The sequence below is a fragment of the Dipodomys ordii genome, unplaced genomic scaffold (genome assembly GCF_000151885.1).
Source record: "Dipodomys ordii isolate 6190 unplaced genomic scaffold, Dord_2.0 Scaffold141, whole genome shotgun sequence".
In the NCBI taxonomy this organism is placed as follows: Eukaryota; Metazoa; Chordata; class Mammalia; order Rodentia; family Heteromyidae; genus Dipodomys; species Dipodomys ordii.
This window is the reverse complement of record NW_012267357.1, coordinates 2,642,967-2,702,179: the sequence shown is the minus strand read 5'-3', so window position 1 is coordinate 2,702,179 and position 59,213 is coordinate 2,642,967. Positions and strand designations below refer to the sequence as shown.

At 44.9% G+C, this 59,213-nt stretch overlaps 2 protein-coding genes across 4 annotated transcripts; both read left to right on the top strand.

Annotated features, from left to right (window-relative positions):
* The first annotated feature begins 16,067 nt into the window (after positions 1-16,067).
* LOC105997190 (PRAME family member 20/21-like) lies at positions 16,068-20,167 on the top strand. The gene is made up of 3 exons (XM_013031520.1): positions 16,068-16,363; positions 16,932-17,546; positions 19,615-20,167. Exons 1-3 carry the CDS (start codon positions 16,068-16,070, stop codon positions 20,165-20,167), a joined length of 1,464 nt encoding a protein of 487 aa, XP_012886974.1.
* Positions 20,168-30,971: 10,804 nt separating this feature from the next.
* Top3b (topoisomerase (DNA) III beta) lies at positions 30,972-54,538 on the top strand. 3 transcript variants are annotated; one of them, XM_013031598.1, is made up of 18 exons: positions 30,972-31,042; positions 35,995-36,163; positions 37,255-37,386; positions 39,560-39,666; positions 41,104-41,178; positions 42,687-42,883; positions 43,316-43,472; positions 44,351-44,464; positions 46,025-46,115; positions 47,215-47,369; positions 47,503-47,608; positions 49,358-49,504; positions 49,610-49,783; positions 51,131-51,259; positions 51,845-51,994; positions 52,331-52,431; positions 52,861-53,062; positions 53,953-54,538. In XM_013031598.1, exons 2-18 carry the CDS (start codon positions 36,094-36,096, stop codon positions 54,432-54,434), a joined length of 2,589 nt encoding a protein of 862 aa, XP_012887052.1. In that variant the 5' UTR covers positions 30,972-31,042; positions 35,995-36,093; the 3' UTR covers positions 54,435-54,538. The 3 variants fall into 3 exon arrangements, with proteins under 3 accessions (XP_012887052.1, XP_012887053.1, XP_012887054.1); XM_013031599.1 differs by lacking the exon at positions 30,972-31,042 and adding an exon at positions 31,151-31,219; XM_013031600.1 differs by lacking the exons at positions 30,972-31,042; positions 35,995-36,163; positions 37,255-37,386 and adding an exon at positions 39,327-39,371 and having other exon boundaries at positions 53,953-54,532.
* The last annotated feature ends 4,675 nt before the right edge of the window (positions 54,539-59,213 follow it).

Genomic DNA, 59,213 nt, shown 5'->3' with positions numbered 1-59,213 from the left:
AGCAGCGGCAGCAATGGGATGGGACAAAAGTGTTGGGAGGGTGGGGGAGAGCAGAGTAACTAAGTGGAATTGTTTTACTGATTATTGCATCATAATCAGTTCTGACACCTAAATATATGTCTCTTCCTCGCTCTACCCCACCACACCTTGCACCACTTCTTGAGAGACAAACCTTTGCTATTCTTCCTTCTTTCACTTCTAAGAATTTGTCTGTGGATTTTCTTGTGTTAGTGATATCATCTGCAATAACAGAAGCTTTCTTTGCTTGTTTCTCATTCTAGGTTTCTCACATGGCATCTCCAAGACAGCACTTGACCAGAATGAGTGACAGTTGACATCGTCTCCTCCAAGACCTTGTAAGCTATGCTTCTGCCTTCAGAATGGCACATTCTGTCCTGGGTGGGGGGTCTCCATTTGTTCCACTTTTGCTTGTTCCTTTATCTGCAAATATTCTACAAATGGGCTTATCTGGCCCCCATAAAACTGAGTCAAGTACTCCCTGCATTAGTGTTCTTGATAACTTTCTCTAGTCTTTCTACGGAAATGAATCCATTTTTAAATTGTGATAAAATTGTCACTTTAATAGATAGGCACATCTCTAGCATTCATTACATACATCAAAATGCAACTTAGCTGGAAACAGAGAAGTAATCAAGTTAAAGTGAGGTCACTAGGGTGGGCCCTAACACATTATGACTGATGTCATTATAAGAGGAAATTTGGTCAGAGATGGCTGTTCACAGAGGGAAGATGGTGTGAAGAGGTGTTGGGAGAAGATTGCCATCAACAAGCCAAAAGACACCTGAGGTTACCCACAACCAAGTAATAGGCCTAGAACATATCCTACTCTGGTAACTTCAAAGACAGCATGGTCCTGCTGACATCTTGATATCAGATATTGGACATCAAAACTGTGAGGCAATAAATCTGTATTGCTGTAAGACAACCAGTTAGTACTTTTTACAGAAGCCCTGAGACACTAAAATGCAGTGGACTTTGTGTCTGTCTTCTTTTTGTTGTTGTTGGTGGTGATCATGGGACTTGAACTCTGGGCCTGAGCGTTATCCCTGAGTTCTTCAGCTCAAGGCAAGCACTCTACCACTTGAGCCACAGCACCACTTCCAGTTTTCTGGTGGTTAATTCGAGATAAGAGTCTCATGGACTTTCCTGCCCAGGCTGGTTTTGAACCAAGATCCTCATATCTCAGTTTCCTGAGTAGCTAAGATTACAGATGTGAGCCACTGGTGCCCAGCTCTGTCTTCTTTTACTTTGTGTTTTTCAACACTCATCCATGTTGTGCTATTTATCCGCTTTGTTCTTTTTCATATATGTCTTCTGTGTCATATTTGCCTTTTATTTATGAATGGTCACTTAGATTGTTTTGACCTGTTAGCCATGGTGAATAATTCTGGCAAACATGAGCATACAATTATCTCAATGAGTCCATGCTGTTAATTCTTTGACATATACCTAGGAGTAGAATTTCTGGATTACATAGTTTCTCCATATGTTTTCAGAAACCACCAAATGTTCCACAGTAGTTGCCCATTTCATATTCCCACCAGCAATGAATGAGCATTACAACTTCTCAACATCTTTATCAACACTTCGTGTGTGTGTGTGTGTGTGCGCGCGCGCACGCGTGCACACGCGCGCGCACGTACCAGTACTGGGCCTTGAACTCAAAGCCCTGTGCTCTTGGTTGGCTTTTTCATTCATGGCTGGTGCTGCCATGTCCCCAAGTACATATCAACACATCTTATTTCCATATTTGTGTTTATTCTAATGGGTGTATTTTAGACATTCTGACAGAAGTGGTTTCATATTTCATATGGCTCTGATTTACATTTCTCTCTTGACTAGTGATGTTGAGCATCTTTTTATTAGCTTATTGACCATTTGAATTTCTGTCTTTTGAATAAATGTCTGAGTCTTTTGGCCAAATTATATTTTTTTGGGGTTCGGTCGTGAGGCCTGAACTCTGGGCCTGGGCACTGTCCCTCAGCTCTTCAGCTCAAGGCAAGCACTCTACCACTTGAGCCATAGCACTACTTCTGACTTTTTTCTTTTTTTCTTTTTTTTTTTTTTGCTTATGTGGTGCTGAGGAATCGAACCCAGGGCCTCAGGCATGCAAGGCAAGCGCTCTACCACTGAGCCACCTTCCCAGCCCCTTGGCCAAATTATAATCAGATGCTTAGCCTTTCATTATTGAATCATAGGCAGTCTTTATATATTCTGAACATTAATTTTTTGTCATGCCATGGGTCATTATTTCCCCCTTCTGTTGATTAGCTTTTCACTCTCTAGAGAGTTCGTGTCTAGTGAGGCAAAAAAAAATCACATTTTGATGAAGCCCCTTTTATCTATTTTTTCTGTGTTGCTTGTGCTTTTAGTATTATGTCTAAAAATCCACTGCCAAATTTGAAGTCAAAGTTTAAGGCCCTATTTCTATCCTAAATTTAACTTTAGTATTTATATCTTTTCCTTTTTCCTCTTCTCTTCACCTGACTATTCCTCCTTGTTCTTCTTCATCACATTTTCTACTTTTTCTTCTTCTTCTTCCATCCTTCTTCCTTCTTGTTGAATAGGGAGACAAGACCATAACAAGACACATAGTCCAGCTGGTCACTGGTGGCTCACACCTGTAATCCTTTCTACTCAGGAGGCTGAGATCTGAGGATCGTGGTTCAAAACCAGCCTGGGCAGAAAAGTCCATGAGATTCTTATCTCCAGTTAACCACCAGAAAACTGGAAGTGGTGTTGTGGCTCGAAGTGGCCGCGTACTAGCCTTGAGCAAAAGAGCTCAAGGACAGCACCCAGACCCTGAGTTCAAGTCCCACAACAGTCAAAAACAAAAAAAGACACATAGTCCAGGTCAGCCTCTTTAGTCTCATGATGTGCACTTGGCTCAATATGACTTTTCTTACAAGAACAGCTCTAATCAAGTATGACTTCAATTTAAGTGGACTATTTAAGTTGAAAGTTGAAAGCACCAAATCCAACATGCTTCAAACTCTGAAGCTTTTTTTGCCAGTCCTGGGGCCTGAACTCAGGGGCCTGGGCACTATCCCTGAGCTTCTTTTGCTCAAGGCTAGCACTCTACCACTTGAGCCACTTGGCTTTTTCTGCTTACGTGGTATTGAGGAATTGAACCCAGGACTTCATTCATACTAGGCAAACACTCTACCACTATGCCACATTCCCAGACCAAAACCTGAAACTTTTTATTTTGGGGGGGGTCAGTCGTGGGGCCTGAACTCTGGGCCTGGGTGGTATCCCTCAGCTCTTCAGCTCAAGGCTAGTGCTCTACCACTTGAGCCACAGTGCCACTTCCAGATTTTTCTGCTTATGTGGTGCTGAGGAATTGAACCTAGGGGCTCATACATACAAGGCAAGCACTTTATCACTGAGCCACCTTCCCAGGCCCCAAAACCTGAAACTTTTAAAGCAATGAAACTCAAAAAGTTTCATATTTTGAATTTTAGTTTTCTAGATTAGGGATGCCTAATGTATATTCTAAAACCTAAAAACACTCAAATCAAAAAAATTTTCTCAAGATTTTTGACAAAGAATAGTAAATATGTATCTACAAATATTGTGTCTCCAAATAATGTCACTATCATAAATGCAAGTTAGAAAATGAAAATATTTTTGGTGGGTCAGGGGGGCATAATTCAACTTCTAATACTAGTGTCATCTTAATAGTTGGTATTCTAACTTATGAATGTAAAATATCTTTTGGTTTTGTTGTCTTTTTTATGTTTTGTAGTTTTCAGTGCCAAAATTAATAGATGTTTACATTTTTTCCTACACGTTTCATTCTTTTTGATGCCATTGTAAACAATTTTATCTTAATATTCTTTTTGAATGATTCTTTGGTAGTGTCTAGAAATACAACTGATTTTATGTTGATTTATGTTCTAATGTTTTGCTAAATCCATTTATTATCTTAGTTTTCTGAATTATTTATGGCTGCTATGTATTACTATGGTTTAAAATCATAGTACTTCTTCCTTTCTAATTATGTATGTCTCTTTTATTTTAATTTGTCTAACTACACTAGCTAGGCCTTTCAATGCTATATTGATCACAGTGATTAACAAATAGGCATAGTTATCCTGATTTTAAGAAAAGTCTTGAAGTTTTGACTATTGAATATAACATTCCTATGGAGCTTTCTTTAAAATTTTTACTAGATTAATAAATTTGTTTCTATTCATAGTTTGTTGGAATTGTATAAAGAGTATTGGATTTTGTCAAATGATCTTTCTGCACCAATAGGTGTACAGCCATGTGAATATTTTTCCTTCGGTCTGTTAATATGGTTTATTATATTCATTGATTTTTGTATGTTGAATCATCCTTGCACTCTAGGAATTGATGCCATTGGATCATAATGTTCAATCAGCCTAAAGGTTTTTTTAAATTATATTTGCTAGTATTCTTTTGATGATTTTTGACCTTGATATTCTTGAAGGATATTGGCCTGTACTTTTCTTTCTTCTGGTGTCTTTGTCTTTTGGTATCTATGTAATCATGACTTTACAGAATAAGTAAGGGTTCCCTCCTCAATCTTTCTTTTTTTTTCTGGTCATGGGGCTTGAATTCAAGGCCTAGACACTACCCCTGAGTTCTTTTGCTCAAAGCTAGCAGTCTACCATTTTGAGCCACAGTTCCACTGCCAGTTTTCTGGTAGTTAACTAGAAATAAGAGTCTCATGACCTTTCCTGCTTGGGCTGGCTTTAAACCACAATCCTCAGATCTCAGCCTCCTGAGTAGCTAGTATTATATGTGTAAGCTACCAGCACTCACCTCCTTAATCTTCTTGAAGATTTTCCCTAATTCTTTAAATCTTCAGTAGAATTTACCACTAAATGTTTGGTACAATACACAAGAAAAGCTATTTGCTCTTGGGCTTATTTTGTTTGAAGCTTTTATACCATTGTTTCAATCTCACAAATCCATTTAGGTTTTCTATTTGTGATTCACTCATGATAAGTTTCATGTGTTTAAATTGCTTATTTTTCTAGGTGTCTAATGTATTGATATGTAGTTTTTGTAATAACCCTTTTTATTTATTTAGAGTCAGTAATGTTCATTTCATTTCCAATTTTAGTAATTTCTATCTATTTTTTTTTGTCTGTCATGGGGCCTGAACTCTGGGCCTGGACACTGTTCCTCAGCTCTTCAGCTCAAGGCTAGTGCTCTAGTTTTTTCTGCTTATATGATGCTGAGGGATCAAACCCAGAGTCTCATGCATGCAAGTCAAGCACTCTACCACTGAGCCACCTTCCCAACCCTCTATCTTCTTTTTAGTTTGGAAAACTTAAACTGCCTATTACACAATAATTCTCTATTCTCTTTCCCCAGTCCTTGGTAACCATCATTCCATTTTCTTCCTTCCTTCCTTTCTTCTTTCCTTCTGTCCTTCCTTCCTTCTTTCCTTTCCTTCTTTCTTTCTCTTTCTCTCTGTGTGTACAGTTCCTGAGGCTTAAACTCAGGGCTTGGGCCTAGTCCCTAAGCTTTGTTGGCTCAAGGCTAGCACTTTAGCACTTGAGCCACTTCTAGCATTTGGGTGATTAATTGGAGATAAGAGTATCAAGGACTTTCCAGTCTGTGCTAGATTCAAACTCCAATCCTAAATCTCAGCCTCCTGAGTAGCAAGGATTATAAGTGTGAGCCATCAGCACCTAGACTATAATATTTTCTTACATAGGAGGATCACATAATATTTCTATTTTTATGACTATCTTATTTCACTTAACATAGTATCCTTAAGGTTTATCTATGTGGTACATATATAAGAATTTCTGACTTTCATAGGTTGAATGTATGCCATGTTTTGTTCATATATGCATTTGTGGATGGATGCTCACATTGTTTCTATTTTTTGTCTATTGTAAATAATGCTATTAGCATCAAGGTACAAATAGCTCTTCAAGACCCTATTTCTAATTCTTCTCAGAATATACCCAGAAGTAGAATTGCCAGATCATACATATTTTGAATTTGTTTGAGTTTTGAGGAATTCTGGGATGAATTGCACTATTTTTTCTACTTTTATGTTTCTATAAAAATAAGCTTTAAAAAAAGTATCTCCAAGAAGCAAATGAACAAACTAGAAATTTTAATGCCAGGTAAGTTTCTGATGCATTGGTTTCTGATGCTACAACTTTAGCAATTTCAGCAAAGATGCAAACATCAAATGATCATATGCTTTTTGTTTTGTTTGTTTGTTTGTCAGTCATGGGACTTGAACTCTGGGCCTGGGCGGTGTCCCTCAGTTCTTCATTCAGCTTAAGGCTAGAGCTCTGCCACTTGAGCCTCAGTACCACTTCCAGTTTTCTAGTGATTAATTGGAGATAAGAGTCTCTGGGACTTTTCTGCCCACTCTAGCTTTGAACCGCAATCCTCAGATCTCAGCCTCCTGAGTTGCTAGAATTACAGGCATGAGCCACCGGCGCCCAGCTGAACATATGCTTTTTAAAATGTGAAGATGCAAAATACTAATAATCATAGTGAATAAGATTTATTGAGGCTTTACTCAATGAATGAGGCACTAAAATAGAGATGTATACGAAGTATTTTACTTATTTCTATGTCATAGCAAAATAGTAGTTTTCATCTTACAAATGAGAAAATTAAAGGTCAGAGAAATCAAAGAGTTTACTCAATGTCAAATAAATTAGTTGGGGAGTAAGTTTGCAAACTCAAGCAATTTACCTCTGTGCAGAGCCTCAACATATAACCACTATTTTTCTTTGGCAGTTTTGGTAGCTTTCTTTCTTATATTTTGAAAATCTCAGTTGCTGCCAATCCCTGAAGATGACATCTTTTCTCATTGTAGCAAAATTGTATATTATGTTCACTCTCCTATTCTCCAAAGCTGTCTATGGAATATATGTCTCAGAATTATTGCTGAATGAGGCTGAATTAGTGATAGCAACTAGAAACTAGCTTCCTTTCCAGATAACTCAAGGATGTTCTCCAAGGGAATCAACAACTTAAAGCAGGAAATTCCTTCGTGTCATGTCATATATGAACTGAGTTGCAATTTCACTTGGCACTCTATGGAAAGTTGGTCTCTGTTACCATACGACATAGCTACTTCTTTATTGTTCCTATCCTAAAATATATTTATTAATCTGATTCATACATTATAAATACATGATCAAGAAGGATAATTTGAAATTGGGAACATGGATCAAGTGGTAGAGTGCCAACTTCAAACCCCAGTACCACCAAAAGGAGGAAAGAAGACTTTGCTTTGCTTTTTAGCCATTTCTTTGTAAGTATCTCAGTTTAGGCAGAACTAGCTTCTGTCCCCTGAATCTGATATACTCCTACTCATCTCAAAGGCTTTCTTCCATGTTGTTATACTTCCTAAAGTCCTTAAACTACATTTTTTAAACTAAATTTTTATTTTGCCATATAAGAGACAATGTATATCAACTTATTTATACTTTCCAAAAACAGTTTTCAAGACACTAGGCCACTGGAACAAAATTAAGCAAATAAGACTGGAATTCTCATTAATTTATAGAATGTTACAAGAACATGTATGAACCAAATACTGTGCACAAAACTGTTTTGTACAAATTTTGTTACAGTAAATCTAAAAAACAAATACAATTATTTACTGCATTTAAGTGCTTAAAAACATGAAGAATGAAGAACTTGAGTAATTTAAACAAAATCACACAAATAACAAGAGACCCAGCCAAGATTTACACACATGTCTATATTACTTTAGACAATATTTATAATTTTGCTATTATTCTCCTAAACCTCATTAAAAATGGCTAAGATGAAAGTCATGTGCACATGTAGGCCAGAGACCTCTTAGAGTTTTCCTTAACCTTTTACTTTTTCTTTTTCATTTGTGCCAGTCCTGGAGCTTGGACTTAAGGCTTGGGCACTGTCCCTTTGCTCAAGATTAATACTCTAACACCTTGAGCCACAGCGCCACTTCTGGTTCTCTGGTGGCTAATTGAAGATAAGAGTCTCATACATAGACTTTCCTGCCTGGGCTGGCTTTGAACCGAAATTCTCAGATCTCAGCCTCCTGTGTAGCTAGCTAGTATTACAGGCATGAGCCACCAGCGCCCAGCTATTTGAGACGCTTATCTCCAATTAACCATCTGAAAAACTGAAGTGGAGCTGTGGCTCAAAGTGGTAGAGCACTAGGCATAAGCAAAAAGCTCAGGAACAGCACCCAATTCCTGAGTTCAAGCCTTAGCACCAAAAAAAAAAAAAAAACCTGGGGTTGAGAAGGTGGCTCAGTGCTTACGTTGCATGCATGAGACCCTGGGTTTGATTCCTCAGCACCACATAAGCAGAAAAAGCTGGAAGTGTCACTGTGGCTCAAGTGGTATAGCACTAGCCTTGAGCTAAAGATCTAAGGGATAATGTCCAGGCCCAGAGTTCAGGCCCAGCAACAACAACAACAACAAAAAAACAAAAACAAAAAAAACCTAACCCCGAGGTAACTTCTATTAATGCCTTCATTTTATAGATGAGGTAAAATGTGCACTGTCATCCATCCAGTAAGTAGTATAACTAATTCAAATGTGAAACTATTTTGTTCCAAAATTCTCACCCATTTAGCCAAACCCCTATGGTAGAATATAACATCTGGGTCTGATCTGCCTCCATTTTTAAGGTATGGGTGTCTACATTTTGTTTTCACTTTAGAAGTGTGACTATGCTTTATTTACTTATAATTTGGCTGATAATATAGCCCAATGGTATAGAATGTGCTTAGCAAGGCTTAAGATTAAGTCCTCAGCACCAGATCTCTCCCCCCCTACTCGCTAAATATTTCTCTCTCTGCTGATTAAAAATAACATTTTAAGTAAATCGAGTTCAATATAATTAAGTTGGTTGTATGCTATGAAGAAATAAGTAGAAACAGGAACACAGTGATATTGAGACAAGAAAAATACAACAAGAAATAGGTGAAAAAAAAAAAAACACTTAGCCAGGTGTGGGTGGCTTTATGCCTGTAATCCTAGCTACTCAGGAGGCTGAGATCTGAGGACCTTGGTTCGAAACCAGCCCAGGCAGGAAAGTCTGTGAGATTCTTATCTCTAATTAACTATTCAAAAACCAGAAGTAGAGCTGTGGCTCAAAGTGGTAGAGCACTAGCTTTGAGCTAAAAGAGCTCAGGGACAGCCACCAAGCCCTGAGTTCAAGCCCCAAAACTGGCCCCCCAAAAACTATAAGTTCCCCATATATTTAAAAGATTTATCCTCACGCCGGGAGCCAGTGGCTCACACATGTAATCCTAGCTACTCAGGAGGCTGAGATCTGAGGATTGCAGTTCAAAGCCACCCCAGACAGGAAAGGCCAGGATACTCTTATCTCCAATTAATCACTAGAAAACCAGAAGTGGCGCTGTGGCTCAAGTGGCAGAGCACCAGCCTTGAGCTGAAGAGCTGAGGGATAGCGCTCAGGCCCAGAGTTCAAGCCCCATGACCAACAACAACAACAATAACAAAAGATTTATCCCCAAAATAACATGATTTAGCAGTAGTAGAACCTTTAAAAGATGGGGCCTAATGGGATATTTTTAGGTTATTGGGTTAGGGGTTATGCCCTTGAAGGGGATTATAAAGCCCCAGTGACTTTCTTACTCTTTTTGGCTCCCTGGTTCATGATAAGGTAAGCAATATTGCTCTTTCATGTGCTCCTGCCTTGCCATTGGCCCAAAAGTAATATGGGTAATTATTAGGAACTGGAACCTCCAAAATTGTAAATAATAATAATAACAATAATAATAACTTCTTTGGGGGAATAGCAATTGTGGATTGCATCAACTACTCAAAGATTTTATTTTTAAAGATTGATTATCTCATGTTATTTAAGACAGAATAATTTAACATAGGATATCTCTACACATACACAATTTGCAGTACTATTTAAAAATTGATGGTTTTGTTTACCTTGATTCATTTTAATAATCTCCAAGGGCCCAAATAATTCTTTTTTTTATTGTAAAGGTATATACAGAGAGGTTACCATGACATGATTCAGGTAATGAGCCTTTTGAACAATGTCACTCTTTCCTTTATTCTCCAAATAATTCTTTGTCTTTGACTGAACCTAATTTTTAAACAACAACTGTTGAAAGCTAGATTCCAAATACTGCCACTTATAACATATGTATTAATATGTGCCATTCCAAACAAATGTAAAAACAAAAATGTAAAACACTGGGTTCCAGTGGTTCACACCTGTAATCTTAGCTACTGAGGAAGCTGAGATCTGAGGATTGCTGTTTGAAGCCAGCCTGGGCAGGAACACCTATGAATTTTTTTTTTTTTTTGGTGGTTCATGGGGCTTGAACTCTGGGCCTGGGCGCTGTCCCTATGCTCTTTAGCTCAAGGCGAGTGCTCTACCACTTGAGCCACAGTGCCACTTCCCAGTTTCTGGCAGTTCACTGGAGGTAAGAGTCTCAGACTTTCCTGCCCAGTCTGGCTTTGAACCATGATCCTCAGATCTCAGCCTCCTGAGTAGCTAGGATTATAGGCGTGAGCCACCGGTGCTTGGCTTATGAAATTCTTACCTACAATTAACCACTACAAAAAAAATTACAGATGGGCACTGGTGGCTCATGCCTGTAATCCTAGTTGGCTGAGATCTGAAGATCACGGTTCAAAGTCAGCCCAGGCAGGAACATCCATGAGACCCTTATCTCCAATAAACAACTCAGAAAACCGGAAGTAGCACTATGGCTCAACTGGTAGAGCACTAACCTTGAGCTGAAGAGCTGAGGGACAGTGCCCAGGGCCAGAGTTCAAGCCCCACAGCTGACAAAAAAAAATTACAGAAGTAGCTCAAGTGGTAGAGTGTTAGCCTTGAGCAAAAAAAAAAAGCTCTGGGAGGCCAGGGGCACTGGTGATTCATGCCTATAGTCCTAGTTACTAAGGAGACTGAGCTATGAAGATCACAGTTCAAAGCCAGAACATGCAGGAAAGTCTGTGAGACTCTTATCTCCAATTAATCAGAAAACTAGAACTGGATCTGTGACTCAAATGGTAGAGTACTAGCCCTGAGAACAAAAGCTCAGGGACAGCACCCAGGCTCTGAGTTCAAGCCCCAAGACCAAAAGAGAGGGAGGGAGAGTGGCTGAGAGAGAGGGGGGAGGAGAAGGAGAGGGAGTGGGAGAAAGAGAGGGGGGGAGAGAGGGGGTAGGAAGGGAAAGGGAGGGAGGGAAAGAGGAGAGAGAGGGGGTAGGAAGGGAGAGGGAGGGAAGGAAAGAGAGGTGTAGGGAGGGAGAGGGAGGGAAAGAGAGAGGCCTGTAAAACATTTTTGAGCTTTTCACGATCCACCATACAGCAGCACATTTATTTGTGCTCATAGGTTCCTTTCAACTGGCTAGTTTGTATCTCCATTTGGCCTTAGGGGTCTGGACAGACTGTGGGAAGACATGGGGCCCCTTTTCTGTTTTTTTTGAAAAATTATACGTAGGCAAGTCAGAAGCTTTCCAGACACATTGAAGATCACAGAAAATGTGACAAGACAAAAAAAAGGAAAAAATGGAATTGAAGACCCTCAAATCTCTATGGAGATAGCCCATTTTAACCCTACCATCGTGTCTCTAATATCCAGCATCAAACAGTATCAGTTTACTGCTCTTTTATTTAATCTTCACATATCATTTTTTGGTGTTGCCAGTACAGGGGCTTGCACTCAGGGCCTCACTTCTCACTTTGCTTTTCTGCTCATGGCTGGTGTGCTACCATGCCTCCAGTTTCTTGCACACATAATTTACAAGGTCTGTAGTATTTTTAGTATCTTAGTCGCATTTACAAGTGAGGAATCGTTTGCTGAGTCATGCGGGAAGAAATGAGAGTTACCAAATTGTTAACACTGTACATTGGTTTTCCCTTGTGAAAAGTACTAAACTCAGAGAGCTGCTCTGAAAATTCAATGTATTGAGTCATGTCTCTTTCCTCAGTCCAGTGTCTGATGTATAGTAACTCATCACTAAATGATAGCTATTATTCCTGTGTGTGTGTGTGTGTGTGTGTGTGTGTGTGCTGATCTTAAGGCTTGAACTCATGGCCCAGGAGCTGCTCAAGGCTAGTATTCTACCACTTGAGCCACAAATCCACTTCTGGCTTTTTAGTGGTTATTTGGAGCTAAGAGTCCCACAGACTTTCCAGTCTGGGTTGGCTTGAAGCCGCCATCCTCAGATCTCAGACCCCTAAGTAGCTATGATTATAAGCCAGCAGCACCTGGGTACAGCAATTATTCATAAACTATTGAAGTAGTACTTACTTTTGTATGTATGTGTGTATACCAGTAGTGGGGCTTTAACTCAGGGCCTGGGTACTGTCCCTAAGCTTTTTTTTTTTTTTTTTTGCTCAAGGCTAGAACTCATTTGAGCCACTTGTGGCTTTTTTAGAGCACCTGGCTCTATTTGTAATCTTTTGAGAAAACATCCCACCATTTTTCATGGCAGTACCATCATTTTACTTTGCCTGTGGAGAAATTCCAGTTATTCCATATTCTCACCAATACCTTTTCTGATTTTTTTAATTTTTATTTTTTTGTCTGTCATGAGGCTTGAACTCTGGGCTTGGGTGCTGTCCCTGCATTCTTCAGCTCAAAGCAAGTGCTCTACCGCTTGAGCCACAGCGCCACTTCCGTTTTTCTAGTGGTTTATTGGAGATAAGAGTGTCACAGACTTTCCTGACCAGACTGGCTTTGAACTGTAATCCTCAGATCTCAGATTCCTGAGTAGCTAGGATTACAGGCATGAGCCACCAGCGCCAGGCTTCTGATTTTTTAATAATACTAATTCTAACGAGTTGCACAGTGGTGTCTCATGGTCTTGATTTGTATCTCTCTAAGAGTTCTATGAAGCATCTTTGCATTTATCTGTTGACCATAAGATCATCTTTTTCTTTCCCTTTTTGGTAGTACTTGGTTTTAAACTCAGGGCCTCCCATTTGCTAGGTAGGCACTCTACAACTGGAGCCATTCCCCTAGCCTAAAATACAATAGTCCACCTTTTGCACCAACTAGTCTCACTTGTAAGTCTATAGCTATGTCAGAAGTTAACATGTCAAAAGTCAGTATGGGCCTTACCTTCATGGATGTCAGCTTTTTCAATATCTTTTGTCTTTGTCTTTGCTCTGTTTTGTTTTCTTTCCTAGGTGGTGCATCTGACAGACCCATCTTTCCCATAACCATCTATCTGACATTTGTCAGGAGACAGAGCTGAAGAATTGCTGCTGCAGGTTCATAGCAGAGCTCTTGGGGGAGGAGAGGGGAAATTATATTGATTTGTGTAACGTATCTGGTAAGATTAATATTTCCTGAGTATTCTTCTTTTGGTGGTTCTTTTTTTTAAAAAGTTTTAAATTGTATAGCTAAAGCTATAATTGTTTAGATAGATTATCCAAAATGTCCTGAGTATAGTAATATTTGTATCTTTTCAATATCTACCCTTTCAACCTATTTAGATGTATTTTTTTATTTTATTCTATTATGTTTAAATTTTGATATTCTTTTTTATTATAAAGGTGATGTACAGAGGGTTTACAGTTACATACGTCAGATAATGAATACATTTCTTTTTGAACAGTCACCTCCTCCCTCATTTTCTCCCAGCTTTTTTTCTCTCTCAACCCTCCTATTCTTTTTTATTGTTATAGTACTAGGGCTTGTGCTCATGCTTTTTAGGCAAGCATTCTTCTGCTTGAGCCATATCAGAGCCCCCTTTTTTTCTGCAGTACTGGGGATTGAACTCTGGGCCTTGAACATGATAGGCAAGCACTCTTTTTTTTCTTTTAGTCTGTCATAGGGCTTGAACTCAGGGCCTATTCACTTTCCCTAAACTCTTTCACTCAAAACTAGTATTCTACCACTTTGAGCCACAGTGCCACTTCTGGTTTTCTGGTGGTTAAGTGAGATAAGAGTCTCACAGATTTTCCTGCACAGGCTGGCTTTGAACAGCAATCCTCAGATCTCAGCCTCTTGAGTAGCTAGGATTACAGGGGTGCGCCACTGGTACCTGGCTGGCAAGCACTCTTGCACTTAGCTACATCTCCCCCTTCTTGGGTTTTTGAGGCAGGGTCTTGCTATGGAGCAAGTTTGGGGTGTACTTATGATTGGAACCTTATGATGATGATAATTACATTTTTTCAAATTATTGTCACATTAATATAAGAACATCATGAATGTGGGTGTATATTACTTTTATATCCAATAACTTTGATGAACTCTCATTTTTCTTTAAGATTTTCTATGGTTGTCTTTCATTTTCTATTAAAGTATCATATGATCTGCACCTGTTGGCAGGTTTTTTTTTCTTTTCCGGTTTTTGATCTTTTTTTTCTAATCCAGTACTTGATCTTTCTTTTTGTAAGACAGAACAGTTTATTGAACAGTAGCAACAACAACATTTATGTTAGTCTAAGTTGTAGGGGGAAAAAACATCTTAGAGTCATTAAGACCTCTCTAACAAAAAATTAACATAAATATTACATGACAGAGGAGCCTTTTATTTATTTATTTATTTATTTGGTCCGGTCCTGGGGCCTGAACTCTGGGCCTGGGTGCTGTCCCTCAGCTCTTCAGCTCAAGGTTAGCGCTCTACCACTTGAGCCACAGTGCCACTTCCGGCTTTTTTCTTTTTGCTTATGTGGTGCTGAGGAATCGAACCCAGGGCCTCATGCATGCAAGGCAAGCACTCTACCACTAAGCCACTTTCCCAGCCCCTGAAAGAGGAGCCCTTTAAAGAAATAAAAATCCAAAGAAGTAGCCAGGTGCCCGTGGCTCATGTCTATAATCTTAGCCACTCAAGCGGCTGAGATATGAGGATCGTTGTTTGAAGCCAGCCCCGGCAGGAAAAGTCTGTGAGACTCTTGTTGTCAATTAACCACCAGAAAACTGGAAGTGGAGCTGTGGCTCAAAGGGGTAGAGTGCTAGTCTTGAGTGAAAAAGCTCAGGGACAGTGCCCAGGTCTAGAGAAACAAGCCCCATCAACAATAACCAAAAAAAATACAAAGAAGTGATTAAACTTGAATACTTTTATGCTAGGTTTGATGAAGAGGTTTGATAATCTTGAGAGAGACAATAAGACAAAAGAAGAGTATAAACTAAGTATATTGAACTGAGGGAAACAGCCAGGACTGTGTGTTCAGGTCTACTTGACAATCTTGTATCTTCATGAATAAGGGTATTCTTTTCCTCAGGTATAGAAAAGTTATCTTTCACATGAGGATCTTAAAATCTACTGCAGAGAAGGTATTCTAAAATTAACCATCCTTGCATTCATGTTGTCAGTTGCATTTAATTACTTTTTTTTTTTTTTGCCAGTCCTAGGGCTTGAACTCTGGGCACTGTCCCAGAGCTATTGTGTTCAAGGATAGCACTCTATCTCTTGAGCCACAGCTTCACTTCTGGCTTTTTGTAGTTAGAGATAAGAGTCTCATGGCCATTGCTCACCAGGCTAGCTTCAAACAACAATCCTCAGATTTCAGTCTCCTAAGTAGTAGCCTCCTGAGCCACTGACACACAGATTTTTAGTCTTTTTATTATATTTATTGCTTTAATTTGCCAGTATTTCACTATTTAGACATTTGGCATCTAGCCTTGAAAATTAGATGGCCTAATGATTGTTATTCCTTGTATTGTTCTTGCCTAGTATTGTTGCCAAGGCTATAACACCCTAAGAATAGATTACATCATTTGTGAGAATGTGAATATTTCTTATTTCAGACTTCCATAGATTCTAGACTGCATCTAGCCACATGCGGCTATTTAAATTAACTGAAGTTAAATAAAATGTAAAATTAATCCCTTAGTCACCCTAGCCACATTTCAAGTGCTTAATAACCATATGTGGGTAGTGGCTCCCACATTGGACAGATCTAGAACACCCCCTCAGTACACCAAACCCAGCTCTTCAGCCTGGGTCGACTAGAGAGAGGGATGGGATGGGACTACACTTCCCTTGATGCATATGAAAGTCTTGTGTCTTCTGTGCTGGCCTGCGATGGGTGCTGAGAAATAGGTCTTCTGAGAATCTCTATCCTTTCTACACTAGGTTCATGGAGATGAGCAACCAAGCTATACCCAAGCTTTTGGAACTTGCAGCCCACAGCCTACTAAGCAATGAAGCCTCAGCTATACCTTCACTGGAAGAGTTCACAGTGGACCTCTTCCCACCACTATTCACTGCCGCTTTTGCCAAGGGGCACAAAAAGGCTCTGACGGCCTTGGTACAAGCCTGGCCCTTCCCCTTTCTCCGGCTAGGCTCTCTGATAGTGCAGTGGCCCAACCAAGAAAATGTGCAGGCTGTGCTGGATGGGCTGGAGGCCTTCCCTACCCACAGGGCCTGTCTCAGGTAAGGGGCACAGAGTTAGAGAGAGTAAACTGATAGTGATAGCTGGTTAAGGGGAATGGAATGTTAAAATCTATGGGTTAATGGGTGTGTGTGTGTGTGTGTGTGTGTGTGTGTGTTGTGTGTGTTGTGTGCCAAGCACAAATGGCTCACGCCTATAATCCTAGCTACCCAAGAGGCTGAGATCTAAAGATTGTGGTTCAAAGTCAGCCCAGGCGAGAAAATCTGGGTGACTTTATCTCCAAGTAACTACCAAAAAAAGCCAGAAATAGAGCTGTGACTCAAAGTGGTAAAGCTCTAGCCTTGAGCACAAAAGCTCAAGGACAGCATCCAGACCCTGAGTTCAAGTCCCAGGACTGGCGCGCGCGTGCACGCGCGCACACACACACACACACACACACACAATCTGTGAGTTTCTGGGTTAAGTGTTTGATGTTGCAGCTAAAAGACATTGAAGAGTAGGCTTCTCATCTTCTAAGGATCATGGTACAGTTTAGGGAGGAATAGGGGCTAAGCTGGCTCCCCAAAATGTCAGCATCTCATCAAATCCCTTTCCCCCACCCCACCACAGGAGGTCGGAACTGAGGGTGCTGGATTTGACTCTGGACTTTGAACAGGTCCAGAGAAAAGGGGTTTCTGAGGCCTTAGCCAAGTTTCCATTTTGGTTACCATCAACAGTCAAGGCACAGATACCCCAGGCCATGGCCAGGCGCAAGCCAGGAGAAGATGTAAGAAAAGGACCAAAGCAGCCATGGGAACCAGTGGAACTACACATTGATCTTTTCTTACGAGGACCCTTCAAATTAGACACATTTCTTTCAAGCCTCCTAACAAAAGTGGAACAGAGTGGTGGGTTTCTGCGCCTCTGCTGTAGGAAGCTGCATATTGAGGAAATGCCTTTCAACAGCCTAATAGGGATCCTCAAGGCGCTGGAGCTGAACTTCATCCAGGAGCTGGAGGTATTCGACTGGTTCCGGGCACTATCTGAGCAGAGACTATTTGCCACACAGCTGGGGAGGATCTGCACCCTGCACAGCCTCAAGCTGGCCTATTACCACTGGTCCTTTTCTCCAGATGGTGAGGGCTCCTCCAGCTACTTCCTCTCCCAGCTCAGCAAGCTGAGCCACCTCCGGAAGCTCCACTTGTCTTATTCCTATCTTTCAGGCAACTTACAGCAAGTACTCAGGTGGGCAGAAGCCTCTAGATATCCATGTTCCCAGGATAGCCCCCAAGTCAAGTCAGGGCAGGGAGCATAACAGGAAGTGAGTCCATTCTCATGGACTCCAGGGTGCAGCCTGAAAACCTATATATGGTTGGATGCAGCTGGTGACTGGGTGGGAAAGATTCATATTGTTAAAAAAAATACAACAAAATTTAGCTTAAATTGTAATTGATTCACAAATTGTTTAAATAGAAATCTGTAAACTAGAACAAGATTTCCAATAAGGTGAACAGGCACAAAAGTGCTAAAGAGGGCTGGGAAGGTAGCTCAATGGTAGAGTGCTTGCCCCTCATGCGTGAGGCCCTGGGTTCAATTCCTCAGCACCACAAACAGGAAAGGCCAGAAGTGGTGCTATGGCTCAAGTAGTAGAGCACTAACCTTGAGCTGAAGAGCTGAGGGACAGTGCCCAGGCCCAGAGTTTAGGCCCCATGACCAATTAAAAAAAAAAAAGCTAAAGAAAGGAGAAAGAAGAAAACAAAAAAGGATTAGGAATTTGAGGTTGTTGGTGAGGATGCTGTTGTTGAGACCAGGTCTCACTATGTAGCAGGCTGGCCTCCTCCAGCTCTTTATCCTCTTGCCTCAACCTCCTGAATGTTAGAATTATAGTTACGCCCTCCCATATCCACTCAGATTGCTGGTCTTTAGGGTTTTTTCCCCCTTAAGAGAGGGCTTCTTTAATCCTAGCTACCCAGGAGGCCAAGATTTAAGGATCATGGTTTAAAGTCAGCTTGAGCAGAAAAGGCTGTGAGACTCTCATCTCCAATTAACCACCAGAAAACCGGAAGTAGAGCCATGACTCAAAGTGGTAGAGCTCTAGACCTAAGCAAAAAAATCTCAAGGACAGTGCCCAGGCCCTGAGTTGAAGCCCCATGAATGACCAAAAGAGACAGACAAAGGGAGAGAAGGAGGAGGCCTTCTTTATTGCACATGTTCAGGAAAATCTGAGTCCCTTCTGATTAACTGCTGTGAATCCATTAAAAAGAAACTGACCCATTTCAAAATTCAACTCAATTATGTGGCACTTAGCACCAGCAACTCCATTCTGTATTGGTTGTGCCTACTTGGAGCCTAGGACAAGGGTTTAAACCAAAACAATAATAACCTCCTGTGGGTTTTGTTCAGGAATACGTTTACCTACTGCACAGTTGTCTTTAGGTATGTCTCTATGCTGTGCTAGGCCTTGAGAAAGACAAGTCAGAGCTATCCTATTAGAGTGCCTGCTTCTACACAGGCAAGTGAAGAGGCTGTGCAGAGTACACGTAAGACATTCCTCTAACACAATGTCTATTTCCTAGAAACTTCCTGGTGGGGCATTTGGTAAATTGAGGCTGATTAAATGCAAGCCTGAATGGCAGCTTCCCCAAAGCCAAGCCTGAGTATTAGTAGCTTCATCCTATAGATTCCATATTATCAAGCAAGTTCTTTCCAATTGGCTCCCCTGAGCAGTCATCTTGAATGTATACAATGTGGGTGTCCCATTCACCAAAGAGAAATATAGAATTGGAGAGTATGTTAGGTTTTCCATCACTATGACAAAATACTTGAGATAATCAAAGGAAGAAAGATTAATTTGAGCTCACAGTTTCAGAGGTTCAGTCTATGGTTGTTGGCCTATTGCTTTTAGAATTGTGGTGTGGGAGTAGAAATATTACTTCATGATATTCAGGAAGCAGAGACTGAGGAATGAGCCAGCATCCAGGGTCTCCTTTAAGAGGCCATCCCCAAAGACCAAACTTCCTGACACTAGGCCACACCCCCTCATAGTTACACCACCTCCCAGTAGTACCACAAACTGGTACAGGTCTCTCACAGATGGGCTTCTGAGAGACATTTAAGATCCAAATCACAGCAGTGGTGTTAGAGGACTCGGTGGGTATGTTGAGGCAGAGCTAGGCCATAAGCCATCAACTTGCTGATAAATGTCTCTCTAGATGAGAAAGCAACATTAAGACTAGATTCCTCCATAGGCAAATCAAATGTCCACAGTGAAGGGCCTGGCCTTCCCCTGAGTCAGTGCAACTTTTCTTCTCAGCTGCCTACAGGCCCCGCTGCATGCCCTGGAGATTCGCTCTTGCACGCTTCTGGACACTGACATCAACTACTTGTCCCAGAGCCTTCATGCCACCTCCCTGAAGAAGCTGGATCTGAGTGGCAACAATCTGTCCTACATGGTCCCTGGGCCCTTAGACACACTGCTGGGGAAGATCTCAGGCACCCTGCAGCACCTGGACTTGAATCATTGCCGGCTAAAGGACACACACCTCAATGCCATTCTTCCAGCCCTGTGCTGCTGCTCCCAGCTCAGCTCCCTAGGCCTATCTGACAACCCCATTTCTAAAGCTGGCCTTCTGAGCCTGCTCGAGCATACAGCAGGGCTGATGGAGCTGAAGCGGGTTCTCTACCCTATCCCCATTGAATGCTGTGTGTACCTCCATGGCCTCTCATGGGGCCCTGTCAACAAAGGCAAGCTGTGCCAGGTTCAGGCTGAGATGCAGAAGCTACTACAGACTGTGCAGCGGGCAGACATGCAGTGGAACCCCCCACTGCCCTCACCCTTGCCTGTGAGGCTGGTGCAGCTGGACTGAGGGGGGCAAGAATAGGATCTGGAGATTGTAGTTACAGAGGGAAGCTGAAAACACCCATGGCCACAGACCATCCTGTCTGGAGCATGTGGTTTGCAGGGAACATAAAAGAACCTCCCACCAGAACTCCCAGTGTTTTCTTCCTCTTTTCTACCTCATTCCTCTTCCTCAGCCCAAAGTCTCCCTTTCAAGCGTTCTTCCAGTTCAGACATGTTACCAAAGTTGCTCTAGTATCGACTGTTGAGACTAGACTGTCGGACTCTTTGCCCTCCATCCCTGGGCACTCCCTGAACTCAGGTCCATTCTTCTGGAATGACCGCTCACTCCATTTCTCTTTTCTAGCTTTCACTTCTGGATAGAATGAAGTGGAGCTTTAGCTGGATTTCCTAATAGTAGGCCATCGCCTGTGTATAGAAAAATCTGAGCTGCTGGGACACTGGAAAAAGCTACACCCAGCACTTGGCACCAATCACATCACCAGTTAACTGGGCCATCATGAAGTGAGTGTGGGTGACAAGAGTCTGCTGTCCTCAGACATAGCATACAGGAATCCCAGCTTGCTCATACAAACATTAAGGGGAACCCTGCAACAGGGCAAGCAGAGAAAGGACCATGGGTAACTAAGGAATCAGAGACTGTGTCTCTGGATAGGGGACATCAGGGTTGAGCTTCTGTTGAAGATACATGGATTCAGGCTCCCTGATAAAGGTGGGCAAGCATAGTGGCCAAGCTGTGGCCTAAGCCTGAGTCAGAGGTCTGAGAGGCAGATTCACAACATGTGGTTGGAGGCTCATGGTCCAGATCCCTAGCACCAGGTGGGTAGATTAAGATGGTGGCACAATGGAGAGACAGGAGAAATGATGAGTGACTGAGATATCATGCAGTAGTTGTGCAGAAATGTCTAGATGAAATGAACCTGCAGGACCAGAGAGAGGCAGGTAATGGCCACTCCATGCAAGAGGTTTACCAAGCAGGTGGGCTGTCAGTTATTCCCAAAAAAGGTGCAGAGGAATGGATTATCAGTCTGTCTTGCTAGCCTACTTATTACCCTTCATTTCCTGTCCTCATTGGGTCGTTCAGCATTCTGCACCCACCCATGCCCAAAGCAAAGATGGTCAGGAAGTCACTCTGCCAAGGCTAGGAGCTCTCCTGCTTTCAAGGGCTGTCTTATAGCCGGCTCACCTCCTCTAGATTCCTGGCTCCAGGATTTCAGAATGCCCCACTAGCTTTCTCCAAGCATTCCTACACAGTGCTAGAGGAGATTCTGCTTGGGACATAACCATGGCAATATGGTATTCCTGTCTTCTGTGTGACACACACAGAGGCACAGTTACCTCTAAAGCATGCAAGTGTAGTGTTTCTCACATTATCCTTTTTTTAGTTGTTGTTGTTACAAGAACTTGCTAAGTGCCTGCTAGGTAACAAATACATTAGTTGAGTTTGGAGTTGTTTTGTTTGTATATTGCACATACTAAGCAAGCATTCTATCCCTGAACTACATCCCTAACTCTGACAAGTACTTTTGTACTAAAACTGACAAGCCCCTGCCCTTGACTGGAAAGTAAATGGCATGGTTTCAGACTGGGGCAGGGCCAGAGGCCAGGAGAGGGCCGCCACTGGTGATGCAGGTGGGAAAAAAGGAGTTTTTCTGATCAAGCATCCAACAAAAAATTGACATGTTTATTCACAACCTCTTTGTACTACTGTATTCAAAGTTAATAAAATGAATATTTTTGTTTATGGGCCAGCATGCTTCCACTGCACTATTCTGCTGGTCAATATTTCCATTTAAAAGAAAGTCTTTATAGGAGTTTGTGCAGATGCTTGAATGCCTGATCCTGGGCAAACTAACACTCCTGACAAAGGAAGCATAATATACAAACAAGAGACCAGGAGGTTAACATACTGTACTGTTCCTTGCTGTGTTGAAAATTCAAATACTTCTCCAATTCTTAACTGCACTTAACTATATATAATCCCCCACCCCAAACCTAGGAGGATTTAACTTACGATTTGGGGAGTTGTTTGTACTTTACATAGTAACAAAAGCAGTATGCATCCGGTAGAAGCCATACTTTGAATTTTGCAGTTTGGTCTTTTCTAAGTTACTAGAATGATCATCCCTTGTGGTGGTGGGCACTGGCCCCTTCCTCTAAATCTTTCCCCTATCCCCTTCTAGCAGGCAGCTTGAGTGGAAAACATGCTGTCCCCCCCCCAAAAAAACATTTTCTGTTTGGAACATGATTCAAGAGAGTCTTGGTCCCAATCACTGGATTGAAATTGTTTCTATAAAATCCCTGTCTGAGACCCTCCTCTATGTATCAGATGAGGAGGTAGAGGGTGGTCCATTCAAGTGTGGGAGTATCGGCACTGAAAGTCTGTGTCAGTTTTTCAACACTCTCTTTAAAGAAAACAAAGGTCCTCCGGCACCACAGCCTCCCCCTTACCCAGCTCCATGCCCAGCCCTGTGAGAGCCATCTTCCCTGTGATAAAGGAGGAAGGCAATTACCACCTTCTCTTAATTCAGACTCCTCCACTTATGCATGCAGTCCAAATGGCTATATTGACTGCTAAGGAACAGGGGCAGGATACTGGGGATTTCCAACTTTGTCCTGTCTTACAAGAAGGAGGCAATTGGCAGTATGATATTTTAAATTTTAAGGAATTGAAAGAAATCAAGACTTCCACCGCTCAATATGGGGCACTGCAGGAGTCCCACCTCACCGTCTGTATCATAAGCAGATCTGGACTGGAAAGGGAATAGGGAATGGCCCTGCTAAAAGGGGTGCTTCTAATGTGGCCAAAGAGGGCACTTTGCAAAGGCACACCTTCAAAATGCAGCACATAAGGCCAACCCCCCAGGTATCTGTCCCTGGTGCCAGAGGGGGAAACATTTGGCAAATGAATGTCACTCTAGAACGGACCAGGATGGCAAGCCTCTGCAGGGAAACAGGATGAGGGACCAGCCCCTCATGGGCCCCCCACAAGAGAACCCTGGGGTATCCCCTTCCTTACAGGGAGTCCTTGCCAACACGGCCAACCTGTGCTGAGTCAGCTCGCTCAAGAAGGGGGTGGTTGGGAGCGCTGGTCTAGATTTGAAAACAGCAAAGAGGACCTATCTGGAGGGCAATCTTCCTCTAGTCGCCGTCCCCACGGGGGTCTGGGGGGGCATTTGACACCTGGGACAGTAGGGTTAGTGTTGAGCAGGTCCAGCTGGACCATGAAAGGACTGATTGCCTACCTGGGTGTCATTGATAATGTTTACACAGGAGAGATTAAAATCAGGGCTGGGCTGGAGAAAGGAACTTTGCTTGTCCCTGCTCATACGCCCATTGCTAGTTGATTTTACTTCCTTTCATTCACCATCTTTAACCTAACCAAGGAAATAGAGACTTTGACTCTGCAGATAAGGCCTTTTGGCTTCAGAGAACTGGACAAGAACAACCAGAGTTAGAACTATACATAGACGGGAAGCTTTTTACAAGCTTAATTGACAGTGGAGCTGATGTTTCTGTTCTATCTGGCCGACACTGCCCACCTCTCCCCCAACTCCCCCTCCCACCCCCGTTTTGGCCAAAAGAGAACAGCCTTACCCTGCTGCAGGGTATAGCATATCAAAAGTTACTCTCAAAATTCCTACCATGCTGCAGTGATTAACCAACGGTGGTCATTTGGGCATCTTTCACCCTTTTTCTTGCCCAATCTTCCAGTAAATCTGTGATGTGCTAGCTCAGATGGGTGCTTATATTTACAGGCCCAGACCAGGTGTTACTCAACAAATGCTTAATCAAGGGTATGATCGGATGTCAGGTCTGGGACCACAAGGGAAAGGAAGGTTAGACTCTGACCTGCCTGTTGCAAACCCAAACAGACAGGGCTTGGGTTTTTCACAGGGCCCCTGATAACAGCAGCTTTACATGCAGAACCTCCAGCCTTTAAAACATTTTGCTCACAACTACATATTACTCTTACCCCTATAATCCATAGGACAGATCACTGTAGAGGGAGCCCATACTACTTTTAAAAATCAAATTCAAAAAATAAAAAGAGGAAATTATCTTTCTATCCATTTTTGTTTTAAATTTTTTTAATGTCTCAGGGGATGGATTCACTGATGTGCGGCACCAATGGGAGAGAGAGGCCTTTCCCCAGGCAATGCTGTGATGGAAAGATCATTTGATGGGAGTCTGGAATGATTCCTATCTCCTGATACCCTCTTCCTCGATTAGGTCAAGGATATGCTTGTGTTTTTCCACAGGATGCAGAAGTGCCAAGGTAGATTCCAGGCCAGCTCATCCACCATGCTGAAACTCCATAGGTCGTTCTGGAGAAGGAGCATGTGTCTTGGACCTGCATCCAGAGGGTCCCATCCTTGATATGGGGGCAAATAAAGGTCCTAACCACCAAAGGTCAAGAGATAGTTGAAGGGGCAGGAAAGACCCTCATGCCTGAAACCCTGTTTGTGGCTACACTAGCCTTAATAACCTATGCCCAAGTTTCAGAGGAAGTACACTGGGTCTACTTGCCTGCCCCTCCTTCATCCATTGTCATGGGAGGAGCCATCTATGAGAGTGTATACTAATGCTACAGGGTTCTTTGGGGGAGAGAGTACTGGATTTCTGAAGCCATATTCTAGGCCAATAAAATAGACCAGGCTGTCTACTAACCCACCTACTTGCACATCCATAGACAGCATGCACTGATGTGTTAGTATGGTAGAATGTATGCATATTGTAAAGTATTCAGGGATAGATTTTGCTCTGACTCTGGGAAAGGTGTATAGATGGAAAAAGATGGAACTTATACATTAACACTTCTAGAGTTGCTTTGGCAGGAGACGCCAGGAACCCCACTTAGATTTCAAAGGTCCCCATGGCTGCTAATAATCAACCACTGTGGAGGGCCTGTGGATCCAACATCTTGTCCACTGTTCCAATGGTAGGAGTTCCCCACTATGCACTGCAGGACTGGTCTCAGAGGAGTGATGTGATCAATGTACCTTGCCAGCTACCATCTTAGCCCACATGGATAAGCTACCCCAACATCTGGAGACTGGCTGCTGCCTTGAGGCTTATTTGGACTAATACCTCTCACCTTTCAGTACCTCTGTTCCAGAAACCTATCCCATCCCATGGATTTGTGTCAGTTATTGTGCAAGCTTGTGTTATGCATCCATACATGCTGGTAGTTGGGCCAAGTACAGTTGTCAAGGATGGGGAGGCACTTCATGCCTCTTGTAGAAATAATTGTGTTCTCACTAACAGCATAAGTAATCCTGGACATCCTGGAGTACATACAGTGTTTGTTACCGTATAACCCCTTTATCTTATGTTGCCTGCTAAGTTGATGCAACCATAGTATGGTGACTTTGGGCTTCTGTTTGTTATTGAGAACCAGAGGGTTCTTAGCTGCTCCTGCAGATTTTTGGGAATTTTGGTTGCCAGCATTATTGCTACCATAATTCTTATTGCTAGCATTACTGCTTCCGCCATGGCCCTAATCCAAACCATACATACAGCACAACATGTTAATACTGGTACGAGTAGAAGAAAAGATTCTGGAATATCTGAAGGCTTTGGAAACAGTCATGCTTTATGTCAGTAGTCAGGGAGAACTACTGAAGAGCTAGTTAAAAATGACGTGCCAGCCGGGCACCTGTGGCTCATACCTGTAATCCTACTTACTTAAGAGGCTGAGATATGAGGATGGCAGTTCAAAGCCAACCAGGGCATGAAAGTCCGTGAGACTCTTATCTCCAATTAAGAAAACCAGAAGTGGCTCAAATGGTAGAGTGGTAGAGTGCTCACCTTGAGCTGAAGAGCTCAGGGACAGTGCTCAGGCCCAGAGTTTAAGCCCCACAACCATATGCCATGCTAATTATCAGTACCTTTGTGTGACCCCTCTTAAATATGATGGAACTGTGACTTGGACCAATATCCAGCGGCATATCCAAGAAATCTGGTCCCATGATAATTTGAGTTTTGACATCGTACAGCTTCAGGAGTAGATCTATGATATTGGCCACTCCACCCTGAGGGTAGCAGACCCCAAGGACTTAGCTATGTTAGTTCTCCATTACCTGCAGGGATTGAATACAGGAAATGTTACAACACTCCTTTTGGTATTTCTCAGGCATTCTGCTGTTCATCATTTTGGTGTTCCTTTCTCTGCCTTTTCTCCTGAGATGTATAATCTGCTCCTTTGTCCAGGTCCAGGCTGATATACACTTGCTCAATTAAAAAATAAAATAGGGGAAGATGCAGACCCAGGGGTGCCAGGAGCTGGCAAGGTGTGAGCAAAGGCTCCACACTCCAACACTCAGGGCTGCACGTGCAAGCCCTTTTTTGTTTTGAGGAAATGTTCCTTTTAGCTTCTGGGCCTGGGGGCTTATGTCCTTTAACTGAAAGGAGTATGGTGGACAAGGATTGATTAAAATAGAATGGGGAAGGATGGCTGGTGTTTGCACTTGTTGGTACAGTGGGTCCTAGAACAATATGTCAAATTCAAGCATTTGACAAATGTAGAAAGTGTATATAGCTAAGGCTTTTGCTGGAATAAAGAGAGTTGTGCCATCAGCCATCTTTCCATCTCCTTCTTCATCCCCTTGTCCCTCGGAGCCCTGCTTGTGCTGCAGCTGGACTGCAGCAGCTTTGAATCAAGATCCTCAGATCCCAGCCTCCTGAATAGCTAGAAGTATAAGCATGAGCCACCAGTACCCAGCTATATACCTGTTTTTATATGGCTCCTAGATAAATAAAATACAGTTTGGGTTTGAACTTACTGTTCTCAGTTTTGGGGTTTTTTTTTGGGGGGGAGGGTTTGTTTTTGTTGGTCGTGGGACTTGAACTTTGGACCTGGGCGCTATCCCTCAGCTCTTCAGCTCAAGGCGAGTGCTCTACCACTTGAGCTACTTCCGGTTTTCTGGTGTTTTTTTGTTTTGTTTTGTTTTGTTTTGTTTTATTGGAGATAGGAGTCTCATGGTCTTTCCTGCCAGGGCTGGCTTTGAACTGCAATCTTCAGATCTCAGCCTCCTGAGTATCTAGGATTACAGGCGTGAGCCACCAGCGCCCGGCTTCTCAGTATATTTTTATTTAACATTTATTCAAACTATTTTCTTCATCATTAGGACATACTGGTACATTCCTAGTCCTAGCTATTTGAAGAGGCTAAGGTGGAAGGATCACTTGAATCCATGAGTTCAAGCAACATATCTAGACTCCAATACAAGGGCTGGGAAGGTGGCTCAGTGGTAGAGCAGTTGCCTTGCATGCCTAAGGCCCTGTGTTCGATTCCTCAGCACCACATAAGCAAAAAGAAAAAGCCGGAAGTGGCTCAAGTGGTAGAGCGCTAGCCTTGAGCTGAAGAGCTGAGGGACAGCGCCCAGGCCCAGAGTTCAGGCCCCACGACCAGACCCCCCCCCAAAAAAAAGAGTAAGGCTCCATCACAAAACAAAGCAAGCTGGGAGTGGCAGTGCAAACCTAAATACTTGGGAGTAGAGATGGGAGTATCAGGGTTCAGATCCAGCATGGGGCAAAAAAAAAATGTTCACTAGACTCCATTTCAAACAATAGCTAGGTTCTCTGGTATACCCAATCATACCAGCAATGTTGGGAAGCACAAATAGGATAATCACAATCCAGGCCAGTCTGGCATAAATTGAGACTCTATCTTTCAAAATAACCAACACACACACAAAGACAAAATTATAAAAATCACACACACACACACTCTCTCTCTCTCTCTCTCTCTCTCTCTCACACACACACACACACACACACACACACACACACAAACACACAGCTGGGGATGTGGCTCAGTAGTAGAGTGGTACAGCCCTAGGTTCAAATCCCAGTAACATCAAAAAATGTTTCCATATTTAAAACCATAATTAACCAAGGCTCATCTTTATTGTGATTTCTGTCCTTAAGTTTTTTTATTTCTCATACAAGCAAATGGTGGCTCATGCCTGTACTCCTAGCTACTCAAGAGCCTGATACCTGAATATCAAGATTTGAAGCCCGCTCTGGAAAAAATTTTGTAAGACTCATATTTTAATAGACCACCAAACAACTAAAGTAGGGATGTGGCTCAAGGGGTAGAATGCCAGCCGTGAGTTGAAAGTGCTAAGAGACAGAACACAGACCTTGAATTCAATCCTCAGGATGGGCACAAACACCAAAAAAAAATCTTTCATTGTGAATTTATGAGTTCTTTCCTTTTAGATATTAATATCTAATATCTGTAAATGAGGTTTACTTGTAAACCTCATTATACTTTGTAGAAGGGAAGTACTGAGGGTTGGAACATGCTAGGCAGGAAGTCTACCACACAAATCATAATCCATGCCTTTTTTTCTCTAGTTGCTTTTCAGTTAGATCTCACATTTTTTTTATTGAATTAGCCTGGACCACAATCCTCCTATTTATGTCTTCTGCATAGTTTGGATGACATATGTATATGCCATCATGTCAGCTATTGGCTGACATGAAGTCAGCTCCACACTGCAATCTTCCCAAGCTTCACCTGGAAGTAGCTGGAATTACAGCATGAGCCACTACCCTCAGCAAAAAATGAGTTGTTTAAAAACAGCAATACTACCAGACATCAGTGGCTCATACTTACAATCCTCACTACTCAGAATGCTGAGATCTGAGGATCATGGTTCAAAACTGCTCTGGGTAGGAAAGTCTGCAAAGCTCTTATCTCCAATTAACTACCAGAAAGCTGAAATAGAGCTGTGGATCAAGTTGTAGAGTGCTAGCCTTGAGCAAAATAAAGTTCAGGGACAACTCTCAGCCCCTGGGTACAAGTCTCAGAACTGGCACACAAATGAAAACAGCAAGACTGGCCTTCCTTACTATCTGACTTCTTGTCTCAATATATGATATCTCCCTTTTGCATGTGCCCCTACCATATCGCCACCCACCATGATAGGACATGATAGAAAGATGTTTACCAAAGCCAATCCCATACTTTCAGGCATTCAGTCTCTAAAACTGTAAGCTAACTAAACCTCTCTTCTTTATAAGTTACCCAGCCTCAAGTGTTTTTTTAAATAGCTATTGAAAATGTATGCATTCACTATTGCTAGAACAAAATACCTGGCAACGAATAAGTCAAAAAGTTTACTGGGCTCACAGTGCTTGAAGGACTGGAAGTCCAAAGAGAATAAACCAGCATCTGGTACATTAGCTTTGTCATAATATGATGAAAGATAAAATAGAAAGAAAAAGATAGTGGGAGAGGCCAGGTATGAGAATAGCCTGCTCTTCAACCCCAGCTTGAGAACTATTCCATTCCCATAATAGTAATTGCTTAAGAGAGCTCCATCTTCATGGGCCCACCTAGCTTCTATTTAGCTACCCAATGGGGATAAATATTCTAACACATGCATTTGTGAAACACATTCAAACCATAGCTTCCCACTCCTGGCCCATGCCTTCAATACAAAATACATTCATTCCATCCCAATAATTCCATATATCTTAAATTATTCTGATATCAACTTCTCCCAAAAAATCCAAAGTTTCATCTGAATCAGATTGGGTTCATCCCAAGGCATGATTATATTCCTATTTAAACTCTTCTCCAGCTATGAGCCTATGAAATCAAAAGAAGGGCCGGGAGCTGGTGGTTCACACCTGTGATCCTAGCTAATCAGGAGGCTGAGATCTGAGGATCACGGTTCAAAGCCAAGCCAGGCAGGAACTTTATCTCCAATTAACCACCAGAAAACCAGAAGTGACGCTAAAACTATTCAAAATCTCTTTTTCAAAAAAGAGCTAGAAAATAACAGATATACTTGAATATATCCATGAATCTAACATAGTTCTAAATCAAAGGAGAAGAACCTTATTAATGGCTTTGACTTTAAAAAAAAAGCACTAACAAAATTTACAGAATTTTGCATTAACAAAACTTACAGAATTACGCCACCTTAATCCAGTCAGTATTGTTTTTATTTAGCTATTAGTATATTCATCCTCCAGATATATGTAACACATCATTCTTTTCACTGTGCACAATCTGTAGCTTTCCTTTTTTTTTGGTTGGTTGTGGGGCTTGAACTCTGGGTCTGAGCTGAAGAGCTCAGGGAGGCAAGCGCTCTACCACTTGAGCCACAGCCCCACATCTGTTTTCTAGTGGTTTACTGAGGATAAGAGTCTCATGGACTTTCCTGCCAAGGCTGTCTTTGAGCCATGATCCTTAGATCTCAGCCTCCTGAGTAGCTAGGATTACAGGTGTAAGCCACTAGCGCCCGGCTAGCTTTCAACTCTTTTAAGTATTAATAACAAGCCGGGCACAAATGGCACGTATCTGTAATCCTAGCTACTCAGGAGGCTGAGATCTGAGGATCAAGGTTTGAAGCCAAAATACAGGAAGTGGAGCTGTGGCTCAAGTGGTAAAGAAAAGAAAAAGGTTAGGGACAGTACCCCGGCCCTGAGTTCAAGACCCAGGACAGCACAAATATAAAAGTAAAAAGAGTATTAATAACATTTGCATACCAGTTCTATAGTTGTTAAAATGACAATGATCATTATTGTGTTCCTTGTATCGGAGGATTTGTCCACCCACCCCACCCCCGGACTACAAACTACAAAGGGGGCAGGTCGGGAAGGACTGACCCCTGCAGATCGTGATAGATCGCGGCAGGTCGCGGCAGATCGCGGCAGATCGAGGCAGATTGCGGCAGATCGCGTTCCCACGGCAGTCCTGAACACGGAACGCGTCAGTCGCGGAACTCGCGGACATTGACATCGGAGGACATCGGAGGACTATAGCCGCGGGACTCCAGAAGCGACCGGATCCGGAAGTAGGGGTTTCAGAAAGCCTCCCTGAGCCGAGCCGCTTTAAAGGAGGGACGTTCCGCGTCTGCGGGTGAGCGGTGGGCGGCGGGCGGCGGGCGGCGGGCTGCGGGCGGCGGCCTTACGCGGGCTGCTCCGGGACGCGGGAAGCGCGGCTTTACTCAGGCGTGCTACGGTCAAAACTAGTCATCGGACCTTCCCATGCCGCCTCGCTCTCACTTGAGCGAGGTCTGCTCTCCAGGCTCACAGGGTAGGAAAACTGAGGCTCGAGGATGGGGGGGGGGGAGGGCGCGGATGACGGGAGGAAGCCTGTGCCCGAAAAAGTCGATGAAGTCTCTAAGTCTGCAGGCTACCCCAGTGCGTTCTACTTGCTTCCTCCTGGCCTGCGGCTTGGTTCTCTTGATGCCGTTTCCAAGGAGGAAGGCAAAAACTTTTCCAAATAAAGCAGAGAGATCCCAGAGATAGTCGCTTCTCGCAAAGATGAAAGGGAAGGTGATGGGCTGTCTCCCTACCTTTTCGTACCCCCTGCTTTTGGAAATGGGACTGACAGGATAGCCCAACTTGAGCTTGCTGGCCAGGGAGCCCTGGGGGGTTCCTTTGTCCAGGGCTCTGAATTGTTTTGAACCTCATTTTACTCTTGGTTTTTAATGTTTACATCCCCACAGAGCTGCTGGTAGATGAAAGAAAACGGTGTTTATAGCTATAGTATGCTTAGTAAAGTGAAAGGGCTTGAGAAATTATTTTCCTGATTCTGTGAGTGTTTTTAGTAAAGTTCCTGCAGATCCCCTTTTAGGCCTTCACTTTATGCTAAGCCCTCTTGTTCAAAAGACACTGAATGAGGCCCGGCACTGGTGGATCACATCTGTAATCCTAGCTACTCAGGAGGCTGGATCCAAGGATCATGGTTTGAAGCCAGCCCCGTCAGAAAAGTCCCCTTTAGACTCTTATTTCCAAATAACCACTCAAAAACTAGACGTGGAGCTGTGGCTTAAAGTGGTAGAGCAAAAGAGTTCAGGGACAGGCCCAGGGCCTGACTCCAGGCCCAGCTCCACGACTGATGACCACCAAAAAAAAAAAAAGAATAAAAATAAATCTCTCTACATAATGTCTCCCAAAGAATGAATACCTGATTGTGGCCTTGATGATGAGAGTTAGTAGTGTACCAATCAGGCATACAATGTATCTTATACAGACACCTGATCTGTCACTCCCTCATCTCCTGCCCTTCCCAAACTTCATGGTTCCATTTCACAGGAGAACATATTTTGACCACATTCACTTTCCTTCATTCTCTTTTTGCCTTCTCCCCATCCACTAGTTTGCACATCCAATAGGAGTATGTGTTACTTGTTCAGAGTGGTTTCACTGGTGTTTTATACATATGCATATACCGTACTTAGTTCAGATTTACCTCCTGGGCTCTTCTCATTTTCCCTATTCCCGATCTCCATATTATTCAACAGCTTTCACTGAATTTTGTTGCACTATCTGCTTTCACTCATCCAATGTATTCTATATTGTTCACCCTCTAACATTCTCTTTTTCTCCACCCCCCCCCCACCTAATCCTCTCAAACAATCCCACAATTACCTACATGTTTATCTTTTAAGTCTAGCATCCACGTATGAGAGAAAGTATGCAGTCTTTGTCCTTCTGAACCTAATTTAACATGATGATCCCAATTCTGTTCATTTCCCTGCAAATGACATAATCTCATTATTCATGACTAAATAATACTCTATTGTGTATAGATAGCATATTTTCATGTTCCATTCATTGTAGAGCATCGAGGCTATTTCTATAGCTTGACTTGCGAAAAGTAGCAGCAAACATGAGTGTGCAAGTACTCTATTGTATTCTTTCATTCCTTCAGATATATACCCAAGAAAGGCATCACTATCTTATGGTAGTTCTATTTTTAGTTTATTGAGAAACCTTCATACTGACTTCCATACTGGTTGCACTATTTTACTTTCCCACCAACAATTTATAAAGATTCCTTTTCTCCTACAACCTCACCAGCATTTGTTGTCATTTGCTTGATGCCCATTCTGACTGGAGTGAGATAAAATCTTAATGCCATGACCTTCTCTCCCCACCCCCCATTTGTTTGGTGCTGGTGGAGCTTGAACTGAGGCCCTGGATGTTGTCACTGAGCTCTTTCTGCTCTATCACTCTACCATTTTGAGCCACAGTGCCACTTACAGTTTTCTGGTAGTTAATTGGAGATAAAAGTCTCATGGACTTGTTGGGAGATGAGAAGGGATGGGAAGGAGAAACAAGGAAGCAACAATGCTTGATAAGAAATGTACTCATTATCTTGCCCATGTAATTATAACCCCTCTATACGGTATTTTCACAATAAAAAAAAATAAATAAAATAGTTTTTTAAAAAAAGTCTCATGGACTTTTCCTGCCCAGTCTGGCTCTGAACCGTAATCCTTAGATGTCAGCCTCCTGAGTAGCTAGCATTACAAGTATGAGCAATTGGCATCCAGCTCTTTATGTATTTATTGGCCATTTGTACTCCTTTTGTGAATTTGTTGAGTTCATTTATTAATTGGATTGTTGATTCTTAGAGCATTTAGTGTTTTGAGCTCCCTATATGGTTTGATTATTAATCCCTTGCCAGATGTATATTTGGCAAAGATTTTTCTCCTGATGGCTGTCTCTTTAGTCTAGTGATTGTTTCCTTTGATAGGCAGAAGCTGTTTAGTTTGATGCATTCCTATTCATCACCCTTACTCTTATTTGCTGAGCTATTGGAGTTCTGTCAGAAAATCATTTCCTATGCCAGTATGATCCAGGTTATCTTTTTTTTGTTCCTTATTCTTTTCTGTAGTGGTCTCAAAGTTTCACATCTTACATTAAGATCCTTGATCTTTTTTGAATTGATATGGGACAGGAGACAGGAGATAGTATGTGGATATCTAGGAGTAAACAACTTTGTGTGTGTGTGTGTGTGTGTGCATGTGTGTGTGTGTGCGCGCGCTCGCGCGCACGCACACTCTCAAATGTGCCAGTCCTGGGGCTTCACCTCAAGGCCTGGGTGCTGTCCCTGAACTTTTTGTTCAGTGTTAGCACTCTGCCACTTAAGTCACAGCTCTATTTCCAGCTTTCTTTTTGTTTGTTTTTGCTTATGTAGCTAATTGGAAATAAAGCCCTGAGTTCCATCCTTAGCAACACAAAAATAAATTGAAGAATTCAAGAACTGGGGGTCTAGCTCAGTAGTACAATGTTTGCAACAAACAGTTCACTGTGAGTCTATGGATTATCAAGCTTTATTCTCCAGCATCGGCAAAATTTTCCAGACAAGGACACAGGAGCATAGAGGCTCCAAATGGATTTGTTTTATAGTGCCTAAGTTGACTAGAGCATGTTTGAGTGATAAAGATGGGAAGGCAAGGGGCTGGGAAGGTGGCTCAGTGGTAGAGCACTTGCCTTGCATGCATGAGGCCCTGGGTTCGATTCCTCGGCACCACATAAGAAAAAAGCCGGAAGTAGCGCTGTGGCTCAAGTGGTAGAGCACTCGCCTTGAGCTGAAGAGCTGAGGGACAGTGCCCAGGCCCAGAGTTCAGGCCCCAGGACCGGACCCAAAAAAAAAGAAAAATGGGAAGGCAAATGTGAAGAGGCTCCTGAGCTCCACTGGTGGCTGGAGCTGCCAGCTAGTGTGTCCCAGACCCAGTCATAAGTCAGTAGGACCCTTCAGGTCTACACTGAGAATCTGCCTGTGTTCTACACAGGAGAGGCCATGATTGTTCTTCTCCCCTCTAAGAAATGAATCCACCAATATGGAGGAGCCAACCCAAGGGGAAGGCCAGGTATCCACACTGACTTAGCCTGTAAGTTCAAGTCCATTGGCCCCAGGATCTTCCAAAGTGTAAATTTAGGGACAGAATTAACCTGAAGTCGTAGACGTCACAACATGAATCCAAATTTCCACTTCCTTTAACCCGGGCAGATGTTCATGCACCAGTTTCCCTAATTCTCTTTTTCTTGCCTCAGATTGTTTGGTTAGTTTGTCTTGTTTTAGTGTGGGTACTAGGGCTTGAACTCAGGGCCTAGATACTGTCCCTTGGCTTTTTGTTTGTTTGTTGCTCAAGGCTCTCAAGGCTGGTTCTCTACCACTTGAACTACACCTCCACTTCTGCCTTTTTTTTTTTTTGGAGATTAGTTGGAAATAAGAGTCTTGTGTACTTTCCTATCTAGTCTGGCTTCAAACTGCTGTCCGTACATCTTAGCCTTTTGAGTAGCTAGGAAAGAAAGCGTGAACCATCAGCACCTGGCTGACTCAGGTTTTTTGTTTTGTTTTATTTTGATTTTTCTAAAATGAGTTTCCTGGAACTGAGAGTATGTCTTTCCTGGGTTTGCATAAACAAATTGATATGTTGGGTTGAAATTATTTTATACACCTATTTCAGAATAATTTTTTAGCCAGGTACTGATGGCTTATGCCCATAATCCTAGCTACTCAGGAGGCTCTGAGGATCACAGTTCAAGCTAGCCTGTGCAAGAAAGTCTATGAGACTCATCTTCAATTAACCACCAGAAAAATGAAAGTGGCCTTGTGGCTCAAAGTGGTAGAGTACTAGCATTGAGCAGAAAAACTCAGGGATAGCGCCTAGACCCTGAAATCAAGCCCCATGACCTACAAAAGAATAATAGTAGTAATTTTAATTAATTTTAAAAAATAAAAACCAGCTGGTGGCTCATGCCTGTAATTCTAGCTGTTCGAGAAGCTGAGATCTGAGGGTCGTGTTTCAAAGCCAGCCAGAACAGGAAAGTCTCACAGACTATCACCAGTTAGCCACCAGAAAATTGGAAGTGGAGCTGTGGTTCAAAGTGGTATTGTGCTAACCTTGAGCAAAAGAGCTCAGGGACAGTGCCCAGGCCCTGAGTTCAAATCCCAAGACTGACAATAAAGGATCCTGGGTTCCATCCTAGTACCAAAAAAATCAAGTTTCCTTGTTAGTGAAATAGGCTTGTTAAAAGTATTTCTATTCTCAGTACTGTACTTTGCTTCAGGAGACAGCACTGGCCACAGAAGAATAGTTTGTGAACTGCTTCATTGTCACCCTTCTGCATCTGGATGTGAAGGACTAAAACTCCTAACAACCTCCAGCCATGAAGACGGTGCTCATGGTGGCAGAAAAGCCATCCCTGGCACAGTCCATCGCCAAGATCCTCTCCCGAGGTAGGCAGACACACCAGCACTAAGCTTCTTTACTGCTTTGGACTAAAAGCATAGTTGTCTTTACCTTTTTAGGATGATTTCTTTTTCCAAAGAGTGATTCTACCTCAGTATGGGTCCACTGAGGCAGTTAAGTAGTAGTTACCCTGGATGCTTCCACACCTGATATGTGCCAGTTTGTGCCTGTCAGGATTAGTAAGATGTGGTTCACTGTGAGGTGAAAGATGCAGTGGTTAGAGGCCTGAGCCAGTTTGGGGCATTTAGTCACAAGCCACAGAACTAAGCCTGGAAGGATTTAGACACAGCCAGAACCCACCTCAGTCTTAAGTCTTGACAAGTCAATGTTATGAACATTGTCATTGCTGGGTGCCCACCATTCCCAGCTGAGCCCTTGACTTGACTTCAGGCACAGCCTCTGTACCTCGTGTCCTTCAAGAGTGGCCAGTAAGCCTACTGTTAGCCATAATCCTCGCAAGACACTGAAGAAGGAGGGAGACTCTCTGTCCCTTGTGCCCTGTACTGGCCAGTGGGCTGGTTGGTAGTGTGCTGTTTACCCTTTGTCTTTGAATTCCATCAAAATAGGAAGAATGTTTATATCTTGGATTCCTAGAAGTTTGGCAGGCATCCACCTTGACCTAGGAAGAGCCCCTAGTATATCTGAGAAAGCATCCACCAAAGGTTCAGAGGGGTCTGAGAGGAAGCATCTCATCCCTAGAAGCTGTAAAAGTTTGGTGTAAAGGCCATCAGTGGACAGAATGAAAAGATACCCCAGGAGTTGACCGTTAGGAGGTCTCTGGTGATATTAAAAGTTTGAATAAAATGATTCAGAAGTTGAAGTGGAAAAGACAGAGAAAGAGACTAAAGTGCCTGCCTCTGGCTTCCAGCAGCCTGGAACTCTACATCATGAGTCACTATGGTTGGTGTTCACGGATGCTTTTGTCCCTGGGCAACATCAAATCTCTTAGGACCTAGTGACCTATAGCAGCCTGAGGAATGTTATTGCCTGCTCTGTAGAAAAATGACTCTGGCCCTCGGGTCTCCACAACATCTGCAGCTCAGCCAACAGCTGCCATCTCTATACTTCTCCTCCCTAGGGAGCATGTCCTCACACAAAGGTCTGAATGGAGCTTGCTCAGTCCATGAGTACACGGGCACCTTCGCTGGCCAGCCTGTCCACTTCAAGATGACGTCTGTCTGTGGTCATGTGATGACCTTGGATTTCCTGGGTGAGAACTCCACTCTGCCTGCCTCTCCCCTGCCAAGGGGAGCCCTCCATAGTTCTGTTCCCACCCAGTTGTGGCCATGATGAAGCAGGGACTGGGCATTCCTAGATGAGGTGTTCCACCGTCCTTCCAGGGACATAACAGTCTCAGAGGTGTTAGAACTGTGAAGCATGACTTAATGTCACATAGTTGTGGTGTGATAGAAAGTATAAGTGTGGGGCTGGGAAGGTGGCTCAGTGGTAGAGTGCTTGCCTTGCATGCCTGAGGCCCTGTGTTCGATTCCTCAGCACCACATAAGCAAAAAGAAAAAAAAGCCAGAAGTAGCGCTGTGGCTCAAGCGGTAGAGCGCTAGCCTTGAGCTGAAGAGCTGAGGGACAGCGTCCAGGCCCCACGACTGGACCCAAAAGAAAGTATAAGTGTGGCAGGGTGAACCTTGCATGCTCTGGAGCTCAGCACCCTTGGGTCCATTCCCAGCAGTTTCCATCCTGTGTGGACAAGGTGGTAGCATCTGTCTCAGGAGGAGCCTGACCTGTACAGGTGTTCTAGAGAAGACTACTGCTCCTGCTGAGTTGACTGTTAGCCATTGGCCATTAGGTAGCTGTCCTCGTCATCTTTGTATCATTATTTGTTCTCCATTTCCTTCAAAGGGCTAGCAGAGCTCTGTGCCTGACAAGAGTCCAGCTGGGTTGGAGGTGTGACTCAGTTGGTAGAGCTCTAGCCAATGAGCAAAAGCATCAGATACCAAGTTTGATTCCCAGTCTTGGGACTAAAAAAAAGAAAAAGCCCAACTGCTAGAATAGTCTTGTTTTACAAAATACCTGGGACAGACTAACTATTGAACTCACAGAGTTAGGGGCTGAAGTCCATAGTGCAGGCTCTGGTAAGGACGTGATGGCAGATGATAGTGGCAGGACACTTGCAAAAAGGAGGAAGATCATGTGATAGAGGTGAGGAGTAGAAAGAGATTCAGGGATAGGGCCTGGTCTTATAACAACTTAGTCTCACAAAAAATTATCTTAATCCCTTTCAAGGGCAACGTCTTCAGTGACATAAGGACTCTAGCCTCTACCTCTCCACCCCAGTGTGGAGCTTCCAGCATAGGATCGCTTGGAAGGCTCTCAGACAACATAAATCATCACTATAGCATCTCAGTCTGCCAGCTCACTTTCTTCCTAGAGACTAGAGCAGAGACCGGGCTTCTGAATTGTCATTTCTCTTTTTCTTTTTTTCCAGTCAGCCATGGTACTTGAACTCAGGGCCTGGGCTCTTTTGCTCAAGGCTAGAGCTCTACCAATTCAGTTTTCTGGTGGTTAATTGGAGATAAGTCTCATGGACTTTCCTGCCTGAGCTGGCTTTGAAGCATGAACCACCAGTGCCACCTGTCATTTCTTATATGTAAACAGAACAATAATGTCACTCACTTCCCAGCACTGCTGAATACAAAAAAAGGTAGAACACTTAGCACAGGGCCTAGTACAAGTCTTGGCAGTTATTCTTACTGTTTATTACCACAACAGTGATAACAGGAGTGACTGAGTTGTGCAGTCAAGCATTTGGACCCCAAGCTTGGGGTATCCTGGGAAGCCAGGCTTTGAACTTTGCTCTTTCTGACCCCCTTCTCCCAGGCTGCAAAAAATATAATCTAAAAGCCAAGGAATAGATCATTCAGAGCTGGGCCTTAAGTGGGTGGAGGTACTGTATGGGAAGCCTAGAGAGACCGACCCTCTCCGGGAAACAACCAGGAATCTATTCTCTGCCCCATGGAGTGCTGGGTGAAGGCAAAGGGTTATAGTAGTCAAGGATAGAAGAGGTGATAGCATGAGTGGTATGGTTCGGGGCCTTTGCAAAGCCATCTTTTCAGAAACAGTGCTTCTGGAAAAACTTCAAAAACAAGGCAAAGAATGGAAACCCTGCTAAGAATTTGCTTGGTTCCTGTGGGTAGCTGGAACTTTAGCATCAGCTTAGCGGCCCAAAGGAAGGAAGGACAGGTGGGTAGAGGCCACCCTAACAAAACCCCATATTCCAGCTCTCCCCCTAACTGTTGGGTGACCCCGGGTCAATTGTTTTCCAAGCCTCTTTGTCCTCTCTTGTGAGATCCAAGATCACTGTCTTTCTGGAAGCCAAGCCTTTATAAGCTGTTAAGTGAGACTCTTGTCACTGTGGCTGTGATTGGCAGGAAAGTACAATAAGTGGGACAAGGTGGACCCCGCAGAGCTGTTCAGCCAAGCCCCCACAGAGAAGAAGGAAGCCAACCCCAAGTTGAACATGGTGAAGTTCCTGCAGGTATGTGAGGGGCAGGAAGTCCCTCCCCTGGCTCGCTTCCTGCAAGTGGCCACTGCTGTCTTTGCCCACTTTGATTTGAGCCCTCAACCTCATCTCAGACAGAAGCCCTCATTTCACCTTTTAGAGCACTTCCTGCTGTCCCAGCAGACATTTTCAGGCCTAGGACACACACCCACACCCATATCCTTGCCACCCTTGTCACTCAGTCCCTAAGAGCACACATTCTATATTTATAACACTGTGGTTGAGGGGGTTTTTTTTCTCAGTGTTAAAATCAGTGCATATGTATTATAAAAATTGGAAAATAGAGTTAAGGATAAGAGAGGAAAAAAATATTCAAACTCCATGATGCAAGACAACCACTTTGGAAGTGGCGCTGTAGCTCAAGTGGTAGAGAGCTCGCCTTGAGCTGAAGAGCTGAGGGACAGCGCCCAGGCCCAGAGTTCAAGCCCCATGACTGACAAAAAAAAAAAGACAACCACTTTGACATTTAGGGTTATTTATTTCAGCTCTCTTATTGTTTAGCTTTTAGCATTAAGAACACATTGTGGGCTGGGCATCAGTGGCTCACACCTGTAATCCTAACCACTCAGAAGGCTGAAATCTGAGAATCATTGTCCAAAGCCAACCAGGGCCAGAAAGTTCATGAGACTCTTATCTCCAGTTAGCCACCAGAAGCCAGAAATGGAGCTGTGGTAAAGTGCTAGCCTTGAGCACAAAAGCTCAAGGGCAGGACCTGAGTTCAAGCCCTAAGACCAGCACCCAAAAATAAATAAATAAAAAGCATATTCCAGGAAAAGGAAGCCAGGCATAATGGTTCATACCTATGTGTGCAGCAACCCAGGTGGTGGAGATCAGGAAGATTGTGGCTAAAAGCCAGCAAGGGAAAAAAGTTTATGAGATTTCATTTCAACCAACAAGCCAGGCATTGGTGATATAGTTCTGTTATCCCACTTACATGAAGGCATTGGTAGGAGGACTGTGGTCCAAGTTGGCCCGGACAAAAATGCAAGACATTGTCCAAAAAAAAAAGTAAAAATTAAAGGTTTGTGGGGGAAGGGGAGACACTGGCTCAAGTGGTAGAATACCTAGAAAGAAAAACTTCAGTAAATCCTCTTCAGTCTTTTATTGCTCTCTGAAAATTGTAGAACATGGCATGTGCATGCCCTGTTCTGTGACCATGGAATAAACGCCGAAACAAATAACAAAAAAAAATCATATTGCAAGTTTAATTTTTTTTGATCCAATGAAACCAGCCTTTCTGAACCAGATTCTTTTCAGAATGGCCAAGCCAGTCTTCATGTAACAAACTCCTTGCTCAGCTCTGGCATCAGTCCTTCTGTAGGAAGCTCAAACCTCCGGGACCTGCTTTCTACTCCTGAGGAATTTCAGGGCTGGACCTCTGGCACGTGGATATTAATGTGTGTTGCATGGCAGGTAGAAGGCAGAGGCTGTGACTACATCGTGCTGTGGCTGGACTGTGACAAAGAAGGGGAGAACATTTGCTTTGAGGTGAGCTAAGAGCCCACTTGGGTTTGCTTTTGGTCTTTCTGCCACCCTCCCTGCCCCTCACTATCACACCATTTCTGCTGCTAAAGTTGGAATTTAGTGCCTTAAAAATGCCAATCCTCACACCCTTTATTTTAGAAGTTCTATAGTTTTAAATACATAGGCTCTACAAAGGGTGATTGTGCTTCTTTTTAATGGAGACACATGGTATGAGTGAGCACCAGGTGGCAGAATTTTCTGGGTGGATTTGAGTTTCAGATGGACTGTGTTAATTTTCAGTATCCTGGGCCTAACTAGTTCCTTTCAGCCTTTCAGCTGATGTGCTTGACCGTCTTTATTTTTCTCATCTCCTGCCATCACATATTATCTCCACTTAGAACACCCTCCACCTCTCCCATCTTGTCCCAAGAGCCCTCCCTGAAGGTAGGCAAATGCCCCCTTGTGCTGACCTTGCCCCTGGCAAACTCATGCTGTTATTTGTAGCTGCTGGCTTCACTGGGACCTCTCAGGGTGTGGTTCCTACCAGGACAGCTCCATGTCCCTGTACCTCAGCTGCCTCCTGGGCCTGACCCACCTCAAGTAGGTCACAAAAACTCAGAATCCTAACTGGGCACTGGTGGCTATGCCTGTAATCCTAGCCTCACAGGAGGCTGAGATCTGAGGATCTCAGTTCAAAACCAGCCCAGGCAGGAAAGTCGATGAGACTCTTATCTCTAGTTAACACCCAGAAAACCAGAAGTAGCACTGTGGGGTAGACTACTAGCTCTGAGCAAAAAAAAGCCCAGCCCCTGAGTTGAAGCCCACCATCACAAAAAAAAAAAAAAAAGAATCCTGCATTCCATGCAGCACTCTCAGCAAACCCCATTTCAACATCCTTCCTCATGTCTTTCCTGGCCCTCTCCAAAGAGCCAGGTTGTGACTCAATGCCAGCTAGGGCTTTGCTTGCATCTGTGTTGGAAAATGGTGGCAGCTCATAGCCTTACTCTCTTCCATATAAGGATGCTACATGGCCAGCCTCTGGTGGGATTCCTTTTACCCTGCACAGTCTTCTTAATGAGCCTCAATGTTGGGACTCTGCTAGCCTACCCATCCTTGCCCCTTGGCCTTCCCATCCTTGCCCACTTCCTCATCCTCTTTGTTCCTTTCCTGTCTTTCCTCCAGTCAGTTAAATGTTCCACATACCCCTCCAAGCATTCCCTGAAGTGGGATGGTTTGGAAGGCCATGCAGTAGCATTTCCTGATTGGGTGGGGAAGAAAACAGAAAATTCTGACAGGACAGTAGTAATAAGGGAGTATGGGGAGACATTTATAGCCAAAAGGTGAAAGAATCATGTGGAAAGGGTTTTGTGGGGAGACTAAGGCCTCTAGAAAGGCAGTAAGATGGAAGAGAGTCTAGCAAGAGTAGGAAGTATGGCACTTAATCCTAGAAGGAGCCGTGCCTCAAAGATGGAGATGTAGAGCAGGACGCAGAGACCTTGAGGTCAGTCTCAGCCAGGCCACCTTCTTCTCAGGTCCTCGATGTCATTCTTCCTGTCATGAACAAAACCCAGAGTGGTGAGAAGACAGTGTTCCGGGCCAAGTTTAGCTCCATCACAGACACAGATATCTGCAGTGCCATGGCCCGCCTGGGTGAACCGGACCATAACGAAGCGCTCTCAGTGGATGCCCGCCAGGAGCTGGACCTCCGTATCGGCTGTGCTTTCACCAGGTGCTGGGTGACTTCCACATACCTATACCCTTCCTGTCGCCAGAACACTTTCCTTTATCACCCCTGGGCCTCTGAAAGCCAGATGTACACCTAGTAATGTTTTTAAATCTGGAAGAGACTCCTATGTTTAATGGACATAGATCTCATAGGTACCACTGAGAAGACAGTGTGTCATGGGTGGGATGTAAAAGATGTGAAAGCCGCTCTCCTGCTCACTTCTCCATCACACACACACACACACACACACACACACACACACACATCTCTCCTTTTGACTGCAACTGTAATTTCTAAAGCAGGAACCATTCCTTGGGCCATCTCCCTACTTACTGCTCGGTCCCCAGGTGTGACTCATATGGAATGGAATGATAGTGGCTGAAGTGAATTCTTGACCAGTTGTCTTTTTGTCTCCAACCCCACCACTCGCTCTAGGTTTCAGACAAAATATTTCCAGGGGAAATACGGTGATTTAGACAGCTCTCTCATCTCCTTTGGACCGTGTCAGACTCCTACCCTGGGATTCTGTGTGGAGAGACATGATAAAATCCAGTCCTTCAAACCAGAGACCTACTGGGTGCTACAGGCCAAGGTTCTTTTCCCTTCTATCTTACTGGCATGTGGATTCTGAGAGTCTTCCTCCATCATTCTCCTACAGGCCTCTGCTGAGAACACCCAGTACAACATGAATAACTACACAAGAGGGACTTTGAGCTGGGTGCAGGTGGCTCAAACCTGTTAACATAGTTACTCAGGAGACTGAGATCTAAGGATCAAAGTTTGAAGCCAGTCTGGGCAGTACAGTTTGTGAGACTCCAGTTAACCACCCAAAAGCTGGAAGTAGAAATGTGGCTCCAGTGGTAGAGAGCTAGACTTTTGGAAAGAAAATTAAGGGACAGTACCCAAGCTCTGAGTTCAAGCTCCAGTACTGGCACCTGAAGAAAAAAAAAAAAAGGATCTTGGTTCCTAAGGAAAGGGACTGCAACCTTTGTGGCAGCAGCCATGCTCAGCCAGGCCTGGATATATAATGGAGAAGTAGAATGAGTAAAGTAGGATGAGGGCATCCCTGGGAGGCTATGAGCTTTTGAATTTCTTGGAAGTCTTTAGAACCTAAAGCCTCCTAAAGTATGTCATAAGATTTAAAATATACCTGCACTGCTATGGTTGGCCCAGCACTGAGGACCTCAGTGGGGAACACCTGGCTTAGCCAGGCACTGGAGATGAGCAGGGACATAGTAAGGGGTGGAGACCCAAAAGTTTCTTAAGGATACAGCCTCAATGCAGGCTACCCTCCTGAAGCTACTGCCTGTTTGCTTGCAGGGGTGTGGGAGGACTGGGTGTCAGCTTGAGTAGCAAAGGTATAGCTATGAGATGTTAACCCTGAAACCACTGTCCTAGGCAATAAAAACCAGTTTCCTCTGCCTAGATTCTCTTGCATGTCAGTGAGCTTTCCTTCTGTCCTTCCTGCAGGTTAACGCCGATAAAGACAAATCTCTCCTTTTGGACTGGGACCGAGTGAGAGTATTTGACCGGGAGATTGCTCAGATGTTTTTAAACATGACAAAACTGGAGAAGGAAGCCCAGGTGACCCTGCTCTGCTCACACCTATCACAATTGCCTTGGATGGGAGTGGCCCTGAAAGCCTCTAGGAGAAATAGCTAGGACCCCAGGCCACAACTTTCTCCCCCTTTCTGAAACAGGCATCTTTTTTGCAAAGTTCTACATGCCTGCTCTATACCTATAACCCTGCCAGGCTTCTTCCACCAAACCCTGTGGACAGTATCTTGTATGGCAAGAGTCTGTTTCACAGATACCCCTTTTTGTTTTGTTTTGTTTTGTTTTTGTGCCAGTCCTGGGGCTTGAAGTTGGGGCCTGGGAGCTTGTCCTTGAGCTTTTTGGCTCAAGGTAGTGCTCTGCCAAATAAGCTACAGCTCCATTTCCACTTTTTTGGTGGTTAATTGGAGGCAAGAATCTCACGAACTTTCCTGCCCAGACTGGCTTCAAACCACAATCCTCAGATCTCAGCCTCCTGAGTAGATAGGATTACAGGTGTGAGCCACTGGGCACTCCCCTGCACAGATGTCCTATTAAAGCTAACAACTGTATATAAGGACCTGTGTGTACATGGGTGAACCTGTTCAAAGTCACACAGCCAGCAGGGAAAAGGATCCCAGCCCCAGTCAGCTTTCACACTTCCTCTTGTGCCACTTTGCCCCTTTTGCTTCTGGAACTTCTTGTGAAACTGTTCCATGCTGTTTCCACAGAGCCCCCGTCTCCACCTCCAAATCCCAACCTAAATGACCTCCACTGCCAAACATACACAGTTGTCCTCAGCATTAGCACCCCCATTTGTCAATCTAGAATGCAAAATGTACTGCTCTGGCCAGTCTACATGCAATTGGCAAAGGCAAGAGCTGTAGAAAGTGATAAGCAAGTATAGCCAGCAAGTATAGCCCACAAATGTCTTCTCTTTAACCAGCCCAAGATCTATAAGTTTTGGAATAATTACCAACTTAAAATTTGTGAGCTTTCCCATAAAAATCCTGACTTCGCAGCATCTCTTGAAAAATCAGAAGCCACAGCAATACCAGTTGCCCAGTCAGCACTCAGCAGTGAACAGCAGCCACATACTCCATTCCTGGTTGACAAATGGCATTTACATCTGTAGCTGCTTCCCTGACTCATTTCCTTTCCTCCAGATTTTCTCTCCTTCAAAAAGAATCTTAGTTCCTTTTTCTTTCCTGGTCCTGAATAAATATTCAGTCCAGTCTTCAGATTGCTAGGAAGAATATATTTCAGAAGCAGGGAGACCAAATGAATGCATCTAGACACTTTACTCACACATCTTTTTGTTTTTGTTTTTGTTTGTTTTTTGGGGTTCGGTCGTGGGGCCTGAAATCTGGGCCTGGCGCTGTCCCTCAGCTCTTCAGCTCAAGGCTAGCGTTCTACCACTTGAGCCACAGTGCCACTTCCGGCTTTTTTCTTTTTGCTTATTTGGTGCTGAGGAATCAAACCCAGGGCCTCATGCATGCAAGGCAAGCGCTCTACCACTGAGCCACCTTCCCAGCCCTACTCACACATCTTGATTCCCTTTATTATGCCCTCTCTCCACCACAGAATCACTCAGTCTGTCCTGTCTTCCAGGTGGAGGCTACAAGCAGGAAAGAAAAAGCCAAGCAGAGGCCGCTGGCCCTGAACACTGTGGAGATGTTGCGTGTGGCTAGCTCTGCACTGGGTATGTAGGGCATTCTATAAAGTCTCCAAAGATGTCTTGCAGGCCATTGCAGATCTGACTAGCCCCAGTGCAGGTGTTGCCAACACTCTCAGAGGCGCTGAGTACTTTTCAAGCTGTAATGTCTGAGGCTTTGAGTCTGAGCCTCATCTCTCTTAAGATCTTGAGTACAAACAAATCATTCCTTAGGATTGTTACTTAAGACTCTCCATAGTGTCTTCGAATTTATGTGGGGGAAAAGAAAACAGACTATTTCCTAATATTCAGTAGCCAGTGCCAGCACTAAATATGTGGAGGCCACTTCAAGACAGGGCCCTCGTGTAATCACTGGACCAACAGAAAGCTTCCTAAAGGCATTATACCCTGGAGGTCCAGCTGCAGAGATAAACTCTGATCCACTGTCCTCCTCACTGGCCACTTTGTTCCTGTTCCTGAGTCTTGGTTTCCCCCTGAGAAAATGGGAATGATATTACCCATCTCTTTGCTGTAGTGATTATATATGAAATGGTGTGTCTTAACAATAGCAGTGGTGATATGGCCACTACCAGAAAGGGATATAATATTAGAGTCCCCAAGCAGCTTTAGCTAGTGCATGGGAGAGCCTTGGCCAGCTAGAAACAATGTGAGCATTGTCTCCCTGAATCTGATTCCCTCAGAAGAAGATTGGGCTGAGTGCAGCCTCTAGGCACTGTGGAAAGGCGTGAGTACTGTCTCCTCAGAGAAATGTCTCCAAAGTCCTTCCAGGGCAATGACTCCATCCAAGGGGTCACTAGCCTCCTGTGGTTAGGAGCAGCAGGGCTCACCCTCCCTCAGCCCAGATCCATGAAGACGGACTGATCACTTTGTCATCATCCTAATGGGCTTAACAACCCCAAGGCCTGGGGAACAGTATTCCAATGCCATAGCTTCCTCTCTACCATGAGCACTTTGAGGGTGGTGCTATGGAGGAAACCCTCATAGGTTTAGAACTTAAGCCTTTTGACAGGCTTCCTGGCATGGACATCTGGCTACCTTGTGGGGTGGGCAGCAAGAGTGCCCAGGGTTGAGGGCAGGCACCTGACCATCACCACATTCCAAGCCAGCTGAGCCCTGCTTTTCACAGGCATGGGACCCCAGCATGCCATGCAAACGGCTGAGCGGTTGTACACCCAGGGTTACATCAGCTATCCACGGACAGAGACCACCCACTACCCTGAGAACTTTGACCTGAAGGGCTCTCTGCGCCAACAGGCCAACCATCCCTACTGGGCAGACACAGTGAGTGAAATGCACCCTGCCCCTGCACAAACCTATAGCTACGGGAGGCTTGGGACAGATTCAAGCACTTTGGCCACCCAGGACTGCTGGGAAGTGGCCAAGTCCAGACTCAGCTCTGCCCTCTCTTCCTCAGGTAAAGCAGTTGTTAGCAGAAGGTATCAACCGCCCTCGGAAAGGCCATGATGCTGGTGACCACCCCCCCATAACCCCTATGAGGTCTGCCACAGAAGCTGAATTAGGTATTCCATATCCCCTTTTCCTGTGCACACACTCACCTCACACTTGTCAAACTCCCAGGATGGGAAGACCAAAGCCCTGCAGCCTCATTGCACAGGGTCAGGTTCTGTCAGCAGTATGGGGGCTGAGCGGGGAAGCAAAGGGGGGTGAGGGGTTGTCCCTTCTGTGCCCATTTGTCCCCAGCTTGATGAGAAGTTTGCCTGAAAGTTTAAGTTGTTTTTGTTTGTTTGTCGTGAGTAGTTTGGAGGGTTTTTCTTCTTCTCCTCCTCCTTTTTCTCCTCCTCCTCCTCCTCCTCTTCCTCCACCTCATTCTCCTCCTCCTCCTGCTGCTGCTGCTGCTTCTGCTGCTGCTGCTTCTTTTTTGCCAGTCCTGGGGACTGAACCTTGAGGTTCTTTTGCTCCAGGCTAGCAATCTACCCACATGAGCCACAGCACCACTTCCGGCTTTTTCTGTTTATGTGATACTGAGGAATGGAACCCAGGACTTCATTCATGCTAGGCAAGCACTCTACCACTAAGCCAACATTCCCAGCCCTTTTTTAAAAAATTTTATGTTGTACAGAGGGATTACAGTTACACAAGTCAGGTAATGAGTACATTTCTCTTTGGACAGTGACACCCCTTCCCTTGTTCTTTCTCGTTTTTTCCCTCCTATCCCCACCCTCAAATTGTGTAGTTCATTTTCAACGTAGTGTCTAGTGTGTACCACTGCTACATTTGTTCACCCTTTTGTCCCTTCATTTCTGCCCCTCCCTTATCTTCCCAAAGACAGATAAACAAGATAAAAAGAACAGCAAACAAAAATAACAACAAAGAAAAAAAAAGCCTCTTGTTTCTATTTCCTGGCACATTTTGATAAATATGATTTTATATGATCAAAGGCACATAGGCATTGCGCCTTTGTTCCTCCCCTAAGAATATCCTCCTTTGGTCTCACTGTGTGTAAATGGCTAGAGTCCTATATAATTTATCATGTCCCCATGTATTTTAGATCTAGCTTCTGCATACAAGAGTAAATGAGACATTTACCTGAAAGTTTTGCTTCCACACCACAGATCTAATGGTGAAGCACTGATAGCTAGTCAGGGAAGGGCCAGTGTGCCAACATCCTGGGAAAGGGCATGAGGTACAGAAGGACAGGGCTTAGTGTTGGGGCTATACCTGCCTTCCACCAGTGCAAGGCCATACTAATGACCTGTGGGCCAGAAGGTTGGGCAGGAAAGGGAAAGCAGTACAAGTGGAGCCTCTGTGCCTGAGTGTGAAGGATGGGCAGCATGTCACTAGAGGGGGCAAGGACAGGCTGGGTCTGACAGGGCAGCCCCACTGGAAAAAGATGAAGGAGGTGAGAGCTGTAGCTGTGAAGGGACTACCCAGTCATGAGGCAGGTTTCCCTACTGTGCTTTTTTTTTTTTTTTCAGTCATGGGGCTTGAACTCTGAGCTTGGGCGCTGTCCCTCAGCTCTTCAGCTCAAGGCAAGCACTCTGTCACTTGAGCCACAGCGCCACTTCCAGTTTTCTGAGTGGTTTATTGGCGATAAGAGTCTCACAGACTTTTCCTGCCCACGCTGGCTTTGAACCTCGATCCTCAGATCTCAGCCATCTAGGATGCTAGGATTACAGGCATGAGCCACCAGTGCCCAGCTCCTGCTATGCATTTTTCTTCTCTCTGGTATCTGTACCAAGACCCTGTTTCTGGAGGGAGGGTATTGGAGGTCTGACCAGCCAAGGTGATTGGCTGTGGGTCTTCTACAGGGGGTGATGCATGGAGGCTGTACGAGTACATCACCAGGCACTTCATCGCCACAGTCAGCCACGACTGCAGGTATCTTCAGAGCACCATCTCCTTCAGAGTCGGGCCTGAACTCTTTACTTGCTCAGGGAAGACTGTCATCTCCCCAGGTAAAGCTGCCTTTCCTAGAGAGCTTCCTTTTCTCATCCATGGGCACACATCCATTCTGAGGTTAGTAGGCCCAGGGAAGCTGAGTGGTGATGCTGTCTCCTTAGGGTTCACAGAGATCATGCCCTGGCAGAGTGTGCCACTGGAGGAGAGCCTGCCCACCTGCCAGCGAGGAGATACCTTCTCTGTGGCAGAGGTGAAGATGCTGGAAAAGCAGACAAGCCCACCTGACTACCTGACCGAGGCTGAACTCATCACACTCATGGAGAAGCATGGCATCGGTGGGTTACCAGCCTACACCCCAGACCCAGGCCCCCAGTTCCAGACAGGCCTGCTGTGAAAAGCCATATACAAGGCCTTCCTTTTGCATCCTGGCTCTCGTGCTAAGGCCAAAAGTATATGTACTGTGGGACCAGTACATGCTGCCTAGCACCCACAGAGTTTAAGGATTTCCCTGGTACCCCATGAGTCACAGGTTTTACCAGCAGCCTCCTCCGTCCTCATAGCATTTGGATGTGCTCTGGAAAAGGCTGTGAGCCTGCTTCTTTCCACTTGGGGCAATGTGCTATACACTGACCGAGCAATCCTCAGCCTGCTGTGGTGTGTGGGTGCTGCTCCCCCCAGTATCCACTCCTTCCTGATAACAGAACAGGCCTGTTCTTTCTTACAAATCCTTCCCTATATCATGTCTTTTGGCAGCCATACACAAGACTGCAGTCTAGACAAAACAAGCTACAGTTGGTGACGGTGAAGGGGTCTTGGACTTTCTAAATAGGAAAGTGGGTAAAGATGGCTCTTTTGACTAAGGCCCTCAGGGCTACAGAGAAAAAGCCTGATAACAGCCACTACCCACGGCTGTGATGAAAACACATTGGGCACTCAGGGCCCCACATGCTCATAGTGCCACATGCAGCTCCAGCCTTTGTGGACTGTGGGACATCAGCAGGCTTCTTAGCCTTCAGATGCCAATTTTTTCACCTGTGGAAGGCTCAAAGCGTTACCTTAAGAAGATGCATGTCCCCCCAGCACTGGCAAGTATGCAGCCAGTGTGAGTTCCCTTTCTGCCTTTCTGACTAACAAATGCAGCTCAACCTTTCCATCATTACCTTCTCTGCAAAGAATAGTCTTCAAGGCAGTAGGAATTGCATCCCTGGAAGTTGCGGTCTGCTTTGGGGATCATGAAGGGACCTAGCAAAAGAGAGGAAATGGGGGAAGCCAGCCTGGTACAGCAGTATGCTTGTGAGTTCCTTTGGAGGGGGTATGCCCTGCTCTTAAGAGGGGTGAGCACTAGTTCTAAGTGGTAAAGGCCAAAAAGGGCACATTGAATAGTTGCAGAAAAAGCTGTGTGACCTTGGCAGAGTTCATTGACCCCTCTGAGCCTCTGTCCATAGCTGTCAGGGTAGAATAAACATCCCATAATAATGATTCCTGAGTTCATAAGGCAGTATGTGCAAGGTGTTTCACCCAGCTCAGAACCAGAGACACCCAGGTCTCCCTCCTATGAATCATTGGGAGATGCTTGAGAAGTACGGACCCTGTGACCAGCAGAGATGAGGTGTAAGTGCACAGTCCAGTGGATTGTGTTCAGGCTAACTCAGGAATACTTAGGGCATTGCTGTGTGTTCCAGGGACGGATGCTAGTATCCCTGTGCACATCAACAATATCTGCCAGCGCAACTATGTCACCGTGGAGAGTGGCCGCCGGCTCAAGCCCACCAACCTTGGCATCGTCCTGGTGCATGGCTACTATAAGATTGGTGAGTCCCTCAGTCACACATCCAAGATGCTGCAGGAACACGCCAGCTCCTCCCTAGGCAGCAGCTGGGCTAACTCCTCCCTGAACTGACAGTGAGCCCCAGCCCTGACTCCCACTGTGGAGTACTGCCCAGGAGCCCAGATCAGGGACTTGAGATAATGTGTGATAAACATGATGGTGAATAAAAGGTCCAAAAGGGAAAGACAAGAGACTCCTTCCTGTAGGCCAGTCCTCTGCTGAGCCTGCAGCCCTCACTAAGCTGCCCATCAGCTCTGTCTCTAGGAGGTGCTCCTGGACCTGGGAGATTGAGAAGCACCCAACAAATCTGGCCCAAGAATATGACTACATCTGTGACATGATCCTAGACAAAGATGTCTCTGGCACCTCTCCATAAGATTTTCTGCTCCTAGGAAAGGCCTAGGAGCAGTAGAAACCTGCCATCCATATCTGTGGATGGATGACTTAGGCAGAGACTAGGAGGACCAGCAGGAGCTGGAGGGGGAGCTGGCAGCAGCACTTGCCCCACCTGATGGCAGTGCCTGGACCCTGGGTTCCAGCACTCACTGTGATATCTGCCTGCTCATAGACGCAGAACTGGTGCTCCCCACCATCCGCAGTGCAGTGGAGAAGCAGCTGAACCTGATTGCCCAGGGCAAGGCTGACTACCGCCAAGTCCTGGGCCACACTCTGGACATCTTCAAGAGGAAGTTCCACTACTTTGTAGACTCCATTGCTGGTAATTCTGCCTCTTCTCCACCCCTCACCAGAGGCTGGTCCCTCAGGGAATCCAGACAAGGCTCCCTCCCAGATCTGGATTCTAGGCCTCCACAAGCCCGGACAATGATGCCAGCTGTCCAGTTACCATTGAGTCAACTCCACACACAGCACCAGCAGCACACTTTATACCTGACAAGTGGTGCTGAGCTCTCCTGCTCCCACCACTCAGATTCTCAGTCCTGACTGTGTGTGGTGGCCTCTCACTTCTAGCCCACAATTTCCCCTTAGCCTCCTGTGAAAGGTAGGCTGCCAGAGCAGGGGAGATAGGACTCCCTTATAATCTGCTTGCTTGCAGGAATGGACGAGTTGATGGAGGTATCTTTCTCACCCCTGGCAGCCACAGGCAAGCCCCTCTCACGCTGTGGGAAGTGCCATCGGTTCATGAAGTACATCCAGGTAAGGAGGCAATGCGCTGGGACCACCCCTCATGGCCACAGTGCTCTTGTGCATTGACTCAGGAAGTCCTGTCACCTCCTAAGCCTCTGCTTTGTTAAGTCACCCATAATAACAGAATGATCAAAAGGCTTAAATCATCAACCAACAATCTCCCACAGTGTGTCCATGACCCAGAGCACACATAAGCCATTAAGCCACACAGACACACACTGTCCATTTCTTTCTACCACCACATTTCTTCCAGGGCTTCTGGTCTTCCTGTCATAATGTATAGAGCAGATTGTCCAGAGGTTCAAGTGGAAAGTTGAGAGATCCTTGCCTGTTAGTGCAGTCCATGTTCTGACACAGATTAGATAGTCTGTGATGTGAGGGGAAGGAAGGTAGAACAGGGCCCCAGCAACCCTTGTGTCGCTCCTGCTGCCATCATAGGCCAAGCCCAGCCGCCTGCACTGCTCCCACTGCGATGAGACCTACACCCTCCCCCAGAATGGTACCATCAAGCTCTACAAGGAGTTGCGGTGCCCATTAGATGACTTTGAGCTGGTCCTGTGGTCCTCTGGCTCCCGGGGCAAGAGTTACCCACTGTGCCCCTACTGCTACAACCACCCACCCTTCCGAGACATGAAGAAAGGTGAGTATGGTACCTGGTCCTGCTGTCATCTCCCCCAGCATGGCCAACCCTCACCCCTGGTGAGAGATCTGCCCTCTGTGTTCAGCTCCAGTGTCACACCAAGTCAGAGTCTGAGGATCCCTCACCATGGCTCTTTCTAAGTCTTCCCTGACAGAAACCCAGGGAATGTGTGTGATGCTGCCAGCCTGACTGATTCTGCCTGTGTCCTAATTGGGCAGGAAACTCTAGACAGCTGCTTCCTCAGGATCTAGGCCTGGAGGAAGCTGTAGCCCCTCATTAATTGGGATGAGTGAGAGGCAGCAACAGGTTGGGCCACTCAGCAAGCAGGCCAGCCTCAGCCCTATCTGTCCTTGCATTGTGTCCAGGGCACCCTGGACCCAGCACGGGCAGCACACTGCAAACTCTCAGGGGTAACCATCTCCTACCACAGATTAGGGACCAGCAACAGTGAAGCATTTGCCCACTTTACCAGAGATCTGGAGGGGACCCTTGAGATCTCGGTCTTCATCCAGTCTGCCTGGGTAATTGAGGGCCTGTCCCTGCGCTCCAGAAGCTTCCAGAGCATGCAGTCCAGTGACATGAGGGCAGTAATTAGCTACAGAGAGAATAGGATAGACCTGGCTAGAATCTGCTAAAAAGGCATTAGCCTGGGGCCCCTTGAAGATCAAGGAGACTTGATAAGTAGAGAACGGGGTGATGGGAGTTGGGGACTTAGGATCACAGAGCCAATATAAGCAAAGAAACTCCAGGAGCAAAGCCAAGAAGAGCACAAGATACTGGGACAGGGATCCAGAGTTTGAGACGCTGACAAAAGGCTGAGGGGGGATCTGGGATCTGTGGGGAGGGCAAGGAGAGGCAGTTGAGCATTGCACGATTCCCTTCTCCCTCAGGCATGGGCTGCAATGAGTGTACACACCCCACCTGCCAACACTCGCTGAGCATGCTGGGCATCGGTCAGTGCGTGGAGTGCGAGAGTGGGGTCTTGGTGCTGGATCCCACCTCCGGCCCCAAGTGGAAAGTAGCTTGCAACAAATGCAACGTGGTGGCACACTGCTTTGAGAACGCCCACCGTGTGCGAGTGTCTGCTGAGACCTGCAACACCTGTGAGGCTGCCCTGCTGGACGTGGACTTCAACAAAGCCAAATCCCCCCTCCCCGGAGATGAGACACAACACACAGGCTGTGTCTTCTGTGACCCCATCTTCCAGGAACTGGTGGAGCTGAAGCATGCAGCCTCCTGCCACCCCATGCACCGGGGTGGGCCTGGGAGGAGGCAGGGCAGAGGGCGGGCCAGGGGCCGACGCCCCCCAGGGAAGCCCAACCCGAGGCGACCAAAGGACAAGATGTCAGCCCTGGCTGCCTATTTTGTATAACTCCCATCCTCCCTCGCTCTGACTCCAGCTTGATGCAGACACGGCATCATGGTTGTTTCTGAGCCCCTGAGACCATTAAAACTGTTCTGTCTTCTCTAGAAAAAGAAGCTTGGGGACTTTTGCTGGTGAAGTGAGATCAGAGGTTCTGATGTCCCCTTCAGGACATTCTGTGTACATCTAGAGCACTCTTTACACTGCCCAGGCCCTACGAACCTGCCATCTTAGCAACTAGAGAATACAGCCAGTCCAGTTTGCAGCTACTAGTCCACCTCAGGACAGGAACAGTAGCAGGGCCGTGTGTAGACGCAAAGAAGCAGCCTGAGGCCTTGAGGAAGTGAATATCAACAGTCCAGCAGGTGTCCTAAGATGAGGCCAGCTGTAGCAAGCAGGGTTGAGCAATGTCTTCTTGGCCCTAGCTCATGAATCTCCCTGGCCTGGGTCCCACCATTCTGACCCTACTCTTGTATGCTTGAGGCTCCCAACTCCGCAGTTCCAAGCAAACTCAGCATGTGGTGCTTGTGTGCATAACAAACCTGGACTGTCTCAGAGACAGCTGGAAGCCACATTGAAGATGATCACGTGACTGGTTTAGAAACTATTCTCTAGGCCAAACTGCCTCATGGCAGCTGATTATGGGCTCTGAGCCACCCCAGATAGTAGCTACTTTCTGTGCCCCCTCTCCAGCAGTCCGACAAAAAGTCCTGTTAGGTCTGTTGCATGTTGGAGAGTCCCTCCATGCCTGACCATGTCTCACCTTGTGGCAAAAATTCAGCAAAGAGGTTGGAGGTATGGCTCAGCTGGTAGAGCACTAGCCAATGAGCAAAAGTGGCAGGTACTGAGTTCAAGTTCCAGTCTCAGAACTTAAAAAAAGTCAGCCAAGCAGCTTTGCTGGAGCTTTGTGGGATTCTTGTTTAAGGGCCAAGTTCCTACTCTCCATTCATACCAGGACAGATAGGACTTTAGAAGCTGTAGAGAAACCCAGAGCCCCTGCAGCACAAGCAACCTTGACATCCCACTTCAGACCCCACAAGCCAACCCTGCTATGTCCTTTGAACACAGCTAGGAAGCCCCTCTAAAAGTTGCAAGAAAATACACAGAGAGGTGCTCTTTTGTGTGTGCCAATCCCAGGTCTTGAACTCGAGACATAGGCACTGTCCCTGAGTATTTCTGCTCAAGGCTAGTACTCTACCACTTAGGCCACAACTCCACTTTTTGCTTTTTTTTGGTGGTTCATTGAAGGTAAGAGTCTCATGGTTAGGTGCTGGTGGCTTACATCTGTAATCCTAGCAACTCAGGAAGCTGAGAGCTGAGGATCCCAGTTCAAAGCTAGCTTGGGTAGAACAGTCTATCGAGAATTGTACCCCCAACTAACCACCAGAAAACTGAAAGTAGAGCTGTGGATCAAAGTGATAGAATGCTAGCCTTGATCACAAAAGCTCCAAGACAGCACCCTAGCTCTGAGTTCAAGCCCTAGGATTGACAAAAATAGTAAGAGTCTCACAGATTTTCCTGCTTGGGCTAGCTTTAAACCTAGATCCTCATATCTCAGCCTCTGAAGTAGCCACCAGCACCCAATAAGATATTCCTTTTGGAAAGCTGTTGCCAAAGCCATCTGCCTGGGAAGCTGTACAACTGTTCCTGAGTCAGTATGTCTCAGAAAGAAAGCCTCTATCCCATTCCCAGCTACTCCAGCCAGATTCTGGAGCCCTGAAAAGGGTTCACCTCTTGGTATATAGGATCTCTGACAAAGATATATGACTGTTCTTCCACCCATATGGTCAGTCACATACAGCGTGGATCTGGGGCCTTCTGTCCACAAGAAAGCAGCCTGTCCTCCCTGATGCCCCTGGACCCTTCCAGACAGGCAGCTCTGTTACAGTTTAGTTGGTCCTAGAGAATAGACTTTCCCCTCAGCCTGAATCCCAGACCACACACTGTCATGATTCTGCACTGAAACTTCTACCACAAGCAAAAGAAAGAAAGAAAGAAAGTTCAGCCAGAGAGAACAAAGGTAGGAGGGAAAGCCAGGACTGGCACACCCTGCCTCTGCCTCTGCCTACCTACACAGCCTTACTAGAGAAGCAAAGAACCATGAACTTGGTGGTTGATTGGGGAAGATGATACTGAGATTGCTTTCACAAGAGCAAAAGGCAAGAGTCAGAGCTGAGGCATGGAATGCGGGCAGGGAGGCATTGACAGACCACAGCACATAAGTAATCTCTAAGCACATCCTTGGGTAGGGCCTAGCAAGAGCAAGTTCCTGACTCCGAACTTTGCCATCACCTTCAACTCAATAACCTCATAGAGAATTCAATCCTTAAGAATCTAATAAGGCCCCATTGAGGCAGCTGAAGCTCTATCCACTTTCATCATATGTTATAACCTAGGCTATGGTTCTCAAACTTCACCCCTCTCAAACTGTCACCCCATGTCAGCCAACCTATGACAGGTTGGTTTCAACTGTCTCTTAGCAAAGGAATCAGGCTCTGCTGAGCAAAGGAATATGCCCAAAGTTATAAGTAGCCTCAAGCCTTGCTTAGGCCCACTGCTTTGACAGAAATCTAAGAAGGAGTGAGTCAGAACCCCACTTTCAACCCCTATCCCAAGTGGCTTCCTAAATCAGCCACTTGCCAGTTCTCCAGTTTCCTGGCTTCAATGAAGCTCACCAGTCAATGAAGAATCCTGGAGTTCTTAGCTCCTGGGAAGCAAACAGGCTAGTGTATAGATATTAAAGTCATGTGAGCAGAGCTTTTGAGGGCTTGTTCATCATTTTTTAAGAAAATCTAATTGGTGCCACATGCCTATAATCATTGCTACCAGGATGCTAAGATCTGAGGACTTAGGTTCGAAGTTAGCCAGGGGAAGACAAGTCCAAAAGACTATCTCCAGTCAACAAGCAAGAAGCCAGAAGTGGAAGTGTGGTTCAAGTGGTAGGATACCAACCATGAGCTAGAATGAGAGACCCTGAGTTCAAACCCCAATGCCCCCACAATCTCACATCCAGAAGAAATAAAAGCAAACACACTAACAATACAACCAATAAATACGCAAAAGAGCTGACACCTTTCAAATTAAGAAGTACAAATGGCCAATAAATACATTTTTTAATCTTCGATATCCTTTGCCAGCAAGGAAATGAAAATCAAAACTATTGAGATTCCATCTCACCCCAGTCAGAATAATCATAAGAAAACAAGCTAGACACTTGTGGCTCATGCATGTAATCCTAGCTACTCAAGAGGCTAAGATCTGAGGATCACAGTTCAAAGCTGGCCCAGTCAGGAAAGTCTGTGGGATTCTTAACTCCAGCTTATTATCAAAAAGCTGGAAGTGGTAGTGTAGCTCAAGTGGGACAGCACAGCCTTGAGCAAAAAAGCTCAAGGACAGTGCCCAGACTCTGAGTTCAAGCCACAGGACCTGCACAAAATAAAAGAAAAAGAAAACACATAAATACCAAGACAGGGAGAATATAACTTTAATTCACTGTTAGTGGGAAGACCCAGCCACTATGAAAATCAGCATGGAGGTTCCTCAAAAATTAAAAACAAGCTGGGTACCAGCGGCTCATGCCTATAATCCTAGCTACTCAGGAGGCTGAGAGTTGAGGATCTCAGTTCAAAGCCAGCCCAGGCAGGAAAGTCTGTGCGACTCTTATCTCCAATTAACCACCAGAAAACTGGAAGTGGTGCTGTGTCTCAAGTGGTAGAGAGTTTGCCTTGAGCTGAAGAGCTGAGGGACAGGGCCCAGAGTTCAAGCCCACAACCGCCAAAAATAAAAATAAAAACAACTGTCATATGATCCTCCTCTACCCCTCTTGGGTATATAGCTGAAGGAATACAATAGAGATACCTGCATCCCCACGCTTGTTACAACACTATTCAGCCTAGGTGATGGAAAGTCCATGAGACTCATCTCCAATTAACCACCAGAAAACGGGAAGTGGTGCTGTGGGTCAAAGTGGTAGAGTACTAAGGAAAAAATGCTCAGGGACAGGGCCCAGGCTGAGTTCAAGCCCCACAAACAACAAATAAAATGGGGGGACAGGGGAAAGAATAAGAAAGAGTTATGTATATGAAAATGTCATGGTGAAACCCTTTACTGTGTTCAGGTTAATTAAAGCCAATTTAACAATGAAAAAAGGCCCGGCTCACACCTGTAATACTAGCTGAGATCTGAGGATCCTGGTTCAAATTGGGGCAGGAAAGTCCATGAGATTCTTATCTCCAATTAATCACACACACAAAAAACCGAAAATGGATCTGTGGCTCAATTGGTAGATCACTTGCCTTGAGCACAAAAGCTCAGGGACAGTGCCCAGGCCCTGAGTTCAAACCCTGGGACAGGCAGAAGAAGAAGAAGAAAAGATGTCCTGGGTTATCTGAATGGGCCCAATGTCATCACCAAGTCTTTAGAAGTAACAGAGGGAATCAGAGAGACTAAACTAGGTGACAGGGAGAGAAGAGCTAGACTGACCTTCGCTGGCAAAGACGACCAAGGAAAAGGACATCAAGCCAAAGAATGTGGACAGTCTCAACAGCCAGGAAAGACAAGGGAGTGGACTCTCCCTTAGGGTCCCTAAAAAGGACAAGCCTGTTGATACCTGGAGGTCGTGGCCCGTTTTGACCCTGAGAACTTCGGATCTCCGGAGATAATAAGGCTGTGTTGTTTCAATAGAACAATGTTGATGAAAAATAACAGTACCCTGGCCTCTGTCTCCTGCCCCTGATGGATGAGCCAACCTTGGGAAGTCAGGGTATGCATCCCTACTCTGTCACTACC

Excerpts from the sequence above, each read along its gene's own strand:
- LOC105997190 (XM_013031520.1), top strand. The coding sequence starts at position 16,068 with ATGGAGATGAGCAACCAAGCTATACCCAAGCTTTTGGAACTTGCAGCC. Across the intron at positions 16,364-16,931 it reads ACCCACAGGGCCTGTCTCAG|GAGGTCGGAACTGAGGGTGC; the intron begins GTAAGGGGCACA and ends ACCCCACCACAG. Across the intron at positions 17,547-19,614 it reads AACTTACAGCAAGTACTCAG|CTGCCTACAGGCCCCGCTGC; the intron begins GTGGGCAGAAGC and ends TTTTCTTCTCAG.
- Top3b (XM_013031598.1), top strand. The coding sequence starts at position 36,094 with ATGAAGACGGTGCTCATGGTGGCAGAAAAGCCATCCCTGGCACAGTCC. Across the intron at positions 43,473-44,350 it reads ACTGGGTGCTACAGGCCAAG|GTTAACGCCGATAAAGACAA; the intron begins GTTCTTTTCCCT and ends TCCTTCCTGCAG. Across the intron at positions 52,432-52,860 it reads GGTTCATGAAGTACATCCAG|GCCAAGCCCAGCCGCCTGCA; the intron begins GTAAGGAGGCAA and ends CTGCCATCATAG.